This window comes from Pectinophora gossypiella, chromosome 22 (assembly GCF_024362695.1).
Source record: "Pectinophora gossypiella chromosome 22, ilPecGoss1.1, whole genome shotgun sequence".
Lineage (NCBI taxonomy): Eukaryota > Metazoa > Arthropoda > Insecta > Lepidoptera > Gelechiidae > Pectinophora > Pectinophora gossypiella.
Window position 1 is genome coordinate 2,966,001 of NC_065425.1, and position 62,232 is coordinate 3,028,232.

Consider the following 62,232-nt stretch of genomic DNA (forward strand, 5'->3'; position numbering starts at 1 on the left):
TATTGTAATGTACACTTGGGCATTTATTGATAGATACTCTAATGACGCCCAGGACTTATCAAAAGAAAACAAGATTGGGTTCCATTCGCTTTGTTATGTCGTGGCCAGATCGCCACAAATATAAATAGCCTATATACGTCCCACTGCTGGGCACAGGCCTCCCCTCAATCAACCGGAGGGGGTATGGAGCATACTCCACCACGCTGCTCTAATGCGGGTTGGTGGAGGTGTTTTTACGGCTAATAGCCGGGACCAACGGCTTAACGTGCCCTCCGAAGCACGGAATCATCTTACTTTTTCGGACAATCAGGTGATTCAAGCCTGAAAAGTCCTTACCAAACAAAGGGCTGTCTCACAAAGTGATTTCGACAATGTCCCCATCGGGAATCGAACCCGGACCTCCAGATCGTGAGCCTAACGCTCTAACCACTAGACCACGGAGATCGCCACTACCGGTGGATACATCTTACTAATTTTACGATATGATTGCCAACGTTTGAATGATGTGTTTTGTGTTCATTGATCTGGCCAAACCACATCATGATGTGGCCAACGAGTGATGTTCTATTACATGAAATATGACCATTTCATGAAATGGTCGAGCACATCATGAAATGATCAATTCTAAGATCTGGCCACGACTTATTATTGTTTTTGTTTTTTATTTGCCTGACTATTTATTAGCTCATGTAACGACTTATTGTAACGACCTATTTATATCAGTAAGTAGTAACCGGGAACCGAAGCACGGGTCATCTTTCGGACAATCGGCCGCCTACAATGTCTTAACTAAACCAGGATTCAAACCCAGGACCTCCGGCTCGTGAGCCGAACGCTCAAGCACTGGACCACGGAGACCGTAATAAATTATAGGTAGGTAAGTCTTCTTCTTCTTCTTCTATCATGTGGGTTGTGAGGTGGATTACCAGCCCCATCAACCCTGGTGTCGGGGTTACTATTGAGCCGCCATAAGCCCCTGACATGGCTCATGTAACGACTAAGTACTTACATCAGTAAGTAATAACCGGGACCAACGGCTTTTAAAGTGCCTTCCGAAGCACGGACCATCTTACTTTTGGACAATCAGGGGATCAGCCTGTAATGTCCTAACCAAACTAAGGATCACAAAGTGATTTTTGTGATTTGTCCCCACCGGGATTCGAACCCGGGACCTGCGGATCGTGAGCACAACGCTCAACCACTGGACCACGGAGGCCGTTGGTAGGTAAGTAATAAAATATTTTAATACCGTAAGTATTTGCAACTGCACCACATTAGGTAGGTATGGTGGTACAGACGACGTTACAGAAACAGTTGTTCAAACAACACCAGTTATGGGTACGTTACTTTGAATGTATCGTGCCATAATTCAACCACATTAAACAATATAACAAAGAATAACACAATATAACAATATAAAAAAGGTGACCACAAAAAAAAAAGTTTTCATCTCGAGCTCCTCCGTGCTTCGGAAGGCACGTTAAGCCGCTGGTCCCAGTTGCTAATTACTGACGTGAGTAATCGTTACATGAGCCATGTCAGGGGCCTCTGGCAGCTCAATAGTAACCCTGACACCAGGGTTCAAGAGCCTAGTATTCCACCTCACAACTCACACGAAAGAACACACACTTTCCGATTTATAATATTAGTACATACATAAACTGCCTATATACGTCCCACTGCTGGGCACAGGCCTCCCCTCAATCAATCGCAGGATAATAATATTAGTACTTATGGATTATTCTGGTATTTGGGCGATACACGATATGCTGATAACCTGTCACCATGCTGTCCAGCATAATGAATAACCATCACATCACGCTTATATCCCGAAGCGGTAGGCAGATGTCTATAGCTAGCATACACACACACTCCTCACCTATGTTTGAGTCCCATGTAATAGGAGGCCTATTGCCTATAACAGAGGCACATTTCAAATTCATGAAGTGGAATTCAGTGGGATTCAAACCCGTGACGATGTAAGTAACACGTTCTCCGAACAGGGCTATCATTGATCACGGCTCCATCACCCAGGACTCCATAGGCCCGAGATATGGTTGAGAATGGTCAGGTTGGTAATCCACCTCACAACCCACACTAAAGCATTTTTTTGACGTGACTTAATGTACATTTGCCGCAGATGGCATTAACTACTTGGCCGGACAAATGGGGAGCGCTGAAGGCTCTCACCCGGTACAACGTTTAAGATAACAGGCCTGAGGGTGCCCAGTTGGGCGCGAACCTCGGCTCAGGGCGTCGTCTGAGAGGAAAAATATTTGAAAGAATTAATCGACCCTAGGGGGTCGACAGCGATAAGCGCTGACTGAGGGAAATCATCGACCACGCCGGCGGGGTCGGTGATCCTGATGTGTTTGGTGTCGCGAGCTGATTGGCCGCCTCTATGGCACACGATAGCAAAAGAATACAAAAATATTATTACCTCTGTTTTACAGGATGCTTCGTCACAAGGTAATGAATTTGGATGAATTATTAATTAATGACTTGAAGTGAACAGATGTGTTTTAAAACACGCCTCGTGTTGTACTGAGCCTGCTTAACTGCGGTATGGAAATGTAGGTCTTGTGAACGATACAGCCTTCGGGAGACAGGGATGGAGTTAAAAGAAAATATTAGGTTACTTGTGGCTCTGCCCACCCCATTAGGGACTACGGGCGTGAGTTTATGTATGTATGTATTTATAGGTTTAGGTTTTCTATCTACTTTATTCTCGAGGCCTTGGAAATGTGATATTGGAGGAGGATGGAAAGAATAAGATTGAAAGAGTTACTAAAGAGGAAGTAACGGCCTCCGTGGTCCAGTAGTTGGGCGTTGGGCTCACGATCCGTAGGTCCTGGGTTCGAATCCCGGTGGGAACATATCACAAAAATCACTTTGTTGTCCCTAGTTTGGTTAGGACATTACAGGCTGATTACCTAATTGTCCGAAAGTAAGACGATCCGTGCTTCGGAAGGCACGTTAAGCCGTTGGTCCCGGTTACTACTTACTGATGTAAGTACGTAGTCGTTACATGAGTCATGTCAGGGGCCTTTCTAACACCAGACACACGATAGAAGAAGAATGTTATAAGGTACCCGTAATCCGCCCCTGGTGTCATGTGGTTTAGTGTGTATTCAAGTGTTGGCTATATTTGTTCTAATTCCTGCGTAAGTGTAACTTGTATCAGATCGTTTAATTTTTTTCTATTGTCATCTTCGTAGGTACCGCCACATAACTCATCAATTTACCATACATGCATAATTACAACATACATTAACCCTCAGTTCAGAACTTCAGACACGGCGGCGGTTCCTTTGCGTTCTTATACCACAGAGTTATTTCATGTACCTAATACTAAATGGTCAGTGTGTAATTATTCATTTAGGTACCTATAGCAATAAAATTACTCTGTGTCCGTGATGTAGCATAGTTGGCTCGGCCATTATGGACGTCGATACGCTCACCACCATTATCACGTTGGTCTAACAGAAAGCTCGGTGAGGCGTGGGTACTTAATACCCAATTAAGTACCTATTGGGTACTTAATTCATCTTGCGATGGATGTACCTCTGACTACCCCAATTGGGAGCTTATGCTGTGTTTATCAGGTGAAGCTCCAAGTTCCGTGCCTATAACTTGTGGCTCTGCCCAACCTCATAGACCAATATAGTGTTGTACCCAACACTTCCTTTCTTAACTTCATTAATTTGAGCAAGTATTTAGCCGAATTTGGGTTACCAAAATAAGGAATACAAAGTAATCGATTAAATTTCTACATACAGACGAGAAACGAGTGCTACCATTTGTGCAAATATATGCTTAGCTTCTTTGCATACAAGTACGACCTTATTTTTGTAACAAGGTCCCGCTTTATTCAAACGCAAGAATTTTGGACAATAGCAAGTATTATCAGTTTCAAATTAATAAATAGCCTACCGTCTACCACAGACCTCTCATCAATCAACCGGAGGAGGTATAGAGCAGCTCCATCACACTGATGCTCCAGTATGAGTTGGTGGAGGTGTACGGGGTAGGCCCTCGATCAGCGACGTGTCTCATTCCCGAGAATGTTGCCAAAGTTCCTATTATAAAAACTCTTTAACAATAAGAACAGGCTGCTTCTTTTTTTCAAAATGTTCTTTCTTGTACTCTGATCCCATCTGCATAATGGCTAGGTAATAAAGTTCTTTTTACATACATCTTGCGGAAACCCACCAGGTTTCCATTTACGGAACATTCCCGACAATAGCACATCACTGCTCGGGACCAACGAACATCGAATTTGGGGATTTACAATACTTACAATATAACATAGTAAGTAAGTAAGCAAGTAAAATATTTATTTCCTCTACAAATAACATTGTTCTTATACTAATTTACAATCATTTTATAACATGAACATTAATAATATTTGTAGAGGCTGGAGCCTAAACTAGGATACCTACCCTGTGTTAAGGTCTCCAGGCCTCCACATCCAGTAGTAATGTTATCAATAGAGCAATACACAGAAAGTAAATAAACATCATCATCTCCCTAGCATTATCCAAGTTTTCACAGGGTCCGCTTACCTAACCTGAATATTTGACAGGTCCGGTTTTTTACAGAAGCGACTGCCTGTCTGACTGTGACCTTCCAACCCGAAGGGAAAACCAGCCAGCCAGTTAGGTCATGTGACCTAACCTATATTGAGCTAGTTTGTACCTCCGAAAATGCGTTTCTCGGGAATGTGGGTTTCTAAGAACTCTGTGGACCTAATAAGTACAGGTACTATTATTTGTATTATGTACTTAACGGTACAACGTCAGGAAGGACTGAACTTGACTGAAGGTTTTCTCTTGGTTACATAGAGCTCCTTACCCCACCCATTAGGTACTTATGGGGGCAGCGTGAATAACATTTTTAGTACACTGCCATGTATGTATAAAATAAAATCAAGTGAAGTCTGTTGCACTACTTAATACTGTAGCAAAGCGCATTTACTCCGCGCAACTCGGCGCTGCGGTTGATACAAACCGCGTAATGCTAGAAGCATGAACTAGTTCACTATAGTAACAGTTTTATTCTATTAATAACTGGCCGGATAAAGAGAGGCCCTTGTTTGTATAGAAGAATGGCTGTTGATAAACTTTATTGATAGAGAACCAATTTACTTCCGGAAATAGGCACAGAAGAATCTTACGAATACTAATCTGTCTGTAATGCGTACCGCGATTAGTAATAAAATCAAATACAATTTTTACTCAGTACGGGGCGTATCGATAATCTTTATCTGTTTTCTTATTCATAATTAAAAAACAAAATTGTTTCCAAGTGGCTGTGTAGTTGCTTAATTCTTGTTTGATGAAGATTCTTTAAATAAAAAAAATAAACGTCACAGTCACTGTGACATTTTGTTTCATTTTTGGTTTGACAACTGGCTGTATGAGCTAAGTTCCCTTTGCCTGCTCGAATGGTGGCAAAATGGTAGGGCAAATCGAAAAAAAAAACACCCAATTGTCAAATTGAAATTGACAGTTTTCAACAGGTGTTCGAGGTGGGAAGTCGCGTGATGAATAAATTATAGAAACGTAAATAAAAAATTGCCAAAATGTACATTTACGAGCTCCCGTTCGAAGTGAACAGAGAGTTGTGCCGACTGCTTGACAATGATGAGAACTGGAAGGAATTGGCTGGGGTGTACATGAAATATTCTGCTTTCGATATAAACGTAAGTATGGCAAACACATCTAACTCAATTTGGGATTTCCCGTTCGCAAAACGGATCCGTGCATCTTGTTTTGGATTTTCCAAAGACGTCTTTGCTTAAAGACACCATATTTTCGTTTGTCTTAACACAATACTGTATGTGAAATACATCTTAAGATTTTTCGTTCGGTTTTCCTTATTACATAGTTGAAATCGCTCGAATGTTTAGCAATAATAACAAATGCATTACCTGTTTTCTAAAAAACCGGTTTGGTGCATCGGAACTAGGTTCAAAATGTAAACATGTCCAACTTTCACATTGTTTTCTAATGTTCAGCTAAGTATTAATGATAATTATCTTTATAAGTATAACATTCATAAGATGATTGCTATGAAAACATGATTATCATGAGTCACTCGCAATTTTGTAAGCCTGTTTGTCTTAAAAAAACTTATAGGTACATACAGATTATACTTGTGATACTTGAATAATAATTATTTTATTAACCCACTGGGGTTAATAGTTATAATTTTAGAAAAACATAAAGAACTAAGTATTTGTACTTACTTAAACATACAAAGAGGTTTTGGGTGATCTGCCTCACTGTGAGGTTTTGGGCGATCTGCCTCACTGTGGCTCGCTGGAGGAGATATTCTATTTATAATAAGCTGTTTTGTTATTATTGTTATTATTAGATCTTTGTTTAGAAAATACATGTATATAAAACCAGCTTAAAACACAAATTAAAAAGAAATGAAGGAGAAAAAAAAGGTGGGTTATGTCTTAAAGAGATCTCTTTCAGCTGACCATGAATGGTGTCAAAGATTTCGTGGATAAATACAGGTACTCATAACTCTGATTCATTTTGTGCCCAAACATGCAATCAATCAATGTCCATAAGCAGTTAATTTAACTTGGTTTTTACTGGTGTGTAGAACACGCACTGTTATTAGTGGGTCGTATTTCTAAACTCCAATTCTTATGGTGTTCCTTGTTAACTAATCAATCTAGTGGTTTTGCACCTACCTCAACCCACGTAATGATTTTCCGTAAACTTGTCTTTTTGCCATCGTAAAATGATATGACGGTATTGATCTATGTGTCATACAGGTAGGTAGGTCTATGGTAATAAATTTATCATCTCTTGTCCGTGTAGTATTTTTCATGCTACTTTTTTAGGGAATAATAGGGCAGTGGTTTCCCTCTTGCTCTCTGCCCTGAGTCTCGTATACATTAGACATAGAGTGAATTTGAATTTGATAAGATATTTGTTTTGAACTTTCCAGGAAATGGAACAAATAGCCCGTCGGCAAGCAGTCTCACCAACTTCCGAGTTGTTCACACGCTGGGGCCAACTCAACCATAGAGTTGAGGAGCTCTTTATACTTCTGTATAAGATGCGACACGTCCCTGCAATGTACTGTCTCCGTCTGTTAGTCGGTGACCGGTATCTTAGACTACTGACACGAGTCAGTTCCAACGGCAGGAATGGAATCAGAGAGAACGGATCTGTTGATGGTATGCACATATCTATTCCCATCTTTTTTAAAATTCGTCATCACTAATTTAAGAGCCTCCGTGGTCCAGTGGTTGAGCATTGGGCTCGAGTGTCCCGGGTTCGAATCCCGGTGGAGACATATCATAAAAATCCACTTTGTGATCCCTAGTTTGGTAAGGACATTTCAGGCTGATCACCTGATTGTCCGAAGGCACGCTCATACGCGTGCTGAAATATTATCGCCTCATCGATTCTACCGCGTTCGGTCGCTTTCTCTCGCTCTAGCAAGCGACAGTTCTGAGTAACAGAAAAGGATAGAAGCATAGGAAACTGCTGTGAGGTGACAAATGCGGCTCAACCCTAAGGTTATGAAATTACAAATTCAAAAATAAAAATAAAAATCAAAAATATTTATTTTTCAAAATTGGCTTACAAAGTTAGCGCATTTTGAACGTCAAAAAATTAAATTACATATAATGTAACTAGGTGTAAAACTACTACCACATCGGACCGATGGACATACACAGCCGTAACCTGCGGAACGTGACTCAGCTGTTGCCTGAGCAACATAGACTAACAAAGTCGTCAAAGCTCACTAGGGTGATGGGTCCGACTGTGTACAATAAGCTCCCAGTGGATGTCACGTCGGCCCCCTCCCTCAGTTGCTTTAAATGCAGACTCAAGCGATGGCTTATCGAGCACACATTTTACTCGTACGATGAGTTTGTTAATTTTAAAAAGTAATATATATAATAATTGTATTTAAGTAAGTAGTTCATTTATTTTTTTAATGTTTCTTTAAAATGGTTTGAACTATGTAACTATAGGTATAAGTTACCTAATTACTAAGAATTTTTTATTTTTTATATTGACGTGTAATATTTTTACCAATAAATGATGATTATGATTATGATGATTATGAATCTGTGACGCTGAGGGAAAGACGTGGCCAGAAAACCTCCCAGCACAGGGCCCTAGTCCTACTGTTTCATGTTTTTACGGCATCGGATTCCTATGAAGGACTTTCCAATCGGCGTTCCCCAAAAACACGATAGATGGCGTTGTTCACTCCTCCTCCGACAGCCTGCCTGCGCTTTCCAATCCGCGGAAATTCAATATGAATTGCTGCCTTATTATCAAAAGATTGTGACTTGTAATTGTGATGTTTGCGGTTGATGACTTTGTGGGGAACCCGTTTTGAATAAAAAACTATTCCTTTTTCAGAAAACTGCAACAGGCCAAATGGCCCAACTAAACCAGAAGCCAGCCAAGCATTTATTCCAAGACCAGTTGTGGAGTTAGAACAGGTACCTATATCATTTAAAAAGTTGGTACCTACTTACCAATGTACCTACTTACGATATTGATATTTCGATATTACCGTCACACAGCAATAGTATCGATAGTTTGCCGAAATGGTCATTACTTTGCTGAAATAGTGTGGTTTATACTAATTGTGGTGATACTGACTGGATGTGAGACTACGTATATTATTATGTGGTTCAGAAGGGCGGCAAATAATAAGTGCGTGTTCACTGTAAGGCGTTTACTAGGTGACTGACTTACAAAAGTTCTTAAAGCTAACTTATCTCTATGTTTACCATAAAAAGTAATATGAGCTACGCTACAATAGTATCGATTGCTTTACTTTTTCAAGTGTGTATCGATAATATAATCGTCGCTTTTTTTTTTGTTTGGTTAGGATGTTACAGGCTGATCACCTGATTGTCCAAAAGTAAGATCATCCGTGCTTCGGTAGGCTTGTTAAGCCGTTGGTTCTGGTCACTACTGATGTAAGTTAGTAGTCGTTACATGAGCCATGTCAGGGGCCTTTGGCGGCTCTATAGTAACCCTGACACCAGGGTTGATGGGGTTGGGGGTTGGTAATCCACCTCACAACCTACACGATGGAAGGGAAGGGAAATGAGAATTTGTTTTTTTCATGTGATTTTTTTAAATTGCGCACTATAAGGCGACTCTATGGCCCCATCAACTGACAGTAAACAGTAAATAAGTATGTTGATCGTTTTCTAAAATACTTTATGATCTATAAACTATAGTTGAATAAGTAGATGATTATTTAACTATTACAACCATTAAGATATGATGGAAGATTGCTGCTAATGGATTATTTACACTTATTTCTTCAATGATACCAGTTGTCGGGGAAGAACAGGAGAATTAAAATGGCCACATAGAAGCAATTCATCTAAGAAAGCAATATTTTATATGGGCAAATGTCAAATTGCAATATTGCTTTTTAGATGAATGAATCGATGTGGCCATTTCAACCCCCCAGTAAATCATCATGATAATGTGATGTGTAATAATGACCGTTTCAGGGTATACAGCGAGCTACCTCGAGCGGGGTGGTGCATTCACCAGACAACTCTACAAGAGACTCCAGCTCAGTGGTGAGTATTTCCACACTTGTTGCAAAGAAACCTTAAAGGTCAGAGCGTAAGCAGAGACTATGGAATTCCATTTGCATACTTCTCTTGCTTCCTCCACATTCATCAATTGTTTCATACGTGCACGCCGGTTCAGAGTAGATCTTACTGAACATTTTCTAAGGACATCTCCAATTTGGTCAATGTACGTCCTTCTAGGTCTTCCTCTGCCAGCCCTACCACTAACCATCACTTTATATATACTGTCCAGTGGTTAGAGCGTTTGACTCACGATCCGGAGGTCCCGGGTCGGTTAAAAATCACTTTGTGATCCCTAGTTTGGTTAGGACATTACAGGCTGATCACCTGATTGTCCGAAAGTAAGATGATCCGTGCTTCGGAAGGCACGTTAAGCCGTTGGTGTCCGGTTACTACTTACTGATGCAAGTTCGTAGTCGTATGCAAGAAGTAGTCGTTACATGTGCCATGTCAGGGGCCTTTGGCGGTTCAATAGTTACCCTGACACCAGGGTTGATGGGGTTGGTAGTCCACCTCACAAGCCACACGATAGAAGAAGACTCAATTTAACACTGCAGATGCAACGACCTCATTTCTACTTTCATGCTTCTTCTGCCATACCCAATATTTACTACCGTTGTTTTAAGTTTACGCGGTTATTGGCCCCGATTCCTGCAGACATCTCTTAATTTTACTTTAAGTTATACCTGTCATTTTCTTATCCGCCGAAAAGGAAAGGGACGGATGATTGACAGCTCTTAATTTTAGGAAGAATGAGTAAATAAATGAATAACCCGGGCGAATTTTTAGACGGTTGTTTTAGATTTGTGCTTAAAATTGACGTGTGTTCCATACATTTTATGCTTGTCGATTACCCGTCCCTTTCCTTTTCGGCGGATAAGAAAATGACAGATATAACCTAAAATAAAATTAGATGGTATTTACAGGAATTAGCACCATTATCATAATTAAAACACATAATAACGGGTCCTTACGAAATATCGGGAGTCTCATATCACTGATTTAAACGCGGTAAGAACCCGTTATTATGTGTTTTATTCACTACCGTGTTATATCCCCAGACATCGTCAACGGACTCCCGTTCAACCGGCCCCGTGAACGATGAGTTCATGAGGCAAGTATCAGCGGTGCCTCTGCTAAAATATGAAGACCTGAGGGAGGCTACTGAAAACTGGAGCGATGCTAACCTGCTGGGCCGTGGCGGGTTTGGACAGGTGTATAAAGGTTGGTTCGTTGATACTGTGAAAACATAGACCTAACTAAGTAACTTATTAGGCAAATTGTATATTCCACATAGCATTCTTCATGCTACTTTTTAGGGAAAAATAGGGCAGTGGTTTCCCTCTTGCCTTCCGTCCCGCAGTACTCTGTTTGACGCGAGTGGGATGGCGCCCAGAGTAAATAAATAAATAGTCTATTTCGAAGCCGTACTAGGACTCCTGTCCTCCGCTTCTGAATAGTACTGACAGTCACTGCTGCCCTCTGTCAGGTTCTGCTAACCTGCTGGGCCGAGGCGGGTTTGGACAGGTGTATAAAGGTTGGTTAGTTGATACTGTGAAAACATAGACCTACGTGTCGCAAATTGTATATTACAGCCTCATTATGATCATTCATTTAAGAGCCACACTCTTGTCGACGTAGCATTCTCAATGCTACTTTTTAGGGAAAAATAGGGCAGTGGTTTCCCTCTTGTCGTCCGCCCCGCAGTACTCTGTCTGACGCGAGTGGGATGACGCCCAGAGTAGTATATTTCAAAGCCGTACTAGGACTCCTGTCCTCCGCTTCTGAATAGTACTGACAGTTACTGCTACCCTCTGTCAGGTTTACAGTTACAGTCCTGTGACTCGCCTGTTACGTCCTGCATTGCCGTGCATTGGCTTCCATCTTCGCCTCTGCAACCGTTGAGGTCTTCACCCGTATCCCTGGGCAAGGGTTCTACGTTATAGGTCTGGGTTCGAACTCGGCCACCATCTCACTCCGGCCTACTGAAGTAAGCCCATCGTCGCGCCAAGGACGCGCCGAACAGGAATTGCCCCAGTGGAGGACAGAGAAGATGACTCTGTTCCTCCTGGGGTTGGGTTAATGGTCTTGTATGAAACCAAAACCAAAGGCAACAAAAATGTTTACCTTTTTTCCACTTGATATCAACTTAGTATTATGGTTTGACTCATCCTCAAAGTTTTCGTTACGATGTCACTAACACCTTGTATATTATACTTCATCATCAGCCCATAAACGTCCCCACTGCTGGGGCACGGGCCTTCCCTATGGATGGATAGGGAGATCGGGCCTTAAACCACCACGCGGGCCCAGTGCGGATTGGCGGTTATTAACGACTGCTAATGCAGCCGGGACCAACGGCTTAACGTGCCTTCCGAAGCACGCAGGAGCTCGAGATGAAAACTTTTTTTTTTTGTGGTCACCCATCCTATGACCACAAAAAGGCCTCTGCGAAAGTTGCTTTACTTCAACAATCGCGGACCGAGCGCGTTTACCGCTGCGCCATCGAGCTCCTCCGCCACCGAGATATTATACTTATAAACTATTTATTTATATTGTATTGTAACTTTCAGGTGAATGGAAGCTCCTTACAGTGGCAGTGAAGCGTTTGGCGAACAACGACGGGAAGAATCGAGAACTGATTAGAGAGATGTGCCTTAACCAGTACAGGCATGACAATATACTCCCGTTATATGGGTACAGTCTTGGAGGTGAGATTACAACATTTATTTATTTATAAAGGTACATACAACATTACAGTGTAACCCAATGCGCTGTATGACGAGAAAAACAATATAAAAAAACTAATACAACAAAAAAATAAACAATTAATGCAAAAATAAACAAAAATAATAACATGAAAAACACAAAAAAAATTACAATTTCAAAATTAAAAGGTAAACTATCACACAAAAAATAAAAATGGGAAAACAAAACAGTAAATCATTAATAAATCTTCTCGCAAAAAACCAAACACTCTCTCCATACACTCCACCACCTATCAGCGAACACATCACAATGTGGTGTCGATTCCAACATCGCGGAGAGGAGACGCAAAGCACGCATAAGAGGTGAATTCGCGTGAGACACAGTGCGCGCACGCGGCACAGCCAGATGCTCCATGTTGCCAACAGCTGGTGGCTGCGTGCTCTCTTGTAATTGTCCGGAACGAACAGCCTACACGAGTGCTCCACCAGTCCAGGGCAATCAATACCGCCGCGAAGAATGCGACACACTGTGCTAATAAGTTCGCAGTTCCGCCTCGACTCTAAGGAGTTGTGTCCGAGTATTCAACGCTTTTGTCATTGAACAAAGAATAATACTACGTGTAGAAAGGTCACTCTTCGCCCCGCCCCAATTCGTAACGGGCTGATGACCCTTTTTATTACAACCAGGCACAATTGGATATTTGTCTGGGTCGAAGATAAATTATAAAATGCTAATCAGAAAATAGCAGCCAGTCTAAGATGATCAAAAATCAATCTCATTTTACTTTTCGACGTATTTCCGAATTTTATTTATGAATTAAGTAACAATGAGTACGACGTTTGACCGCTTTTATTGATGACGTCACAGGACAGTATTCCCATACAAACTCCAAGGAAGACTTTCGTTTTGACGTTTCGTAAAAAGTATCTCATTTGACTAGGTTGTGAAGTAGCCTATTACAAGTTCCACCCTCTATTATTCTGATTAAAATAAAGAGAAGCAATATTGGTAGCAACATGTTCTATACATAATGTGATCCAGATATTATGATGGATGGGTTTGCCGCTGTCATGCGTAAGCGCTGCGCCTCCATGTTGCGCCGCACGCGCGACAGCCCCAACACCATCCTGCGCGCGCTGGCGGACCGGTGGGACTCACGGTTGCTGGCCCGATGGATACGACTGCACGCAGTCAAACAAATATAGTCTGCCGCCATCGGGGGTCCAACCGGCCTCGATTACTTATTTGTTACTAATACTAGATTTAAGTTTGTAATGTTACTAACAAATATGGATGTTTTTTTTATAAGTCCGAAATAAACATTTATTATTATTATTGTACCTATGTCTTTTTCATATCTCGGGCCTATGGAGGCCCGGACTTTTGGAAGGCGTGCGTGGGGCCGAAGCCAACACGTAGAGGCCCCTTAAGACAGTTTATTATTATTATTATTAAGCAACAATTATTTTTAATATATGCTTCTGCCATTAGAGTAATGAGAAAATAGGTATTTATCGCGTTTAAACTGAACAACGCGATCTATATTGTTTTTGGTTAACGTAGCTTGGAAAGTCCCTCGCTGTCGCTCTCGTATTGGACTATGCAGCTATACAAGACGTTGCCACAGAAACGATGTATACGTCATCTGATCAAGGTGTGAAGGCCTATGATGACAGCTCTATCTAAAAAAAACTTTTTATTATTGGTTTCAGGGCCAGAAGCATGCTTAGTATACCAACTGATGGCGGGTGGGTCACTGGAGCAGCGTATTAGGTGTAAGACCCACTTCCCGCCGCTGTCATGGACACAGCGACACCGGATAGCACATGGTGTGGCCAGGTATTGACACATTTAAGCTTCAAAGCATTTCAAGCAGTCTTCTAACGTTGGTGATACTAGGTACAAATACTAGCGATACTAGCTAATGATACTAGGTAGTGATACTCGGTTGCATTACTAGGTAGTGATACTAAGTAGAGTGATACTAGGTAGTGATACCAGCAAGCGATACTAGGTAGTGCTACCAGGTTGCGATACTAGGTAGGGATACTAGGTAAAGTGACACTACTAGGTAGAGTGATACTATTAGATGTTATGAGGTCGATGACCATCCTCAACAACCCTGATGTTAGGGTTAGAAATACGTTTAGAAGGTATGTGACCGAATCACGATAATAAAAACCGGACCTATGTCAAATCTTCAGAGATGAGGGGAGGGTAAAAAGGTCACATCAAAAGTTCATCTAAAAAAAGCAATACCGCTTTCTGACAAATGTTGACATTGCGCACACATCATCATCAGCCGTGTGACGCCCACTGCTGGGCATAGGCCTCCCCCAAGGATCTCCACGACGATCGGTCCTGCGCTGCTCGCATCCAGCGGCTTCCCACGACCTTCACCAGATCGTCGGTCCACCTTGTAGCGGGCCTACCCACTGAGCGTCGTCCGACGCGTGGTCGCCACTCCAGAACCTTTCCGCCCCATCGGCCATCGGTTCTCCTCGCTATGTGTCCTGCCCACTGCCACTTCAGCTTTGCAATTTTCCGAGCTATGTCGGTGACTTTAGTTCTCCTGCGGATCTCCTCATTTCTGATTCGATCCAGCAGGGAAATACCGAGCATTGCGCACACACTTTTATTAAATTGCAATATTGCTTTTTAGATTAATTGCTTCGATATGGCCTTTTTGACTCAGGTTAGGTTAGATTTAAACGCCATTGCTCTAAGGAGATGATAAATAATATTGGTCTCCAATGAAAAGTAGAATAGAATAGAAATAATTTGGTTTAGATACAAGTAGGTATTGGTACACAGTAGGAGTGAACATAGTAATTAAACCTTATTTCTAAAAACGGATGTCAGCTCAGCAATGTATTGTGACACTCCGACATTGAGGGAGAGCCACAACGCTGATTTTCATCTGTGCCCCAAAAACACAAGAAAAAATATATAAATGATTAAATCCAAACAATAATCACGAAACGAAATAAAAGTTTATAATATCATTTTTCAGAGGTCTGCAGTTCCTCCATACAATGACCGGGACCCCTCTTATCCACGGGGACATCAAACCTGCGAACATTCTACTGGACCAGTGCGGTATACCCAAGATTGGAGACTTTGGTCTTGCCAGGAAAGGCCCATATGGCGAGGATCGGACGCATTTGAAGGTTTCTAAGTAAGTAAAAAAAAAAATAAGTGCAGTTTTCACTAACACAGTTGGTTCGACCATTATAGACGGCGATATGGCTCACCATCTATCACGTTGGTCTAACAGAAAGCTCGATCAGTGCCGTGTTTATTAAAACTTACAAGTACACGTCCACAAGGTACAAGTTACTTACAAGTACAGTTATAAACCAAATCCGCCGTCTTAAAAGACGGCCTATCATGTAGACGGAAATGAATTAAAGCACATAATAACGGGTTCTTACCGCGTTTAAATGGGGATATGAGACTCCCGATATTTCGACACTGTTGCAAGTGCCATGATCACGGGATGACTGCTATTATGTGCTTTAATTATGATAATAACCGCGTAAACTTAAAACAAGGAAATGAATTAAAGTTTCTGAATCGCCTCATTATTAAAGTTGGTCCCCTTCAGCTCATCGGCTCATAGTAACGCAAACGGCCGTTTACTGACTGCAGATATAACTCAAAGAAAAATAAATTACAAGTACGTGTGAATTATGATTATCAAAAAAAGTAGAAGGATTGTGTAATATACTTTAGTTTTGATAAACAGATCGATAGATAGATAGATAAGATACTTTATTGAGCACACTGGACACAAAATACAGAGATAAGGACAACATATACAGAAAAAGCACAACAGGCGGCCTTGTTGCTCACAGATTCTTGTTATAATGAAAATTACAGTTTATTAAAAACACTTCACAAACAGGATAGGAATATACATAGTTCACAATATACACACTTCACAAAAGAATCAAGAATTAGAGGGCACGGCCCTAAACAGTATAATACACTTGAGTTGTTTTAATGAAGGTCGGGGATGCAGTGAGTCAAAAGAGTGTAAAATATAAGGAAATGCAGAATGGAATGAGAATTTCGTAATTTTAAATGATGACAATAAACAGCCTCCGTGGTCTAGTGGTTAGAGCGTTAGGCTCAAGCTCTGGAGGTCCGGGTTCGATTCCCGATGGGGACATTGTCGAAATCACTTTGTGAGACTGTCCTTTGTTTGGTAAGGACTTTTCAGGCTTGAATCACCTGATTGTCCGAAAAAGTAAGATGATTCCGTGCTTCGGAGGGCACGTTAAGCCGTTGGTCCCGGCTATTAGCCGTAAAAACACCTCCACCAACCCGCATTGGAGCAGCGTGGTGGAGTATGCTCCATACCCCCTCCGGTTGATGGGAGGCCTGTGCCCAGCAGTGGGACATATATAGGCAGTTTATGTTATGTAAATGATGACGGTCAGAACGAAAGGCCAGTATGTGCAGAGTTTGTACTTTGCTACAATAGTAATGTCCCCCCCCCCCCCCAGGGTGCACGGCACGCGCGCGTACCTGCCGGAGGAGTACCTGGTGTCGCACTGCCTGTCGCCGGCGGTGGACGTGTTCAGCTTCGGCGTGGTGCTGCTGGAGCTGGCGTGCGCGCTGCCCGCCGCCGACCGCGGCCGCCCGCGCCCGCTGCTCAGCGACCACGTGCACCACGCCGTGCGCGGCGCCCACGACACCGGTATGACTATTTACTTATTGGTGCTAATTCCACTATACGCCATCTCATCATCATCACCAGCCCATTAACGTCCCCACTGCTGGGGCACGGGCCTTCCCTATGGATGGATAGGGAGATAGATCGGGCCTTAAACCACCACGCGGGCCCAGTGCGGATTGGTGGTTATTAACGACTGCTGATGCAGCCGGGCCCAACGGCTTAACGTGCCTTCCGAAGCACGGAGGAGCTCGAGATGAAAACTTTTTTTGTGGTCACCCATCCTATGACCGGCCTTTGCGAAAGTTGCTTAACTTCAACAATCGTAGACCGAGCGCGTTTACCGCTGCGCCACCGAGCTCCTCAATAATTGCCAATACTTCATAAAAATAAACTAAATCTATTGTTTAATCAACTGTATCGGCGAACGGTTGATGATTTGCGACAGCTTGTATTTCGACAAGGGCCTCCCCTAAAGATTTCCATCTGGTTCTATCCCTTGCTATTTGGGTCCATAGTGGTCCCGCCACTTTTTTGATATAGTCAAGAGTAAACCCAGTTTAATTAAAAAAAATTATGTGTATTTGATTCAATCTAAGTTTTTTTTCTTTACAGCATACTTAGAAGACCGCATGATAATAGGCACCGAGCTATCCAACCCGCATTTGTGCCGAGAATTCATCGCGATAGGCATCCACTGCACGTCGTACGCGCGACATCAGCGTCCTACTATGCTGCAGGTCTTCAAACGACTGGACAACATGCAGTTCAATGGGAAAGATACCGCGTAACGGAACGGTGTGGAGTTAGTATTCATAATAATAGAATCAACACATACAATCGTCCCATTTTGTCATGATTCATGAGTTGTTTTAAGTTTACGCGGTTATTATCATAATTAAAACACATAAGCATGTGGAATCCAGTAGTAGGTGTTGTAAAAAGCTTAAAACGGCCTAATGTGGTGATAAAACGTGAGGACACAGTGAGTGCGGTTTGAAAGTGGGTAGACAGATATGTCTGCCCGTTGAAAATTATGGATCTACCTACTCCACTCCAATCTCATCAGTCATCCCGTGATCATGGCACTTGCAACAGTGTCGAAATATCGGGAGACTCATATCCCTATTTTAAACGCGGTAAGAACCCGTTATGTGTTTTAATTATGAGTCTTGAGTACCTCTTGACTACCCTAATGAGGGGCTCTCCAGGCTACGTTCGTCAAAAACTGTACTGGGTGTTAGTGACGTCGTAACGAATACTGAGGGGGATGATTCAGAGCATAATTCCGAGTTAATATCAAGTCGAATTTTCTGTTTTGTGTCTGTTTTCTGTGAATTCATGTATTTTTTTCTTTTGTTTTCTTTATTATCAATTCTATACTTTTGCGATGGAAAATTCCACTTGATATTAACTCAGAATAATGAGCTGAATCATCCCCCTCAGTAGGTATTTGTTACGATGTCACTTACACCCTGTACAAGTACATGTACAAGTAAATAGGGTGTTAGTGACATCGTAACAAGTACTGAGGGGGAATGATTCAGACCATGACTCTGTGTTGATATCAAATGGATTTTCCTGTCGGAAAATTCATGAAATATTTTGTGTTTTTTTAATTATTATTCCATACTATACTTTATCCATACTTTTGCGACGGAAAAGTCCACTTGATATCAACTCAGAATCATGGCCTCAAAGTTTTCGTTACGATGTCACAACACCCTGTATAGATAGCGCTGTACAGATATCTCTTTGTTTAACTTTCTAATTACATGGATAACAGACATATGCATCTTTTATCTTTGTTTTTGGGTATAAATGATAATCCTTTTATTACATCTTCCACCCATTATTATTCTGATCAAAATAAAGAGAAGTAATATAGGTAGCAACATAATTCTATACATAATGTGATCCAAATATCAAGCAAAATTATTTTTATATGCTGATTTTGACATTGGATTTTGAAATAATTATGTACCCGAGTAATGTTAAAATAGATAGTTATCACGTTAATGCTTTACAGCGCCATCTATGTTATTTTTGGTGAATGTAGCTTGGAAAGTTTCTCATTGGACTATAGTCGTGAATGATGTTATTCTGAGGAGCTCGGTGGCGCAGCGGTAAACGCGCTCGGTCTGCGATTGTCGAAGTTAAGCAACTTTCGCAAAGGCCGGTCATAGGATGGGTGACCACAAAAAAAGTTTTAATCTCGAGCTCCTCCGTGCTTCGAAAGGCACGTTAAGCCGTTGGTCCCGGCTGCATTAGCTTAATAACCACTAATCCGCACTGGGCCCGCGTGGTGGTCTAAGGCCCGATCTCCCTATCCATCCATAGGGAAGGCCCGTGCCCCAGCAGTGGGGACGTTAATGGGCTAATGATGATGATATGTTATATTCTAAGTATGCAGCATTTAAATGTATATTTTTATACTCGAAGGAGTTTCTGTTATAAACATCGTATGTTAGGTTTATATGTACCTGTCATACAATTCATTTGTAAATACGAGCAAAAATGTATTTGATAAACGTGTGAAATGTAATGGTGCTTTGAATGTTATTAATTATTATTGTGTTATATAAAAGAGATCAAATTTCGAAATAGTTTAAGTGTTGAACGTAGTTGGCGAGAAGTGTACAACTCTGCCTACCCCTCCTGGGATAGAGGCGTGATGCTTTGTATGTAAGGTATTTATACAGGGATGATACTTGAACAAAAAAAGAGACAAAAGAACAGAGAAGATATACTCCAAACTAGTGTTGTTTATTTATAGTCTGTCGATAGATTATCGATAGACGATAATATTATCAATGAGAGACTTTTCAGGGTATGTTCCTCAAAGACAATATAGATGGCGTTGTCCAGATTTTCTTTTCTTCTTCTTCAGGTGCCTCTCCAACTAGTGGAGGTTGGCCATCAGCTTCGAAAATGTATCTTTATCTCCCGTGAGGCCGAACAGTTCGACCGCACTCGTGATCCCCGTCCACTCCCTGATGTTACGCAACCAGTGGGTCGGAAGAAGTCCAGGGGGGTTAAAATGGCCACATCGAAGGAATTCATCTAAGAAAACAATATGCAAATGTCAAATTGCAATATTGCTTTCTTAGATGAATTGCTTCGATGTGGCCATTTTAACCCCCCTGGACTTCTGCCTCCGACCCACTTTTCTTTCCTTTAACCTTCTAATTTGATGGATAACAGCCGTATGCATCTTTTATCTTGTTTTTGGGTATAAATAATGACCATTTTTATCACACCCAGACAGAACTACATCTTCCACCCCAAAAAAAGAAGAAAAAGATAAAAGAAAAAGATAAAAAATTTTTAATTGTTTGAAAAAAATAAATTATCTAAGATAAAAAAAGACAAGATAAAGAAAAGCAAGGTAGCAACATAATTCTATACATAATGTGACTCATATATCAAGAATGATGTGCAGTCATGAGCAATATAATGTACCCACTTTAGGACTCTGTCGCACTAACATATTTGACATTTAGTGAGACTTACAGTTCAATTTGTCAAAAAAGTTAATGTGACATGGTACCAAAGTGTATACATATTAATGCTCGTGACCGTACCCGAGTAATGAAAAAATAGGTAATTATCATGTTAAAGCTGGACAACGCCATCTATATTGTTTTTGGTGAAAGTAGCCTGGATATTCCCTCCTTGCTAGGGAAGGACGTATATTCAGATATGGGTCGTTCTTCTTTTTTATCGACAATGATCTGTCTTACGTACTGCTTTTAATTAAAAAATAAGTTATGTTTTAGAATTTTATTACATGTTTCCATTGTCATAGTTATCTTATTATACTCAAAATACAAGCAAAATACTAATCGGTTCCTCAATTAGTTATTAACGTAGCTTCATTGTTTTTCACAAAATTTTGTGACAGAGTGGTATATTTAAATGCTGTCTCCGATGAAAAGGGCCACTCTGTCACAATATTTTTTGGAATGCGCCTGCAAAGAAAAGTATGTTACCAAGATAAAGAGAACCACTAAATAGTCCTTTACGGACAGATCTTTATATGATGTTTTAAAATATTTATTGCCGTTATAATTTTAAAGATGTTAAGTCCGATTAATTGGGAAAATGTCTTTTTATTGTCGATAAAAAAGAAGAACGACCCATATATGTGCTCTGTCCATGATGTGCTGTGCCCTCGACAGCCACATACGAAAATGACGGAGGTGGTGTGCGTCAAGCTAGCGGCCTCAAAAAAAAAAAATGGGCACGTAAAAATAATTTGACCATACCAAAAATTAGTACTCTTATTGAAAAAAATAGTACCTGTTGTACTAATTTTTGGTATGGTCAAATTATTTTTTCGTGCCCATTTTTTTTTGAGGCCGCTAGCTTGACGCACACCGGAGGTGTGCGTTGAGTCGGTCACAAAATCAGAGGAAAAATTGGCCCGTCTATCGGCCCTACAAAGTCTAACGTGGGCGGGCAGCCTTACTGGTGGGATTGACAATGTGAAGTCACCTTCCCGGTAAGAAGTGGGAAGGAACTTCCCAGTTGTCAACGCTAAGAACTACTGGAACTAACCCCTCTTCTAGTTGAGCTTCGGGTAATAAACAAATTATATCACAGATATTAAAAAGGATTATATCATTGACATTTATATCTACTTATGACTGAAATAATCAATAAAATTGTAGTTTTAAGAATTAAGATAAGTATTTTTTATTATCTAAGATGTTATTTTAAGATGTCTTTAGATATTTTTATTATTAATAATAAACTATTAAATTACTATTTACTGTTTGTTTTATAAAAACTACATTCAATACTCTTAATGATATTAATATTATTAGTCTACTTGAGTTTGGGTTATTAATTAAAAAAGACCAATCTGTGAGGTACTTGAAATTTGTTACAAATTCACGCACACGCATCCGATACAAACAGACGGAATCTCGGGTCAAACCAAGACGCCAGCACGCTATAGAGCGCGTACGTGCGTTGACGCACGCTATTATCTCGTCGATTCAGCCGCGTACGGTCGCTCTCTCGTTCTGGCGAATGACGTTTAGAAAAGGATGGAAAGAGCGACGAGATGCTGTCAAATGTGGTTTGAACCTAATGGCGGCGCACACATGCACAGACAAAAACTAAGGTTCCATGACAAAACAAACCATAAACTGAACCGAATGTTTTTTTTTAGACGACAAAATAAAACGAATTGACTCATTCAAAATATTATTTATTCATTGATAACACACTGAAAACCGAATAAACTATTGTCAATCAATGAAAACATACAATATCGTCCACGGGCGAATTAGTTACTTCTTTATTACTATTTAAAAATACATTTTTACATAATACATCAACATCTTTTAGATATTTATTTATACTACGTTAACACGATCAGTCCATCAAACATACCCTATAAAAAAATATAATACTAAAAATGCGTTTAAACATAAACATGACAATAATAAACAGGACTTTACGCAACATTGGTGCTGATTCTTGGACACACCTAATTTTATTTTAAGTTATACCTGTCATTTTCTTATCCACTGAAAAAGAAAGGGACGGGTAATCAACAGGTATAAAAATTATTTTAGGTAGTCAATTTTAGGTAGAAATTTACAATACCCTTTGAAAATGTTTATAATTTGCCAATAACCCTACAGTCAAACGGGTTGTATACTTGCATATGAGCGAGGTGTCCATTTTATTCGCCCGGGTTATTCATTCATTTTAAAATTAACAGTTGCCAATCATACGTCTCTTCCCGTTTCGGCAGATAAGATGACAGGTATAACAAATTAAAATTAGGATGTGTGTGCAGTAATCGGGGCCAATAACTCATAATTTATCATATTTTTGTTTCATACTGGTACGTATCCAATATTTATTATTAATTCATTATTTGATGTAATTAATATACTAGATACAAGTATTATTCCCAAAATCAATAGTCAATAGAGATTTTTTTTACTAAAATGAAGTAGTAATTGAGTATATTTTCCAGAAAGGCTTGTTTCTTAGTGTTCTTATTTACTAAGGCCTGTTACCCGAACTCCGGACTAGTTTATAGCACAGATATTAAAAACAATATAATATTCAGTTCAGGATATGATCTGTAAGAGTAGGACAGACAATACAATGAAGCTAAGTGTGCAAGAGATAGATATATAGGGTAGGAAAAATATTATTTTTATAGCTGTCACAGTACTCACAGTGAAGTCATATCCCAACCCGATTTTGTAGTTATACCACAGATACTACAAAAATAATATACTCAGTTCAGGGTATGGGCTGTAAGAGCAGGACAGAACAATACAATGGCACTATGTGCGCAAGAGATAGATATAGTATAAGATCTATATGGGAGGAAAATATTTTTACAATTCTCACAGCGAAATCATATCCTGAACCAGATTTAGTAAAAAAAAAATATCTCATGATAGTTTTTAACATTTCAGATTGATTGCAATAATCTAATTTTATTTTAAGAAATATTATAAAAAATATTATTTGAGATCTAAGATGTGTTCGGTAGTGGGTAAAAATGGAAATTGATTGTAACCTAACACATTGAAGAAGACTTTATAGGTTTACTTTGAATCCACATTTTCATATATATATATTGGCAGGATATATGGCAATTTTTTGGGAATGAAGTTTCTTAGAGCGGGCTCGATAACTCGGTGCATTTATGTATCGCTATATTATGTTACTATAGTAACCTTTGGGGTCAATGTGGCGTTGTCCAAAACGAATACACTAGAGAAAAACAAAGCTGAAAGTCATAAACTCTATATACGAACCCAGGTTCTAATCCGGGTTTTTGGATATAGGCAAACCTGCTAAATGCCCAGTGGGTGATTCTTATGGTTTATCGCGATTTTGAGTCGAGGATTTTGAACGTCTAAACCCAAGATTTCCGAACCCAATATTGGCGGTAAACGAAACGAATCTGGGGTGTAAATCTCATTCTTACTGCATGCAGTTCTTCGTACGCTTCTTTCTTTCAGTTTTACAGGGTAAGTGCGAGCGAGATAGAGTCAGTTCGCGCTTTTAGACTAAAGTAAGATCCAGAGGGGGTGAGGTGGGCGCCCGAGAGAGGGGAGAGAGAGAGAGAGAGTTACCGTTCTATAAGCAGTAATTATTCTTTATTCTATGGTGAAGGTACACAATTTTAAACTATTCTACCAAATCCATTTACCCATTACGTCCCTTTCCACTCTTATACATTTATTATTTGACAACAATAACAGGATTCAATATGAAGTTTAATATATACTTAGTAGATACTACACAGTCATTGGCGATAGTTTTACATAGTTCAGAGAATTTTGACACGGAAAGCGTTTTAGATATAGTCCCTTTGGCTTCCTTACATTCAAGACAGTTGATTTCATACCCTCTGATAGTCATATCTTTAGTTCCAATGTTGAATGAACCTTGGTCGTTGGTCAGGACTCCTTTGAAGCGGATCTTGTCGTCTGTACGTAGTAGACGCGTGTAGTTCGCGAAGTGATGGTCGAATATGACTGATATTTCCGCGTGGCGTTTCAGCAAGCCGCCACTCGCTTCCATCATCAGGAGTATTTCGTACGTGTATCTGGAAGGAGAGAATTATATTGAAAATAATGTAATACCGCTGTTACGTGTTTCAAACATGCACAGACAAAATTTATACCGACGCGACGAAGTTCAGGAAAAACGATCTTATTATTACCGATTTGGGTAGTTTTCCAGGTCAAAGATAAATTATGGAATTCTGATTACAAAATAAAGACAGGTCTAAAGTTGTTAATTAAAAAACGTTTTCTTTATTCTTACGTATTTATGAATATTATTAAAGAAAAATCTAATAATAAGTGCGCATTGCACAGAAAATCGTGACAAAAAGTCGCACTTATTATTACATTTTTCTTTAATAAAATTCATAAATACGTTAAATAGAGTTAAGAAAACATTTTTTGTCAAATTTTGATCTGTCTTTATTTTGTAATCAGAATTTCATAATTTATTTTTGGCCTAGGAAACTACCCAATTATATTGAAAATAATGTAATATAGTTCGGTCAACAAATGCCTCAAAAGGGGTTGTAGAGTGTGTGAAAGGGATCCTAAGGTATTTCTTCAGAAATGTGTTCAGGATGTTTAGGGAGTTAACATACTAAAAGTCCTCGCATCTAGGGGGAGCCGGATAGGGGAAAGGTACCGTTTTTGGGTTTTACGCTTATATCTCAAAAACGGTGCGTCCTAGAGAAAAAAGTTCTTCCATTGATTAAAAGGTGGTTCGAATCCAGAATGGGCCTACCAATAAATTTCGAAATTGTTTTCGAATTCATGTTTCGATCATAAATGATTTCCACGTGTTCAGCGGTGAAGGAAAACATTATAAGAAATCCCACCTTCCAGAGAAATGCGTTTCGCTGGTATGTGACCTAACCTGTATTGGGCTGGTTTTCCCTTCGCAGGTTGAAAGGTCACAGGTAGTCGCTTTTGTAAAAAGCGTTACTAATCTTCAGGTTAGGTTGAGGAGCTCGGTGGCGCAGCGGTAAAAGCGCTCGGTCTGCGATTGTTGAAGTTAAGCAACTTTCGCAAAGGCCGGTCATAGGATGGGTGACCACAAAAAAAGTTTTCATCTCGAGCTCTTTCGTGCTTCGGAAGGCACGTGAAGCCGTTGGTCTCGGCTGCATTAGCAGTCGTTAATAATTATCAATCCGCACTGGGCCCTCGTGATGGTTTAAGGCCCGATCTCCCTATCCATCCATAGGGAAGGCCCGTGCCCCAGCAGTGGGGACGTTAATGGGCTAATCATGAATCTTCAGGTTAGGCCGGACCTTGTGAAAACGGGATAACGGGACTTGGGGGGTTATAAAGGCCACATCGAAGCAAAACATCTAAAAAGCAATATTGCATTTTGACATTTGCGCGTATTGAAGTAAGTGCGTCAAATAGTAGTGTGGCCTTTTTATTTTTAACACCCTGATGACGTAATAAGTAATACTCACTCGTTTAGATTATTCAAATGACAGCTCTTCCCGCTCTGCCTTGCTACTCTCCTCACAAAATCGCATTCACTTTCCGACTTAGGGTCACCATGGCTACAAATAGACTCATACTCCTCCCCATAGTAACACTTAAAATACTCCCGCACCATATAAGGCAACCATCCAACGATGTCATTCCATCTATTTCTCACATACTTGAGTCTTATATCACGGATATAACCCTCCCAATTCACATTGGCCCCTTCGAGGACAGAACACTTGATTTGCGTAGACGCCATGTTGTAATCCGACCAAGATGGAGAGTTGCATTGCGTGTAGTAATCGTCCCAAGTTATGTAGTAACTGTTGTCTTCGTATTCTGATATGAATTCGTTTTTGAGGAGATTCTTTAGGCTCGATTTATCGTCGCCAATTAAGTCTATTAGAGTTGAGGGTAGTCCGTCATCTTGAACGTTTATTACGAATTGATTCCCGAAGTAGATTAAGGTGACTATGCCGACGGTTAGCTGCAACAATAAATGTGGGATATATATAAGGTTTTGGGACTTTTCTCTCTTTATTTAAGGAGCAAATGTGCTTAGACTTAGGAACCCAGCTTTTGTTTAATTGTTTTTGATGATAAATCGGCTGCAGCTGAAAATCAGCACCATAATCTAGCTACAGCTAGGCTATGGCATTTGCCGAGCTGCAACCGTTTCGGCATTATTTATAATTCAACTAGTAATGACTACCGCTTAATATGTAATTATGTATTTTTTTCCGAATTAATATTTTGCTTTCTTTCTATATTACAAGAAAAATATATTAATCTAATTTATGAGCGAACACTACATTCATAAATATAAAAAAATGGCCATATCAGAGAATGGATCAATCGGTCAGTGGTGAATTTTCGGTCTTCTCTCGTGTGGGTCAAGAGATCAATGACCAACCTTATCAACTCTGGTGTCCGAGTTACTATTAGCCAAAAATGTAATAACTACAAGCTTAAAAGTAAATAGTAATTGGGACTGACTGCCCTCTGATGCATGGATCATTATTGTTTCAGGACAATCGGTTGGTCAGCCTGCAATGTCCCCACTGGGATTCGAACCCGAGACCTCCGGATAGTGTACACAACGCTCAACCACTTTATCACGCTGCAGCAGTTGCAACATTGTTCATAGCTGGCGAGTGGGTCTATATACTATACACCTCTGCCTACCCCTTCGGGGATAAAACCGTGATGCTATGTCATGAATATAAAAACTTTATAAAAAATGACACAGTTGGCTTATAGACCTCAAAACGGAAAGCTCGGTGAGGCGTACGTATTTAGTTCATCAAACGATTAATGTACCTCCAATTGGGAATATAATACTCTATGTTACGTTATAAAAAATAAAAAGTTTAACACACCTGGAATGGAGTGACGAACTTCTTCGTAAGCTCAGACTTAGCCATGAGACAGGTCACCCCCAAACTCATACTTAGACCCATCACGATGGACACCGTATAGAGAAGTCGGGACAACGTCACATACTGAAGGCAGGCGAATATTGGAAGCGTTGCCGTGGCAACCCCTATTAGGGGAACAAATAGGAACGTGCACACAAGCCCTAACGTCCCCCTTATAAGACCATACGTGGTACACCCATGAGAACAGATAATGAACATCTGCAACCAGCTCAGAGTAACGCAATGTGGTAACGCGTATTTGAAGAATCCTTGCCACTGGTTCCTTTTGGCCATCGATAGGAGTATCAGAGGTATGAGTAGGGAGAAAAATACCCGAGCGTTTAGGCAAAATTCGATACTATTCCCTAAAATGTAAGACGGATAATTCGATATATGCAAGTCTAGGAACCTCCAACCTTGATGCACTACCGTGTCTTTTTCATAAGGATATTTCGCTAAGACGTTAATCGCGAAGGAAATCAAAGCTAACACGTCAGGGTAAGGATTCCCGTTCGTGCCGAAAGAAAACAACGTAAGGAACATTAGGAAGAATGATAGTACGCAGAATTCCGAAAAGGTGACCCATTGCGTCGCTATAAAGGGAAATAGGAACAAGTTAACAAAGAGCGCTAGGAAGAACTGGAGAAACGGCCCCAAATTATTCCTAACGAAGAGGTTCTCAGATTCATCAGGCTGCAAATTCCCGTCGCTATACCTTAGAAACAATCCAGACCATTTCCTGAAGTCGATAAACTCTCTTTTCGCGTGCAGCATTTTGAAGGTACATATGACCATTGTCACAAAACTAACGTAATACAGGACTAATGGTACCAAATGGTACAAACTATCAGCGTCTACGGAGAGGTAAGCGACTAGTAATAACGCTAATTCCACGTTTGAAAGTCTGAAGGTGAAAGTACCGAAGTAGTATAAGAGTTTGAGGTACAGGATTCTGACGAAGAGTACTGGATGCAGGAATGCTTGGTGTAGTAAGGGTATGTGGTCGAGACAGGTGAGAGGCGGTTCTGTTAAGGTGAGTTGTCGGCTGACTGGCGGCAATTCGCCTTGACAGTACTCCACGGCGGCAGACACCAGCTGCTCGACAGTTAGGTTGCTCACTTCCTCGTTGCCGACGCTCTTATCTGCCCATTCTGTAAGGAAATTAAAAACATACATACACGGGCCTCCCCTGAGTCTATCAATACCCGATACACAAAAAGACAATAGGCCTGAGGGTGCCTAGTTGGTCGCGAATCTCAGCTGAGGGCGTCGTCTGACAGGATAATATTTGAAAGGCATTAATCGACCCTATTCGGCCGATAGCGATAAGCGCTGAATGAGAGAGATTGTCAACGATCTGATTGGCCAGGGAATATACAGTCTACATATCAACCCCCCATCCTGATTTCACTTGGTAAGAACCCCATATAATTTTATTAGTTTTATTACTCACCTTCGTCAAGAGCTGGTGAAGGTCGGACGGTGCCGTTCCCGTGCACGCGGTCGCCACCTTCCGGCGACGCCTCCAACGCCTGGCCATCATCCAGAGCACGCCCCTCGTCTAAACAGCAAAAGAAGACCAAATTATATTAACATCAAAATATTGTTACATAATAGAAACATTAAATTCAATTATTTATTACAATATTTCTATATAATTAACAATTGCTATGCTCGGTATTTCCCTGCTCGATCGAATCAGAAATGAGGAGATCCGCAGGAGAACTAAAGTCACCGACATAGCTCGGAGAATTGCAAAGCTGAAGTGGCAGTGGGCAGGACACATAGCGAGGAGAACCGATGGCCGATGGGGCGGAAAGGTTCTGGAGTGGCGACCACGTGTCGGACGACGCTTAGTGGGTAGGCCCGCTACAAGGTGGACCGACGATCTGGTGAAGGTCGCGGGAAGTCGCTGGATGCGGGCAGCGCAGGACCGATCGTCGTGGAGATCCTTGGGGGAGGCCTATGCCCAGCAGTGGGCGTCATACGGCTGATGATGATGAATTAACAATTCAAGACCTTTCGCGTCTAATCGTCAAAGATTCCCCCCAGCACGCTTGCCCTCAATCTGGCCCAGAATGTGTTTCTCTAGACAGGTATGTATGGGTTAAGGGACTTTCTGAAACCAGGGTACTTTTTGTGAAAGGGACATTATGGACCTAAACGTTATGTATGTATATACAGGGTGTTAGTGATATCGTAACGAATACTGAGGAGGATGGATCAGAGCATGATTCCGAGTTGATATCAAGCGGAATTTTCCGTCGCAATCATCTACTGAATCATCTCTCGAAGTTTACAGCCTGTATGTAAAAATATGACATGGTATAACTGAATGCTACCTGAGTCATCTTCCGGCGAGTCACTATCGTCCGTGTCTTTGAGTGTTGTGTTGCATATCTCTCGGATCCGACGTTCCAGCTGGGCCGTAGTTATGTACTGCTCGCCGTTTGATAAACTGTAACACATAATGGTGCTAATTCCTGTAGACACCATCTAATTTTGTTTTAAACTAGCCTTTGCCCGCGGCTTCGCTCGTGTTAATTTCGTGGTAACACGGATCCCCTTTTGCTGATATACCATTTTTTAACTTTAGTGGGGGACTAGAAAGATTCAACTATCTCCACTTAAAAAAAAACTATATGTGTGTCTGCTTGTTTATCCGTCTTTCACGGCAAAACTGAGCGATAAATTGACGTGTTTTTTTTTTTTAAATTGAGATAGTTGAAGAGATGGAGAGTGACATAGGCTGCGTTTTGTCTCTTTCGAACCCTCCACTTCCCTAAAATGGGGTGTGGAAGTTCGTATCATGGAGCATTCCTCAATTTTCAAGGTAGAAAGCTAAAAATTAATATGCGGACTATTTGTGAGTAACAAAAAACATGCATTTTTTTTGGAAATCTGCCCCCAACCTTCTTCAGAGGGGGTGACATTTTATATTTTACGCTTTTCGACTTTTCCAGTTTGAGTTTTCGAGTTTTTTAGACTTTTCGCAGTTTTCAAGGTAGGAAACTAAAAATGGGTACATTAGGCTTTCCTGATCCGGCGTGTTACCTCGAATCTAACGCGAGGGAAGCCGTGGGCAAAAGCTGGTGTTATATAAGTTTACCTGGCGAACAGATCCCGGGCCGCTTTCCTGGCGACAGTCTCCTGTCGACTGGCGGCGAGGCACGACTTGGCGCGGACTATGGCTGCGCTCTGCTCGTCGATCACGCCGCTCCGAATACACCTGAACATAACATTATAACAATTATGTGATATGTCCTCACCGGGATTTGAACCCAGGACCGGACACGATCGTGGGCGAACAGCTCACCCACTAAACCACGGAGGATGTTAGATAAGGATTCTATCAGATTATAACTTCGGAACACAAAGGGACTCAAACAATTCTATCATACGAATGTGTTGGTTTTATAATAATATCATAAATAAAAACTTGAATATTTTTAATATTTTTTTCTAAAATCAGTCGAAAACTGAAGTCGCTTTGTTTTCTGAATTGTATTTTTTTTTGTTTACCTCTTTTCAGTTGCTATATTATTTTGCATGCTGTCAACGCACCCTGTTTGAGATGTTGACTGACCATTTTTGTTTGTAATTGTATATTTTATCATATATTGTTAATGTCCTGTTGTGTGTTGCAATAAATAAATAACTATTTCTGGTACACTAGTGACCAACCGCCATCTGAGTTCCTCTCGCACCCGGTCCCATTTCATGCGCCACGTCGCGAAGTCATCTACAGATCCGCTCATTGGAAACAATTTGATATACATCAAACAAAACCACAATACATATGCTCGTACACTGCGCACATTTCACTTAATTGGAGCTTTATTATAATAAGTATTTTTGATATTAATTTATCAAAACACCAAAGCCTGCAAAGGTCACTTATTTCTAAACATCACCACAGAAAAAACCCTTGATTTTGTCCAAATCACAATGGATTGAAGGAGATCAAAGCAAAGACCCGTATTTATTTCATTGGAACTATTCTGAAGAGTCAGATGTTGATAAAAGCGATGATTCAAACTTTACTTGGTTCAGTAAATCCTGAAAAATGATGTGTGAATCAAGGCAAGTCACGAAACCCTTAGCTTATCACAGATTTATAAATCTTTATTAATATAATGTAAGCTTAAGCTTTTGAGAAGTACGGTAAGAAAACGCGTGCCAATGAAGCGATTGATGCGAACTATAGCTCATATTGATGTTTGCGCGTATACCAACTTGTTTACTTGAAAAGAATGACAGGAATTCCAAAACATCTGGTTACCTCATCGTTGCATCACGCCTCAGTATCACTACATTCACTTGGAAAACTAAAGATAATACCTATATTTGTGTCTTTTTTATATCCAAAAATCGAAGATAATACAATAGTACCAAACTGTTTTGACGTTTTAAAAATCTGATTGTGGTTTTGGCAGTTATCAAAAAAACATTTGATATATTGGTGGCCAGTGAGATTTTGTCCTATAATTTGAATTAAGAACTCTTTGGCAGTGGTAAAGAAAAGGGTATCTGTGAATGACCTTATACCCATAGAGCAACATGGACGTCCGCGGGCCGGTGGAGAGTAGCCATGGCGACATTAGGTGCCAATACTACATTTTCTGCCACTTTTCGCGGAGCGGGAAGTCTAGCGCGCAGGCCGACTACAACTAGTTTCTATAAAACTACCTGGCCTATAGGTTCGCAGAGGGGAACGCCTGCGTATGGCTACTCCCTCCCGTGTTGCTCTTTGCCTTATACCCCTAAAACATTCCTTATGGAGTATATTTTTAAAGGGTTGCTGCTAATACAGCCTGAAAGACCCCTGCTCAAAATGTCTCCAGAATCAAATTCAATTTAATAGATTCAAAGTCGTAATGAGTCTTATATTTAGTTGCCCGTGTTAGTCGTGGTACACCTCGTCAGTTCACTTAGGTAGACTAGACTACCAACAAAAAAATGTTTGTGGTACACCTTTGTCCACCTAGGTGTACCACGACCAACACGGGAAATTTTGCATGGAGGACCCGATCATCGCCGCAGCAAGAGTTTTCCACTTTGCGATTGAATGTCTGTTTGGGACACTGGCTCTTTAGTGCCCAGCTTCTACTGTGTATGAGAGCCACATGGCTGGCAATGAGAAAAGATCAATTATCAGGAGATATAACTTACCTCCGCAACATTCTTCTGGCTTCTGGATGTGCTTGTTCCGTGGCGCAAATAAGCCATTCCAAGGCTTGTTTGAAATTGTTAATCTTATCTGATTCTAGTTCTGGAAAATAATGAGAACATTCCTTCATTACCTGTCAACATTATGGTTCAAAAGGTGGTCGAAAGATGTCTTCTAAGTACATGAGGCTTTCGCCAGCGTGAGTATGTATGATCATCATTTCCCTAGCATTATGCCGTGACGGGACCACTTACCTGAACATTCACAGGTCCAGATTTTTATAGAAGTGGCTGTCTGTCTGACCGTCCAACCCGTGAAAGGAAAACCACCCAATTCACGTTAGGTCACATACCTCCTATTTTTTTTTTGGGAATGTGTGTTTCCTCGCGAGGTTTTCCTATACCACATTATTTTTTTATGATCTATGAATTATAATAAAAGAGCTGGATTCGAACCTGCGACCTGACAGCACAGAATTAAAAATATTATTACGTATAGAACGGCAATTCTCCGCCCTGCACCAAGTCGTATCCGCCGACCTCACCCCCTTTGGGTCTTATTTTAGTCTTAAAAGGTTGTAAGCTGCAAAAGAATAAGGGGGAGCGCGCGCGAACTGCGTGTCTTACCCGCGCTTACAGATAGACAAAACTAAAAACTCTATTTTCTATTTTCTCATCAGTCAGCTACATAATTATTCAAAAATACAATGTAATGACAAAAGCATATATAAAAATAATTGTTGCTCGATATTTGTATCATATTATGTATAGAATTATGTTGCTACCTATATTGCCTCTATTTATTTTGATCAGAATAATAGTAGGTAAGTGTAATAGTGCCTGGGTGTAATAAAAAGGGTCATCATTTATACCCAAAAACAAAGGTAAAAGATACATTATGTCTATTATCCATGAAATTAAAAGGTTAAATGAAGGAAAATCTTTACAATGCTATCTATATTGTTTTTGAGGAACGTAGCCCTGAAAGCCCCTCAATGAGACAAAAAGGACAACTTATTATTTATTTCTTACCACATTTTTCCTCCAACAACTGTTTAGCCAGCACAACCTGTGACTCCGCACAGCCGTCTTCAGCAAGCTGGCTCCGTAGACGCCTCAGCGACCCTTGAGGCCCATCTGAGGCAAGGAGAATGACCAAAAAAGTATATACTTATTTAATTATTAGCATAAATAAGTAATGTGTCAGTGACAGTAAAGCTAAAGCCAAATTAGAATAAAAAAGAACTTAAATAGGCAAGCAAAATATAAATAGGACTCCCTAATCCTTATACTTACCTAGTTGTAAATATATACTGATAAAGTGATAATTTTTGTATTTACTAGGTAAGAATATTATATTGATTCCATATTGGAAATGGCCTTGCGCAACATAAGGTGGCTTTTTAAATAACTACTGAATAGTTCATAATTTTGGTTTGGTGCAGATGTGCACTAAAATTGTTACAAGGTCATTCAAGTACGGTCTTATTTATTTTAACAAAATAACCAAAATAGGCAATTAATTAAAAGACCTTGTTTGACTCATAATTATGATTTTTTAACCTGAATTGTGACTTAAATGTGAAAAGTTTATACGGAATCACGAATAAAGAAATCTTTAGAACTTACCATGTAAATTCCACCGCTTTCTTCCAACAGGCATTACTTATCAAAAAATAATCTTTAAACAATCTCTTATTATTAATAATCAAGATTAGTTATTCATTTAGTTCTCTACAAAAATAAAGACAAAACTATTTGTTTTTATTCCACCTCCGTCCGTAGCACAGTTTGCGATTGCGAATATTATAATTTGATTGATTTGTCAAATTTTTTGACAGTTCGCAAAGAAAGGGTCGTTTAAAAAAGAACGATATATTTATTGTCCGACGTTTTCTTAAAAAAAATTCAAAATTATCCAAAATATGAACGTACAAGTTGTATATCAATTTTTAAAGTAAAAGTCAGAAATCTCCACCCACTCCATTAAAGCCCACACACTAAATTATACGAAAGTTGTCTTTTGCTTGAATTTGAATTTATTTTTAAAAATCGGAGTTTCCGGAGTTTATTTTTGGGTATCATTATCCTTTCATGTCCTCGTTCTACTTCTAGAGTTAAAATGTCTGTGGTTCTTACGCGCGATCTCGCACGGCGGTACTGAACTATAATTATTGACTGGCTATTCAAGTAATAGTATGGTATGGTACAGAATGAAAACGAGTTCAGCTCACCAACCAACCAACAGCCTCCTAACAAAGAATTATGGAATAATACTACCTACGTATAGAACGGCAACTCTCCGCTCCCCACCAGTCTCAGAGCTAGGTTTACCTTACCCCCATCGAACATAGTTTAGACTTGAATCGTATGCTGTCACACACACAAATGCACGTGTACGATAATGTCAATGTGTAGTGCCTGTGTAAAACGAGATTGTTTGTATGAAGAGTCCGGAGTGTGTTCCTGGAACTCATTGCTGATAGGTGGGACAGTTCTATTCTGGGTTTTTGGATGGAGATGCATCATCACGAGGATGCTGTTGTAAATATCTAAACAATAGCAACTTGGCAGTTCTAATGTATGTGTAGGATAGGTACTAACATAAGTAGTTTAAATTCACATTAGCCCCGATTCCTGCAGACATATCCTAATTTAATATATCTGTCATGTTCTTATCCGCTGAAACTGACAGGAAAGGGACGGATGATTGACAACTGTTAATTTTAAAATAAATGAAATAAGCATCAGGCCATTTGACATGTGTGCTGTCAACTTTATTCTGTGGGGTTATTGGCCAATATAAAATTTTTACGTGTGTTCCATAAAATTTATGCCTGTCGATTACCCGTCTCTTTCCTTTTCGGCGGATAATGACAGGTATAACTAAAATTACAATACCCACAAAGCTTGAAAAAAGGGCTATGAACCTTTCTGGCATATCTCAGTGGCGCCACCTAGCGGATTTTTTAAAACTGCGGCGCACGATGAAACCTGTGCAAATCGATAGGGGACACTTGTCTGAACAAAAAAGCTTTAATGGACCTATGCTCTAAAGTGTCACGTTTTCAAGATATCTAGCTTGAAAGTTACGAAAAGTGTCGTATGGATAAATCGATTTTACTCTTTATCTATATACAATCGTAATATAGTGACAAAGTGATTGATTATACATGAAACATTATTTAATATACAACATATTTATCTTATTGAAAAAATGAAATTAATAAATACTTGCAACAACATTAATGGTTTTTGTCTTTGCTACATTATATAGGAAGTACATAGGTACTTAACTGTGCACACCTTATCTAAGGTTACTAATTGCAAACTGAGTTTATCAGTTTGTGTTATGTATGATATAGGCGTCATTTACTCCTTAACTTGATTTTACTTGACACAACGACAGGATCTAATGAAATATAAAATAAAGTTTACATTTTTATATACGCAATGCGTTTAGTTCGGCATCATTAGTACTCGTTAAAAAGCAGAATTCTCGAAGTTTAAGAAATCTGTGTAAGAGAAACAAAATGGTGTACTTATTAACTGCCATTTTGCTTTCTCGTTTAATTCCAGGAACTACGAAAATGGAGGTCCTTTGTTTAAAGTTGCACGAATTTCCATTATTTCGGCGGAATCAACAAGGATAGCGAATAACCATACAATAAGTGTGAGTGAGACAACATCATACAATAAATACAATAGGACGATTGGCAGCCGGGTGAACTTTCAGTCAGTTTGCCACTTTCATCTTCAACGTGCGCACGCGCTTTTCTCTGTTCTGAGACTCTATCCTGTTCATTCTGTTGTATTTGTTACCACTGTTGAGTTTGTTAATATTCCTCTTGAGTTTGTTAGTATTTTTGTTGACTTTGTTAGTGTTATTGTTGAATTTGTTGTTGTTGTCTTGGCAAGATGTCCAGTCATGTTGGTGCCAGGCAATGTTTTTTGCTGTGGTGTAAGCACTGTTCGTGGCCCGCGCCGAAGATCTCGGCGTCCTATACAGTCTTACTTGACAACTGAAGATTATATTGCTAGGCACCCCAACATCCTGAATTATGCTCGCCACTTATTTGACGATCGAGAGCTAAGTAATCTTATTTGAACATTGCAAAAATTAAAAATCTCAGTATGCAGTGTATCTGGTATCTATATTATAGTCCCTGGTCAGTATAATACATAAAATGACAATGTATAATTCGGCTCGTTTCTCAATCGTGCTTTTCATAATCGAAATGACATATGAAAAAAATTCGTGTATGGAAATAATATATCCTACTTTATCGAAGCTCTCATTATGTAGCGTCTTAGATGAAGTGTAATCAACGCAAAACATTTTTAACAGAAAGTCGTCAACTTATCTCTATTATAATTAGCCAGAGATAGCTCTTACGCCAAGCGTATCACTTGCGTACCAGACTTACGCTTTCAATAGATTTTATAGCCAACTATTACCACTTAATTATGTATAATAAATGATATTTGCATTTTTTTGTAACAGTAGAGAGTAATCAGTTCATATTAACGCAAGCACAACGGTAAGGTTGTTTTTTCATCTGACATGTGCTACGTTGCTAGGTTTAATATCCACCAATCAGATAATTGGGTCTGATTCTGATCGGCACAATGAACCCGATTGTAGGGTATGCAACGTAGCATCTAGCATGTTACTGGTGGAAACGCAGTCTAAATGTGACGTACTTACTTCATTATTGATGGAACAGTATTCTTATCGTTTCCAGCTAACTACGCAATACCGAATATGCCACATTTAAAAGAGGAAGTGAGGATTGTTTGCGCCCTAATAAATGCCTTCGGAAAACGGGTGACAGATCACCCACTTGTAAATGAAATAATCAACGATATATACCTTAAGCACGACGCCCCAAACTATCTGTGCGAGTTTGTAATACAAAACAATTTAAATCAACGCAGAGCCGCTTTCCAAGCTATAAACTCAAGTAAAGGCTTTCAACAGTTTCCCATCTTATCATATGAGGATCTGTTGATAATGTCTCTGGGGCCGTATCAAGTGACGCAGGCAAGAAGCTACTATGGCGAACACCTAAAAGAAAACGGAACGTTTTTCATTGAAGTGTATGAAGATTTTGAAGTTGACTATAATTTAAATCAATACAACATAGTACTTTCTGATCCTTGGCTGACAAGAGCTAAAATACTCTCGAGGCACCAGAGCAACAGAATTTATTTTGTATATATCTTGCTAAATAATAGTTTGAAAAACAGAAATAAACTTGTCGGTCACTATTGCAGCTGTATAGTTGGAAAACGGACACTCGGGTGCTGTGCTCATGTCATGTGCATAGTTTGGTATACGAACTTATGAAATTCAACCCCCTGCTGCCTTTTTAGATCAAGTTATTATTTCTGATGAAGAAGAAGATTGATTATTCAAGAAGACTGATATTCATTATCCTAATAGGTACGAATTTGTATAAAAAAAGCCTATTTGTTATAAGTATATACACTGTATGTATTCAATAACAATTAGTATTGATTTCATTTTTAAGCAAAATATAAATAACTATATGACTACTTTTACGATGTTTTATTTCATACTTATAAAAACACAACTAAGAAAATCGATGAATAATTGAACAATGTGTTCATGTAATATGATTGTTATGAACTAAACAGCTTAAGGTCCCGTTGCATTGAAGGCACACACCCCATTGGTGTGTCTATACGAACTAGGTATGTTCCATTCACTGCTGTAAAGTAAAGTAGTCCTAAAAGCGAATTTTCACACCCCACCTGCTTTCACTGTGATAAGACATTTAAGCTGCCTTTCATTGAATAAACATAAAAACTCAAAAACTGTGAAATTGTTAGACAATCATAGCAAATAACTTTGAGCGTGATTACCACGAGAATAAGTCATGAGCTGTACATCTCACGACTCGTTTCTGGATTTCTTTTAAGTTATACATAAAAGTAAGTTATAGATATTTATTTTATCTATTTTCTATTTATTTATTTTTCAATAAAGTAAAATGTGGTATATTAAACACTAATATTCCATGCATAATCACTTAGTCACTATATTCCAATTGCATATAAAAGTAAAATCGATTTGTTCATACAACACTTTTCGGAACTTTCAAGCTAAATATCTTGAAAACGTGACGCTTTAGAGCATAGGTTCATTAAAGCTTTTTTGTGCAGAAAAGTGCCCCCTATCGATATGCACAGGTTTCATCGTGCGCCGCAGTTTTAAAAAATCCGCTAGGTGGCGCCACCAGGCTATGCCAGCCTCCATAGTGAAATGTTCAATGCCCTTTGCGATGTCTAGCATTACTCTTTTTCAAATCTAGCAACTTTCTTTTTTTAATCTCATTTCTGTTTACTTCAGTAGGTACTTACTTCTCTACTTGAGTATACGAGACTCCAGAAAATTTAAATCCCCCGTGTGAGACGCGCTTATTTGACGCAAGACCAAACCAATACGCGCCGAGCCAATACGTTACGCGCTTATTTTACTCGCTATAATAAGTCCAATAATGACATAGAGCAACACGGACGTTTCTTCTCCGTAGTCCGTAACCTTTATTGAACCTTTACGTCACTTCCTATCGAATACAATCATACAAAGACCAAGTACTTGGTCCTTGCAGTCATATTGACTGGTCCTTGCAGCCATATTACTGGCGTCAAAGACCAAGTATAAGAATTCTAATACCTACTTGGTCCTTGACTGGCGTACTCCCCTGCAATGCCTCATTATCTTTCGAGTTCGTAAGGGGTGGTACTGTCAAATCTACTAATTAGTAGCCCTTATCCCTTTTAGGGAGTTACTATATTCTCTTTGGGAACGAATTTTGTCGTGATACCACGCCCTGCTATCTAAGTTAGTGAAGCATGAGATGGTGAGACTCTTTAATCTCCGAGCCCCACGTTGGGCACCAATTTTCTAGACGTCTTTTGAAGTAAAACACTTTGCAATGTTTAATTGTTTATGCTATTAAAAAAATTGAGGTTCATACTATAAAGATCAGTTGGCGAACCAATAGCGAATAGCGAGCGAGCGAGTGCACAATGTAGGTACCTACTTACTTATTTTGCGCAAGATTAGAGCCATTAGGTAGCACGCTTATTTTATTCGCTATATCGTGATGATGCTATACGTGTATACCTCACCTCAGTCAAAAAGTGGCAGAAAAAGGTAGAGCTAGCTCAAAGGCAACTGAGAAATTGGGTAATTTCCTAGGTCAAAGATAAATTATGAAATTGTTTACTAAATAAAGACAGATCTAAAGGTGACAAAAAACATTGTCTTTTTTCTATTTAACTTATTTATGAATTTTAATAATGTTTTGACGTTTAGTAAAAAATAACTGATTTGATTAGTTGGAAACTACCCAATTATAGACGGTAATTTCTCGGAGCTCGCTTTAATAGATTACAATTATGTGCGTTCATCCGATCGTCTTGAAACAGGCTTTAAACCCGAAAGACTTAATTTTAGCTATTTTCGCTGGTAGATTGAATATTTCTATATCGGATTTTAAACATTTCATAGGTTAAGACTTCTTTTTGCACTGTTTGTTGCTTGACTATTGTTTATAATATCAAAGTTAACTCGTTTCAATCCCATTTGATCATGATGAATGAATACGTGTGTTGGAAGATCATTTACAGTAAAAGTGTATCCACAAAAAGTACAACTCGACTTTGCCACATCATGTTTTGAATTTCTAGTGTGCCATTCCAATATATCGGCTGTTAGGAAATGTGTGGAACAAAAATCGCACTTATAAAGTGTATGAGTGAAGAAATCGTTGTCTAATATCGACTCCTCTGTCTTCTCAGTGGGCTTGTCGTCAGATATATTTTGTGCCGCATTTTGACATAAGATATCGCCGAGAATACCTTTCATTAAGACTCTACTGTCGACTTCTTTGTCTTCCGCTGTATTAAAAATATCAAATTTCGTTTTGATTACGTTTAAATGTTTCGCTTTCGGTGTTAACTTCATTTGACCACGATGCATTTCTTTATGCCTCTGCAATGTTTTTTTAGTACACAGCAGTCCACAGTCGGAACATTTATATTTGGTAACGTGGCCGCTGCCGTGCTGCTGGTATTTCAAATCTTCAAACTGCATAAAATTCAATGAACAGTTTTTGCAATTACATGGATTATTGTCTGTTGCGTTCTGACCGTCTGATCCGCAAATGAGTACGTGCTTCGAAAGTTCAGCTTTATCGACGAAAAAGGATTCACAACTATCACATTTGTTAGGGTTTATATTCTTCCGTGGTATAACTAAAAATGAAATTCTTTCGTGGCTATGATGTTTGCACAGATGAATAGCTAATTGAGTAGTATCAAAAAGTCGTTCACATTCGCTACATTTTTCCGAAGCAAACTCGAATTCGGCACACAATGCAAAATGTTTTTCTATTGCTTCTATCGAAGTGTAATGTAAGCCACAGTCACATTGGTAGAGTTTAACAATCGAAGGCTTTGTGCGGGATGCGAAAGTTTTAGGTTCGAAAGATTTAATCCTGATAAATATCTTGTCAATATGAACAGCGTCATGCCATTTTTTTTAACTTCACCATTTTTTCTTGGCTAAATCATCGTCCTGTAACTAACATTTTATTTTTACTTACTTATATGTATCATTGTATGTATATATCTATAGTATGTGTATAATATATATATTTAGTATATAAGATTGTGTATGTATATATAAAATGTGTCTATTGTTTTATTTTACGTATTTGCGCGCTACACTGCAGCTGTACAAATGTACCATATCCTTTGCCGAAGGTTGTCTGGAAGAGATCGCTCTTAGCGATAAGGCCGCCTTTGCCCACCTTAGAATAAGTTTATCCTGTAAATGTTTTGTGTATTTGTGTGCAATAAAGTGTTTTTATTATTATTATTATTTTTTGTGTCTCATATATATTTTGAGACAAGAGAAAAATAGGTCGCACGTTTCGCAGAGTATTCTGTTAACCGTATAACAACATTTATGCGTATCCATATCAGTTGCGATCTCCGTGCAACAATTACATTTTGTACATCGGTAAAAGTAACATATTTTTCTAACGAGTGCTTCTGTGTTATGCCGTTTTAAAGTTTCATTGAATTTCTTGTCGCTTACTTCATTGAAGAGGACAATTTTAAATGTGTCTGACCATTGGTGTTGGGACGTATGCCAGAGTGCTTCAGATTCGCAGAATCTCAGCCCGCAATTGTTCAGTTGACAGACATATACTCTTTCACTTTCACATGAGTCCATAATAATATGGTCTGTAAGGGTTGATGGATCAACATGTCGTTCACATTTGGCGCATCTGAACAAAACTGCGTCTATTGGCCCATCTTTCACAACTCTAAATTTTACATCCCTATTTGGAAAATAAATACTTCGAGTAGTAAGCGAAAAGATCCGATACTTTGAAATATTGGCATCCCGAAACATATCCATCCACTTGTACGTGAATAATGCTGTGTAATCAAATGTCACTGTTCGAAAGTTTAAAGAATCCTTCTTAAATTTTCTACTTTTAGCATGTATCGCCCGGTGCTTATTAATACAAGTGATGTCGAATTTCTTGTCACACCAGCAACATTTTTTTGTGATAATGCTGTTTGCCATATCATTTAAATGGTTCTGGCAGTGTTCAACAGCTTTATCATAGGTATCATAGAAAATGTCACATGTTTTACACTGAAAGATTATATGACCGATTCCTTTAAGTTTTGATTTCGGGGGTTCAATATTATGTGCAGGAACAAGGAATGTGTGCTCTGCCACGTTATGGGCCTGCAGTGTGTTGCTTGTAGGGAATAGGATTTGACAAACTTTGCAATAGCAAGAGCTACTTTCTAACCTAGGTCCCCAGTTCTCAAGAAGAACCACAGGGACTAATAAAACCTTTTTAGATTGTTGCTCATAATCTTTGTCTGAATTTTCAACACTTTTTTCTTTACTGCGGTTTGTGTAGTCATGTATAAAAGTGCTTGGTACAATATGACTGGCATACAATCTTGATGTTTGAGATTTGTTACGGACCACATGGACCATTGGTTCGGAGAATATCCCTTCATCGGTGACATCTTCAGACATCACTTCGTCTACAATTTTTACCATTTCTTGTTGGTTAGTATTAGCTTGAGTGGTTTGAAAGTCATTGAAGATTCCAAATTGATTTAGTTCAGATTCTTGTTTATATTCTATGTATGTATCAGAACTGTTTGTGGCTTTTAAATCTTGGCTGGGGACAAATATTGTTTGTTCTGAAAGCATGAAAATAAATTAATGGCTGGCTGCAAGAGATTTTCTTATTTTCTTTATACATAGAGTTCAAAATAAATAAAATGATCACAATCTAAAATAAAATTTCAAAGTCACTTAATCTGTGTAAATATAATAAACTTGTCTACAGTCAATTATTATAATAAATAAGATACTTTAAAAGATACATTTTTGAAAATAATTTATAAATATGGAATAATTCTTTTTGAAGCATGATCACCTTCATAACATTTTTTGATGTCCAGAATTATGTGTTGATTCTGAGTGTTGACCAGAACTTGGTACATTTTTGTGTCTGTATTATCGTCCATTCTGAATTGTTCTGAAGAAATGAAAAAAATACACATCAATAGGTATAAAAGTTAAAAGTTTAAAATATTATATAAAATCGTTGAAATCTATAAAGTTACAGCTCAAATTGCAATTGTAATTTTTGTAATTGCACTTGTTTTTTTTTATTATTACTTTTATTTCAGATTGTACTTCATATTATTGTTAGTAAGAAAAAAGGCGCATATAAACTATGTTAGTAAAGTAACACTAGGTAATATCTATTTTTCGTAGGCACCAGAATTAGGCATAATAAGTACCTTCATCCAGTGTACTATGATAGGGCAGTCAACCCTCTCGGTTTTAATGTCTTACTATATATTGTCATTGTGTTGTTGTAAGTTTGTGCAATAAAGATTATTATTATTATTTCTTTTTAAAACTATAGTTTATCTCCTCTTTCGGAGGGTATTATTATTATTATTATAAACGTTTAGGATGAAATAAAAACCAACATTAAATTTATAGTGGTGAATTTTACACCAAAAATAAGTTTAAGTAACTAGCTACTAAGGTAATTTGCACAGTTTAATGCAATATACAAAACTTGTATTACATAAATACTTGCCTGAGGTTCAAATAACACTATCTGTCAACTTTAATCATAATAATTTAATATCTCAAAACATTGAACGTAGTAAAACACTAGACAATCGATTACAGAAGAAACAATAATAAATGTATTAAGTAAAACTTATTTCGCAGTTTTATTTAATAGGTACCCCATTTTTGACGTATTTTTTTTTCTTTGGCCCATATAAATAAGATACAGGGTAAGATCATGAGACGATACTGCCTTGTCATCCTTTGCTTTGTGTTGTGTTTATCGATTAGTAATAATTATATTTCATAATCGTTCATAATATACCAAGGACCAAGTATTGTATTAGTCATATTATAGTAAATAATTTATCGTTCATTTTCTCATTATTTCCGAAAAATAAGTCAATTGCCTCTGCCCTCTGCCCATACCGCCACGTTGTCGGTTTTTTTTTACATCCATGATTTAGTTTGTAAAACTGCATTAGTCGTGTGTGCGCAACAAATATGTGTGCAAATGGTGTGCAACACGTGTGAAACGATAAAATAGGCTCAAAAGGCCCCCATTTAGTTTCCCTTATCCATATTTAAAATTTCACTAAACCAAAACTAGACTAGGCACAACACTAATGACGAATGACAGCTGTCACTTTACAGTGACAAGTGCATGTTTAGCTGATTATAATCTCTTTGGGCTGAATATTATCCAGTTTTGTGAACATTATTTAATTTTTTCTCAAACAAAATGTCTGGATCGACGAAAATTAAGGACAATAAGCCTGAGCCTGTGGCCTACAGCGAAGCGGCTTTAAGAAACAACGCCGCAGTTGTTGAATATTGCCGTACTTCCATGGCAGCTCTTTCAGGGTCCACTGCAGGTAATTTTCAAGTCCTGATTGTATTTCTACTATTAAAATCTAATTTAGCCTGCTTTATATCATATAAAACGCTTAGATTTACGTATAAATACGTTTCTGAAGTTTTAAGTTGTTCCTTGTGATTCTAACCAATTGAATTATTTATGGGGAAGCTTGTCCTCAGCAGGATGTAGCTGTGTCTAACTATTTTTCATATGAATAATACTGCTAGTATTATAATCTTAAAGTAACTTCTTTTTTGAATTATAGTGGTTTGATTGCACGACCTTTAAGCCAAATCTTTGTTTAAAAAAGTAACTTTAACTGCCTTACAATTAAAAAATAAACCTGGGATGAATGTGGGTTTACGTATCTGACAGCCAAACAAAGTTCAGTCTTTTATGATAGCTGGATTCAATTTTGCTTGGCTGTTAAATACTTAAACCCACATTCATCCCAGGTTTATTTCTTTATTGCTAGGGTTGGTTTTTATTGTAACATTCATGTGTTTTTTTCGGACCTGTTTATTACATATTAAATAAAATTACTTTTTTATTGTTTTCAGGTGTTCTTGGATTAACAGGCCTCTATGGGTTCGCTTTCTATGTGTTCTCTGTTGTAATACTGTGGGTCATGTTTATGATAAGAGCTGGACCCAACTGGAGCAAGTACTATGTTTCCCGACAAAGTCTTCTGACCAATGGTTTCTTTGGAGCACTATTCACATATGTACTATTCTGGACTTTTATATATGGAATGGTTCATGTGTATTAGGTAGTAAATTATTTATATATATTATAGTAGATAAGACTTAAAGTCTGTGTTGACTGGGTACAATTTAGACAAAGACAAATGTCTAATTAGACAGGAGACAAGGACGAGAGACTAATTAGTCACTGGTGAATTTAAAATAGCTGGGTCTGCATGACATCCGCACCGCGCGCTGTTCGAATTATATCGAGCGCTTGAACCACTAAACAATATGAATCCTATCTATGTAGATGGACGTCAAATGGCTATTGATCGAAGTGCTCAAGCGCGGTTGTCATACAGACCCGGCAGCTACTGACAAATAGGTGGTTGCTATTTGTGGGCTATTTATTTACTATTTTCCTTTTTTCAACACTTTCAAGGATAGAATGCTTACAAGCAGTGTTCCAATTCCAAATGTTGTACTAATTATGAATGAAAGGTCAATGACCTGTGGTCTGTTTTCATGAAAATGTTAAGTTTACTAAGTGTATGTGGGTTAGGTATACTATTATTGTATATTTTTTTGGGTTTTTGACCCAGTAGACCAAATTGGCAGGTATTATTTAAAAGAGTTTTTACACATGCCATTCCCAACTTAAAAAAATCTTTTATTCAATGAGCATTTTCAACATATTCTTTCTTTCTTTAAATTCTTTAAAAAATATTAAAAATATTTTGTTTAAAAAGAAAATAATATATTATGGGTTTGTTTATAATCAATTTAATTAAAAACACCTTAATGTTATTTTAATATCCTAGATTATCCGTTAATTACCTCTGTAAGTATGCATTGTTATAATTTAACTGAATTAAAGGAAGTAAATTATGAAAAATGACCTTTTTTTAATCTATGAGCAGTTTTTTCACACTTAGTTGTGGATTATAAAGCATTGTCTTCATTAGGGGACAAATGTTTCGCGATAATTACCTACCACCAGAGATGGGCGATATCATTAGACTTCGCTCGACAAGCCTACACAAATTCACGCCTATTTCCCACCGGGGTAAACAGAGACTAAGGGATTCCATTTGCTTCGGTCTTGACAACAAGCCTATCTTCTAGTTAGATAGATAGGTAGTTAAAACACATAATAACGGGTTCTTACCGCGTTTAAATGGGGATATGAGACTCCCGATATTTCGACACTGTTGCAAGTGCCATGATGACGGGATGACTGATGAGATTGGAGTGGAGTAGGTAGATCCATAATTTTCTACAATGTATAGATAGGTAGTTACCTATTATGGCAAGGCTGCTAGACAATATTATTATTTATTATTATGTCTAATGAATAATCGCAATATCTCTATGCATATAATGGTGCTAATTCCTGTAAATACCATCTAATTTTATTTTAAGTTATATCTGTCATTTTCTTATCCGCCGAAAAGGAAAGGGACGGGTAATCGACAAGCATAAAATTTATGGAACACACGTCAATTTTAAGCACAAATCTAAACCAACCGTCTAAAAATTTTACATCAGTCAATAACCCGACACATTCATTTACTCATTCTTCCTAAAATTAAGAGCTGTGAATCATCCGTCCCTTTCCTTTTCGACGGATATGAAAATGACGGATATAAGTAACTTAAAATAAAATTAGGCGGTGTCTCCAGGAATCGGGGCCAATAAGCAACATAAGTTCGCATCTACATCCTAATTAGGTAGTCAAAGGTATGTCCATCGTAACATGATTCAAGTACCCACACATCAACGAGCTTTCTGTTAGACCAACGTGATAGGTGGTGAGCCGTTTTACCAACAGCAATAAGATAACCAATAAAATAATATTTTTTATTAATAGTCCTCAATGTCCAACTGCAAGGCAAAGGCCTCTCTTCCCTTCTTCCACTCCAAATAAAATAATAATATATAATATATTATTCGTAATTTTAAGTGACAAATTGTATAAATTTCTTAAATTAATGGCCAAACTAATGGGTTGCGTCACAGAACCTCCTTTGAGCTAGCCGGTGATAACAATGAGCCATTTATAGAACCACTTCTCATTAATGATTCCGTGCTTCGGGGGGCACGTTAAGCCGTTGGTCCCGGCTATTAGCCGTAAAAACACCACCAACCCGCATTGGAGCAGCGTGGTGGAGTATGCTCCATACCCCCTCCGGTTGATTGAGGGGAGGCCTGTGCCCAGCAGTGGGACGTATATAGGCTGCTTATGTTTATGTTATGTAAATATAATATGTATATAAGATACCTATCTACTAGGTAAGTCTGGAGATGCAACGGACATAATGTCGTGGGATATTTATCACGTGTGTGGTCTCGTCCAGTTATGTGCCGTTCCCGGTAATGATTCCAAAGTGGGAATGGTTTGGTTTCGGCGCCCGATACGAATTGGTGCGGGGCGCAGAGTTACCGTTCTATGGGTTACGTAGTATTATTCTTTGGTTGCATTGACCTGTGCGCGTAGGTATACAGTTTAATCTTTACTACTAACATTATTAGGTATACTTATACTACTATTGTAGCGTATGCTATCAGCTACAGACATCGATCAATAAAGGCATCGATCCTCTTCAATATTCTAGATAATAACTTTACGTTACCCACCAATATAAAGTTAAACCTGTACAGTCCTGTGGATAGTTCATAATCATAAGGCTAGGCGATGAAATAGTTTATAGTGTACGATAACGTAATAAATTGCTTATCATGCGATGGCATCCATGTACTTTTTACATCGTACGACTTTAAGTAAGTAGTTTTTTAAAGATCAATTCATACATACATACATAAACTCACGCCTATTTCCCACCGGGGTAAGCAGAGACTATAGAATTCCATTTGTTTCGATCCTGACACACTTCTCTTGCTTCCTCCACATTCATCAATCGCTTCATACACGCACGCCGGTTCAGAGTAGATCGTATTGAACCTTTTCTAAGGACATCTCCAATTTGGTCATCGTAAGTCCTTCTCGGTCAATTCAAGATTAATTTAATCAAGATTAAGTTCCCCATTGAGGAACTTTCCAGGCTGCGATCACTAAAAACAACATAGATGGCGTTGTATAGCTTTAACGTGATAAGCAACTACTTATTTTCTTATTACTTGGGTAAAATAATTATTTCATAATACAATGTAACGGCAAAAGCATAAAAATAATTGTTGCTCGATATTTGGAACACAATGGTGCTAATTCCTGTAAATACAATCTAATTTTATTTTAAGTTATATCTGTCATTTTCTTATCCGCCGAAAAGGAAAGGGACGGGTAATCGACAAGCATAAAATTTATGGAACACACGTCAATTTTAAGCACAAATCTAAACCAACCGTCTAAAAATTTTACGTCAGGCAATAACCCGACACATTAATTTACTCATTCTTCCTAAAATTAAGAGCTGTGAATCATCCGTCCCTTTCCTTTTCGACGGATACGAAAATGACGGATATAACCTAAAATAAAATTAGGCGGTGTCTGCAGGAATCGGGGCCATTGTGTATAGAATTATGTTGCTACCTCTATTGCTTCTCTTTATTTTGATCAGAATAATAATGGGAAAATGGCACTTGGGGAGTTAAAATGGCCACATCGAAACAATTCATCTAAGAAAGCAATATTGCTATTTGACATAATTTGTTTGCATTGCGCACTTTTATATGCGCAAATGTCAAATTGCAATATTGCTTTCTTAGATGAATCTCTTCGATGTGGCCATTTTAACCCCTCTGATATCAACTCAAAATCATGGTCTGAATCATCCCCTTCAGTATCCGTTACGTTGTCACCAACACCCCGTATGTGATCGTACTTACCTATCGTGCGATGCATCTGCATGACTAGGGGAAGGCCGGGCATAGTGGATACCTTAAGGTATTTAAGGTTATAGCAGAAAAGGTTTACAATACAAAAACAAAATAATTATCACAAATCAGTCTTTATTTATTGCTCTTACAAATACGAACATCAGTAACCAAGAATATTTAAACAATAATCAACTGCAGTTAAAATAAAAAAAAGTACGATTGTATTCGCTTTGCCCGGTACCCCGGGTAAAGCGGATACAGTACTTGGGCAAAGTGAATACCCATAATCAGACTCTGAAAATATAGAAATTAACTTTGATAAACTGAAACAAATAACTTTTATTGACCATAAAATTATAAAATTAAGATTGGCAATTGTCACAGGTATACCCTTAAGTGCCATCAAAAGCAGAACAATTTTCGTGACACCATTGTTGAGAAATGTCACATCGAATCCAATTTTTCAATTGGTTTACCGTCTTCTTTTATATATATTTTCCTAATCTTCGGTGAATATAGTTTTTTTATATTTATTCATCATCTGAAACAAGTAAAAGACCTTTTTAGATAATAAGTCATCAGTGGATATGGTATCCACTTTGCCCTACTCACTTTGCCCCACTAGGTAAATTTTGAGGTTAGCACATTTCATGCAAAAACTAATAATTCTGACTTTCTATTAAATATACCATAGAAGCCTACTTTGGTATGCTACTGAATTAAGACATTTCTAAGAATCAAGAACTAGTAATATAGGAGAATTAATCAATGTACTTACCGCGTAAAATCAATCTTTTATTCACGAAAACACAAATCTCCACTCCGCGGACGGGACCCGACGCGGCCTCTCGCTTCGATGTTTGCCGCGTATTAATCCAAGATGGCCCGACGTAACAGTAGTGGTGTGTTGAATTAACATCTAATATTTTAGGAGTAGTGGGGAGTATTCCCTTTGCCCGGGGTATTCACTTTGCCCAGCCTTCCCCTACGTACTTGTACAGTCATGAGCAATATAATGTACCCACTTTAGGACTCTGTCGCACTAACATATTTGACATTTAGTGAGACTTACAGTTCAATTTGTCAAAAAAGTTAATGTGACATGGTACCAAAGTGTATATATTAATGCTCGTGACCGTACGGGGTATAGGTAAGTGACATCGTAATGAATACTAAGGGGGATGATTCAGCTCAGTATTCTGAGTATCAAGTGGAATTTTCCATCACAGAAGTATAGAATTGAAAATAATTTAAAAATATAAATAAAAATCGTTAAAACCATGGTCGGAATCATCCCCCTCAGTATTCGTTACGATGTCACTAACACTCTCTATTAGATTAGAGATATCGTAACGACATCGTACCTGTCGTGCGATGTAACTGCTCACAGCGATCATTTAATATCGTAGCTACATGTAAACTAGTTAAAGTGCTATTAGTCTAGTTGTCCCTGGATAGCTCCCGGTTTAAACAGCCTGTTTTGTCCAGGTCAGTGAGTCACTTGTTCAGGTGCGATGTTTTAAGATATTACTAAGTAGGTATAATTACTAAGTACGATTCCCCTTTCAGAACCCCGATACCGACCCCGCCGGCGTGGTCGACGATTTCACTCATTCAGCGCTTATCGCTATAGACCCGCTAGGGTCGATTAATTATTTGAAATACTCATTATTCTCTCAGACGACGCCCTGAGCCGAGGTTCGCGCCCTAATGCCTGTTGTCTTAAATGTTGTACCGGATGAGAGGCCTCAGCACTCCCCATTTGTCCTGCCAAGTAATTAGTGATATTTGCGGCAAATCTACAATAAGTCACGTCAAATAAAAACCCTTTGACATGCAGAATTTACCTTTGAAAAGTTTTAAGACAGAAACTTCGTAAAAAAGGTTATTATAAGGTTAGTGATTATTTAGAAGATATGAACGCAGGGGATTAACTGTCTGGGTACTGAGGCAGCCAAAATAGGACCATCACTTAACATACGGCACACTACCCAACCATCACAGTACCTATAAGTAGGTACATACTTATAACTAGCTACGTACTACGCAAAGAAATAGGTGAGTAAATTCTTAATAGCAACTACCACTTCATTTCAGTTGAAGAGTTAGTTAAAGATTTTCTTTATTTAATTAACAATGGACCTTGAAATTCAACGCAGGAGTAAACGTAATTTAGAATAGCTATACATTAAGACGAGGTTTCTGAACTCACGGAGCAACGCAAAATGAGGTAACTTGAGGATAAACGGTTTTTGAGTGCGGCATTAAGGAGCGATCGAGGGTGGCTTGAAGTTGGAATTTTGTTAAATTTATTGATATATTAAATTAACATAAATACATTCATAATCTCAAGTCAGTGATCACTAAGGAACGGTGTAGGCAGAGATCCAAGTTACAAGCAGAATTAAATAAAATATCACAGTTACTAACTTCTTCTTCTTATCGTGTCGATAGCAAACTAAATAGTATCGGCCCAAAACTTGGCAACAAGTATGGCGCAGTGCTCATCAGATCCTGCGTGCAGCTGGTCATGTTAAAAATTGATTCGGACAGTTACTGACTGAGCAATTCACATGAAAAACATTTTCTCCCCAGCATTCGTAATACCTTAGCATTTCCTCTGTCAATTGAGATACTTTTTACAACTTGGTTCTCAGATCACAACCGGACTTGCACCAACGAGTTATTTTATCAACTGCACAGTTGGCTGGACTATTATAGGCGGCGATACGGGCACATACGGCTCACCTCCTATCACGTTGGTCTAACAGAAAGCTCGGTGAGGTGTGGGTACCTACTTAGTTCGTCTTGCGATTAATGTACCTAGTCATGGGCATATATTATGTTAAGTCAATTTTTTTTACGTGACTTATTGTAGATTTGCCGCAGATGGCATTAACTACTTGGCCGGACAAATGGGGAGCGCTGAAGGCTCTCACCCAGTTATGTCAAAATGACAATGGAATTTGTGTGAAAAACCTCGTGCAATCATTAACAAAAGCGGTCAAACGTCGTACTCATTGTTTACTTTAATTCCTTGTAAACTTCGAATATCTACTGTTTTTTGTTCCTTCGGGTCATTCTGCCTCTCGGCATGGGCCTTCCTCAAACTACTCCATTCTTCTGTTTTCTGAGCTTTATGACGCTATGTTGCACTAGCAAGGAAGGAATTTCGTCATCCCATCTCTTGTAGCCACTGTGGTCCTGCGGTTCACCGGCTTGCTTCTCAAATGGGGAAAGCCGGTTTGAACCCCGGTTCCGGAGTTACCATTATACCTCTAGATGGCGATACGGTTCACCACTTTGCTCTGACACAAAGGTTGGTGAGGCGTGGGACTTAGTTCTCCTTGCGATAGATGTACCTCTGACTACCCTAATTGGGATATAGTCGTGAGTTTACGTTATATTCGTCTCACTGCTGGGCACAGGCCTCCCCTCAATCAACCGGAGGGGGTATGGAGCATACTCCTCCACTGCGGGTTGGTGGAGGTGTTTTTATGGCTAATAGCCGGGGCCAACGGTTTAACGTGCCCTCCGAAGCACGGAATCAACTTATTTTTTCGGACAATCAGGTGATTCAAGGCTGAAAAGTCCTTAACAAACAAAGGACAGTCTCACAAAGTGATTTCGACAATGTCCCCATCGGGAATCGAACCCGGACCTCCAGATCGTGAGCCTAATGCTCTAACCACTAGACCACGGAGGCTGTTACTACGTTATATAGTATCTTTTATTAGTTGCGGTCTCTTGTATGGTCTATAGTTCAGATAGCAACCATACAGGTAATTAATGATTTTACTCATTTTTTTTCTCTGAAACGCTGGCAACATTAAAACCAATCAGGCAAGCAGCTGGTCGTATTTGTTCTGTCTCCACAAACATTAGCTCAGCTCTCGTTATGCCCACTCCGAACACTCCAGTCCCTGCTTATATAACCACTTGTTACCGATCCAAATATAATAGTCATTTTGGTCATGTTAAAAATAGATTCGGACAATTTGTAACACTTAGATAAGAACTGTCCAGAAATACGGGTGAAGACCTCAACGAATGCTGGGGCGGAGATGGGAGCCATCGGTACGGCAATACAGGACGGAAGGGGCAAGTCACAGGGACTGTAACCTGGTACCTGACAGAGGGCAGCAGTAACTGTCAGTACTATTCAGAGGTGGAGGACAGGAGTCTTAGTACGGCTTTGAAATAGAGTACTCTGGGCGCTATCCCAATCGCGTCAGAGTACTGCGGGGCGAAAGGCAAGAGGGAAACCACTGCCCTATTTTTCCCTAAAAAAGTAGCGTGGACAAGAGCGTGGCTCTTAAATTAGTGAAGATGAGGTAAGTACTGGGACGTGTGATAGGGAGACAGATATTGTCGTGAGTCGCAAGACATTTTGAGCTATTAGTCTTACTACTTATAGATGTAACTACGTAGTCGTTACATGAGCCGTGTCAGGGGTATTTGGCGGCTCAATAATAACCAAGACACCAGGGTTGATAAGGTCAGTAATCCACATCACCACCAATACGACAGAAGATGAAGATCAATATGTTGAAATCGAAGAACGAACATGATGAATCGCCTCTACCTGTGTTATTCTCATCATCATCATTATCAGCCGTACGACGCCCACTGCTGGGCATAGGCCTCTCCTAAGGATCTCCACGACGACGATGATCGGTCATGCGCTGCCCGCATCCAGCGGCGGTGTTATTTAGTTCGCGTTATTACAGTACTTACTTAACTATCTATGTACTTGCCTATATAAACATGTTCTCAATATTCTATGCTCTACTTAGGTATCTGATCATGGGAGATGGTTTTCATGTAGCTGTTCGTTTTCTCACGATGCTTTCAACGTTTTCGCAAATCCTGAAAGCTTCGAAACTTGATATACGTAGGAGCTTCAATCTATGAAATATTAAATGGAAGAAGTGGATTGAATCTTATCTAGTAGGAATGCAGAGTTTAGATTCGGTCCGAATAAATAAATTTGATTTTGATTTTTGACATTTGATTTGATTTTGATAAATAAACCAAAACAAATAATGTATTCTTTACTATTACTTACTTATTAATAATTAATTTTTAATCTCGTATCAAAATGCTAATATTAATTTTTAATTTCAAATTACAATTATTTTCTACTGCTAAACTCTGCATTTTTACAAGATGAGTTTCAATCCACTTAATAAATGAATTAGTAATTAAGTAATGGAATTTTCATCGCAAATCTCGTGAAATGGTTGGTGTATTTTTAAATTATTTTCGGTTACATGGTACTTTAGCGAAGGTAAATTCCACTTGATATTCATTCAAAATGACAGCTCATTTCAATGGGGGACATTCCAATCGACGTTCGCCAAACACGATAGATGGCGTTGTTCACTTTTAACGTGATAAGGACCTTATTTCGTCATTACTAATTATTCAAAAATGTAATGTTATGGTCGAAATCCACATCAGTATTCGGTACGATGTCACATCAATGATCGAAGCTATGGCCAGGCGCGCACTACGAGTTTTTCGCCGCGCGGCAGTAAAAAGCAGCGGCATAATGTCGCACTGTAATACTGTACCTTTTTTTTTTTTTTTTTTTTTTTGACGTGACTTATTGTAGATTTGCCGCAGATGGCATTAACTACTTGGCCGGACAAATGGGGAGCGCTGAAGGCTCTCACCCGGTACAACATTTAAGACAACAGGCCTGAGGGTGCCCAGTTGGGCGCGAACCTCGGCTCAGGGCGTCGTCTGAGAGGAAAAATATTTGAAAGAATTAATCGACCCTACACATGTGGTCGCGGGAAGCCGCTGGATGCGGGCAGCGCAGGACCGATCGTCGTGGAGATCCTTGGGGGAGGCCTATGCCCAGCAGTGGGCGTCATACGGCTGATGATGATGATGAATCGACCCTAGTGGGTCGATAGCGATAAGCGCTGAATGAGAGAAATCGTCGACCACGCCGGCGGGGTCGGTATCGGGGTCCTGAAGTGTTTGGTGTCGCGAGCTGATTGGCTGCCTCTATGGCTAGGGTAATCGGGTCGTCGGGATCGTATATTACGTCCTTCGGACGCCGATACTTTTCAGTACCGTCCCTAAGCGGGATGTAATCGGAAGCCGCAACTACCAGGGGATTCGGGTGGTGCGGAGCAGAATCGAAAAAACGTTTGGAAGCTAATTTGAGCCATTGGGCAATGGTTGGCAGACCTAGGTCAATGTGCAGATTTTCATTGCGAAGGAACCACGGAGCTCCCGTGGCTTTCCGCATGAAACGATTTTGTATTACCTGTAGACGGTGGATTTGAGAGGGACTCGCATGAGCGAAAACTACCCCTGCATAGGTCATGATCGGACGGATGCAAGTCGTGTAGATTTTCACCTTATTCCTAAGGGACAATTTACTTCGCTTGTTAAGGAGACAATGAAGACGGCCCATTACAAACGCGGCGCGATCGCGCACACGTTTGATATGGGCCTTGAAAGTAAGACGTCTATCTAAGACTACGCCGAGATATTTGACTTGCTCCTCCCAAGGGATCGGCTTGCCAAACATCTTAATGATTTTAAGTTGACGGCGTGACCGTGGTAATACTGTACCAAACAGTTTTAAATTGTATTGCGCGCACTTGACGGCAGAGCCACCGCAGCGGCGCAGTATTACAGTGCGACATTATGCCGCTGCTTTTTTCTGCCGCGCGGCGAAAAACTCGTAGTGCGCGCTTGGCCTAAATAATTTGTATAATTTTCATTCGAAATAGGTACCTAGTTCTCTAGTTTTTAGGATTGTTTCCAACTGACAGAGCATCCAGGCTAGCTCATCTCATCATCCCTTTCAATTGAAGTTATCGGCTCACCTACAGGGTGTCAATAGAATGAAAGCTCTCGACTGTGAATGATGGAGGTTGACGCTTATCCCCGATCATTTCATACTTCTATTTGAAGGTCGAAGTGATTGATAGGTTGCAGATGAAGGAAGTTGTTACGGATCTTCATAACAATTGAGAGTTCATTTTTTGGGCACTGGACAAAGGTCATATACTTATTGCCGAAACTAGCTATTAAGTTTTCTTTTATGCTAACCCCTATGAATGTGTTAATGTCTGAAATAAACATATTTGAATTTGAATAGGCTAGTTAACTAGTCAAATCAGGTACTTTTTACTAAACGTCAAAACACGAAATTTCTATGGAATTTGTATAAAAAAGCACACTGTGACGTCATAGAAAACGTGATAAAATGTCGGACTTGTTATTACGTTTTTCTTGATTATAATTCATATATAAGTTAAAAAGAATAAAGAAAATGTTTTTTGTTAGTTTTATATCTGTCTTTATTTAGTGATCAGAATCTCATAATTTGTCTCGAACCTAGTACGGTCACGAGCATTAATATGTATACACTTTGGTACCATGTCACATTAAGTTTTTTTACAAATTTAACTGTAAGTCTCACTAAATGTCAAATGATATATGTTAGTGCGACAGAGTCCTAAAGTGGGTACATTATATTGCTCATGACTGTACACGACCCAATTCCTTTTCCTTGTGCATTTTATTTGAACAACTAATGAAAATATAAATTTTGTTTAAAAACTTATTTCTGCAGGTAGTTCAGTTACTTATGTTATTTTTCTAATAGGAAACATTTAAATAAATTATCGCACATTTTAACAAATTAATGGTCATTATAAATCTACAATAGGACTCCGAGAATTGGTAAAATAAATCTGCCTACTACTTTAGAAGTGACAGAAATATCTTTATTACATGTTTTTATAGTTGTAAACGAGAGAATTACGGTTTTGAGGACATTCATAAATTATTACACTCACTAGCCTCGTCGTTTCACTCGGATTTGGCTGAAAATGTAAGACAGACAGACGGACACATCTCAATTTTTTTCTTTTTTTTAGACGTGACAGGAAGCGCTGAGGGCTCTCACCCGGTAAAAAATTAAGACAACTGGCCTGAAGGTGCTCCGTTTGGGCGAAAGTGAAAATTCCTAGGGTTTCCTAGGGTTTCTGATTACTAAATAAAAAAAGATCTAAAGGTGACAAAAATCCGTTTTTTCTATTTAACTTATTTATAAATTTTATATTTAAATCATTAAAACAAAAACACTAAAATTTTCATGGATTTTCCGACAGGAAATTTCACTTGTTATCGATTCAAAATCATGGTTTGAATCATCCCCCTCAGTATTCGTTACGATGTCACTAACACTCTGTATACTATACACCCCCCCAGACACTGGGGGTTGATGAGGTTGGTTATTGTTTTCACAAACCACACGAGTCCTCTGCTTACCCGTTCGGCGAAAAAGGCGTGATGCTTTGTTGTGTTGTTGTTCGCATCTATGATTTTTGAAAACATTTTTCTTTTTATAAGTCCAAAATTGTCTCCGAACAGAATATAATATGAAAAATATTTTCCGTCGAGTCATTTTCATTTAGTGCCTTCTTTTCACTAAGTAAATCAATTCTGGACCCAGTGAAGCCTCCGTCGTAAAATATCCCGGGACCCTCCACAATGGTAGTTTATGAAATATTTTCACTGAATCCTATTTGGGTGTACAGTCATGAGCAATATCATGTTCCCACTTTAGAACCCTGTCCCACTATCATATTTGACATTTAATGAGACTTACGGTTTAATTTGTCAAAAATCTTAATGTGACATGGTATCAAAGTGTATACATATTAGTACTCGTAACCGTACCATGTGTGTCACTTTATGAGCCGTGGCAGCCCAGTTGGAAGAATGCTTGAATTTCAATGTGAGGTTGAAGGTTCGAATTCATGTTTGGATCATAAATTATATGCGCAGCGTGAGAAAAGCCATATTTCCGAGAAACGCGTTTTTGAGGTATATGACCTAACCCCTAATCTGTATTGGGCTGGTATTCCCTACGCGGGTTGGCGGGTCAGACAGGCTCAGGCGCAGGTTTTTTGGGTCAGGCGTTTCTGTAAGTATTCGGACCTGTCAAATCTTCAGGTTGGGTAAGCGACCTTGTGAAAAACGGGATAACGCTATGGAAAACTAGATGTACCTACCTACATCATCATTTCCCTAGTATTATCCCATTTTTTTACAGGGTCCACTAACCTAACCTGAAGATTTGCCAGGTCCGGTTTTTCACAGAAGCGACTGAGAGGCAAGCGTTCTACCAACTGGGCTACCATGTTTCCTACCTACCTACACTTAAAGATAATAAATATAATAAAATATTTCTAGTACCCAATAATAATTCTTAGAGGATATTTCAATTAGCCGGGTAAAATAAAAGGAACCCGCAATATAAAGTCGTCCGGAGAGGCAATTTAGTGAAATTGGTAGCGACGCATACAAATTAGCCTGGTTTTTGTCTACTCCAGTAATTACAACTCGCCGGTTTTTGTCAAAAGACTATTTTGATCCTAAAAATTACTCGAAATATTTATTTATTATGTAACATTCTTAAAGTACCTAAGCTGTCTATACAGATTGGCTCTCAAGCTTATTGCCACTGAGGAGCTTGTCAATAAGCTTGAGAGGCTTCAGAATCTGTGTATTCGCTTTATTTTTGGCCTTCGCAAGTATGATCATGTTTCGGAACACAGAAAACAGTTGAGATGGCTCCCGATTAGGTATCGACGGCGATATCATATACTTGTTCTTCTTTTCAATGTTTTAAATAATCCCTCATCGCCACCACGATACCTGCGGGAGCGTTTCACGTATTTCGCCTCATCTGGTCGCACTCACCGTCCCCTTTACAACTTGCACCTGAAAACTCCCCCCCCATTCTACGCAAATGTACGGTAACTCTTTTACCGTGCAGGCCGTCAAACTGTGGAACGCGCTACCCAGGGTCACTCGGGAATGTGACACGGTGGGTAGTTTTAAAAGGAACTTGAAGGATTATTATTTGAGTCTTGCTTGAGTTGCATTAGTCGTATTTGTATGCATTTACTTATTTATTTAGGTATATATATATTGTATGTAGTGTGTATTTTTTATATATTTATGAAATATATATTATATTATAATTTATTTAAATGTGGTTTGTAGGTTTAGGTTAATATTGAGTCTTATATTAGTATATAAGTAATTTCTAAATAATTTGTACGCGTATGTATGTCTATCTATATAATATTATACGTTGAAAGTCTCTCTTGTCACGTAGGTCAGCTGGAAGAAATCTCTTTGTTTAGAGATAAGCTTGCCTGTACTATCTGTTTTCTTTGTATGTTTCTTGTGTCTGTTTCATTGTGTACAAATAAATAAATAAATAAATAAATAAGATTGTTAGTGACATCTTTTTTAAGTAAAAAATATTTATTAAGTAAATAAAAATACATAAACAAGTATATTCCATTCAACTACAATTGTAACAACACATATTATTAAAAACAAAAAAAATATAAAAAAGCTATAAATAAAAAATGTCCTCCAGCTCACCACATCGAGGCAAAGTCCTCAGAATACTGGCCACGTTGCCTCTCTGCACCGCCAAACTGATCTTTTTGTTTTGACGCTACTTATTGTAGATTTGCCGCAGATGGCATTAACTATTTGGCCGGACAAATGGGAGCTGAAGGCTCTCACCCGGTAAAGTTAGTGACATCGTAACGTAAACTTACCGTCGCAAAAGTACGGATCTGAAAATTAGAAAAAAAACCTTAGTAATTATATTTAACCTTATGTAACTATTATGTAACATTATTTTACCAGGAAATAGATGACAGTCGTTCTTTCGCGACATCTGCAAAGTAACGTCCCGAAATTAAAATAACTTCCTGAATAAAAGATGTTGACAAGACGTCACACATATTATATTAAATTTCGATCTTTACTTTTTATTATCAGTAGAACATATTTTGTTACAAACCTCAATATATTTTGTAATAGCAATAAAACACTCTTGCTTCTGAACCCCGGTTCCGGACTTACCAAAAAGTTACCTACTTCTTCTTCTATCGTGTGGGTTGTGAGGTGAATTACCAACCTCATCAACCCTGGTGTCAGAGTTATTATTGAGCCGCCAAAGGCATCAGTAAGTAGTAACCGGGACCAACGACTTAACGTACCTTCCGAAGCACGGATCATCTTATTTTTGGACAATCAGGTGATCAGCCTGTTATGTCCTAACCAAACTAGGGATCAACAAAGTGATTTTTGTGATATGTCCCCACCTGGATTCGAACCCGGGACCTTCGGATCGTGAGCCCAACGCTCAACCACTGGATCACGGAGGCCGCTGCTATACCACATCATACCATACATACATAGTTAGCATACCTACTAGTAAGCTAGTTACTAGGAGGCCGTTAATAACAGTGAGGCCAACCAAAAAGTTACTAATTTATCTTAAATCTATTATCTATTATTAATATCTATTATTATTATTTTTATTCTATTATTTTTTTTTATTTATTATTATTATTTTTTTTTCTTTTATTATTATTTTTTTATTTATTTTTTTTATCTTTTATTTATTTATCTTTTTTCTTCTTAATTTTTCTTTTTGTGCAGTTTTACTAACACGTCGCGTCGGATCGACCATTATAGATGGCGATACGGCTCACTTATCACGTTGGTCTAACAAAAAGCTCGGTCGTAGACATGCCTCTGACTAGCCTAATTAAACAAGAAACATTTATTGAGAAGCTGTGTAGGTACATACATGCAGGTGTCAAACATTATGAAATTGTGGCTTTTCGGCGGGAAACGGGAACGGGACAGTTGCTTTCTTCATTGAGTAATCTAAATAATTAATACGAAGTGGTGTTTTGTGGTTAATGATCGCATTAAGTTAGTCGGAAGACATTCGCGAGTGTTATTATATTGGAGTATTCAATAAACAAAGTGTATCTGCCTATTTTCGCTTCGTGCCGGGAAGCCGCTTCATAACTCAAAAGTTTATGCGGACTTTTGAGTTAATTCGTTTGGGGTTCGGAGTAGGAGTCTACTCCGAGGGTGGGGGCTTAGGTTTCATCATCATCACCTTTCATCATTTCATTAATCATCAAGAAAAAAAAAATACGTCAGACATGGCTGTATGGGCATAGTTCCCTTTGCCTTACCCTTCGGGGAAAACCAACAAATTATGAAATTGTCTCAACAGCATGTCCATGTCGGACGTACAATATTACAAATAATGTCAGTACTAAGCATCAAGGAATTAAGTAAGTACCTAATAATTAATCACATTATAAACATAATTTGTCAATTTTAATATCATTGTTGTTGAAAATATTCATTCAATTGGGAATATAATACTGATTTTATGTTATTATTATTATAGATAATTTCGTTCCCGTCAGAAAGCCCTAAATAACAAACATCTCTATAAATCGTATGGACCGTTAAAAACCGTTGTGTAGAAACGATAAATTTATTTTACGATCACTCCAACACTCCGGTGAATCTTTGTTAGTAGTGCTGTGGATTTGGCAGCTATTCTAAATTGTGAATTACAGGAGAATTGACTCTTTCTATGGGGGTGGAGACTTATGAACTTATGAGTCACCATAATAAGACCTTTTGCACACTCGCTATTGAAGTCCGATATCAAACTCAAATTCAAAAATAATCTTCATTCATTATCAGAACTCAGAAACATTTATTCAACGTTATTATTATGAATAAATTTGTTGAGGTACACTTTTAATATTTACTGTCATTTTTTGTCGAACGTCTCATCCACCGAAAACTACTGCAGCTTCTCACAATCGCAAGTTGCAAGATATCATTAATATAAAATAGTCATCATCATCATCATCAGCCCATTAACGTCCCCACTGCTGGGGCACGGGCCTTCCCTATGGATGGATAGGGAGATCGGGCCTTAAAACATCACGCGGGCCCAGTGCGGATTGATGGTTATTAACGACTGCTAATGCAGCCGGGACCAACGGCTTAACGTGCCTTCCGAAGCACGGAGGAGCTCGAGATGAAAACTTTTTCTTTTTACCGACTTCAAAAAAGGAGGAGGTTCTCAATTCGACCGTATATATATATATTTTTTTTTTATGTTTGTTCGGGCATATCTTCGTCGTATATGAACCGATTTTGATAATTCTTTTTTTGTTTGAAAGGAGATA

The 62,232-nt window shown here is 38.8% G+C and overlaps 4 protein-coding genes across 5 annotated transcripts; 2 read left to right on the forward strand and 2 right to left on the reverse strand.

Annotated features, from left to right (window-relative positions):
- Positions 1-5,526: 5,526 nt before the first annotated feature.
- On the forward strand, positions 5,527-21,770 carry LOC126377092 (serine/threonine-protein kinase pelle). Of its 2 annotated transcripts, XM_050024750.1 has the most exons (11): positions 5,527-5,704; positions 6,970-7,201; positions 8,406-8,488; positions 9,524-9,595; positions 10,672-10,797; positions 11,111-11,147; positions 12,184-12,321; positions 14,032-14,158; positions 15,333-15,497; positions 16,831-17,024; positions 17,616-21,770. In XM_050024750.1, the coding sequence occupies exons 1-11, from the start codon at positions 5,585-5,587 to the stop codon at positions 17,789-17,791; spliced, it is 1,470 nt and encodes a 489-aa protein (XP_049880707.1). In that variant the 5' UTR covers positions 5,527-5,584; the 3' UTR covers positions 17,792-21,770. The 2 variants fall into 2 exon arrangements, with proteins under 2 accessions (XP_049880707.1, XP_049880706.1); XM_050024749.1 differs by lacking the exon at positions 11,111-11,147 and having other exon boundaries at positions 10,672-10,834.
- A 431-nt stretch (positions 21,771-22,201) lies between these two features.
- LOC126377012 (wolframin) lies at positions 22,202-34,618 on the reverse strand. The gene is made up of 9 exons (XM_050024600.1): positions 34,231-34,618; positions 33,634-33,738; positions 32,605-32,704; positions 30,542-30,661; positions 29,775-29,890; positions 28,886-28,993; positions 27,394-28,583; positions 25,996-26,501; positions 22,202-24,594 (listed from the first exon to the last, which is right to left on the reverse strand). Exons 1-9 carry the CDS (start codon positions 34,262-34,264, stop codon positions 24,228-24,230), a joined length of 2,646 nt encoding a protein of 881 aa, XP_049880557.1. The 5' UTR covers positions 34,265-34,618; the 3' UTR covers positions 22,202-24,227.
- A 6,663-nt stretch (positions 34,619-41,281) lies between these two features.
- LOC126377096 (uncharacterized) lies at positions 41,282-43,991 on the reverse strand. Its single transcript, XM_050024753.1, has 3 exons — positions 43,794-43,991; positions 43,116-43,217; positions 41,282-42,876 (listed from the first exon to the last, which is right to left on the reverse strand). The coding sequence occupies exons 2-3, from the start codon at positions 43,204-43,206 to the stop codon at positions 41,516-41,518; spliced, it is 1,452 nt and encodes a 483-aa protein (XP_049880710.1). The 5' UTR covers positions 43,207-43,217; positions 43,794-43,991; the 3' UTR covers positions 41,282-41,515.
- A 449-nt stretch (positions 43,992-44,440) lies between these two features.
- On the forward strand, positions 44,441-46,208 carry LOC126377252 (ER membrane protein complex subunit 6). Its single transcript, XM_050024975.1, has 2 exons — positions 44,441-44,643; positions 45,188-46,208. Exons 1-2 carry the CDS (start codon positions 44,511-44,513, stop codon positions 45,394-45,396), a joined length of 342 nt encoding a protein of 113 aa, XP_049880932.1. The 5' UTR covers positions 44,441-44,510; the 3' UTR covers positions 45,397-46,208.
- Positions 46,209-62,232: the final 16,024 nt, after the last annotated feature.

Bases quoted from the DNA above. Each gene is read 5' to 3' on its own strand.
- LOC126377092 (XM_050024749.1), top strand. From the start codon at position 5,585: ATGTACATTTACGAGCTCCCGTTCGAAGTGAACAGAGAGTTGTGCCGA. The intron at 8,489-9,523 runs GTACCTATATCA...TGACCGTTTCAG, and splicing joins CAGTTGTGGAGTTAGAACAG to GGTATACAGCGAGCTACCTC. The intron at 17,025-17,615 runs GTATGACTATTT...TTTTCTTTACAG, and splicing joins GCGCGGCGCCCACGACACCG to CATACTTAGAAGACCGCATG.
- LOC126377012 (XM_050024600.1), bottom strand. From the start codon at position 34,264: ATGCCTGTTGGAAGAAAGCGGTGGAATTTACATG. The intron at 28,994-29,774 runs GTAGCATTCAGT...TTTGCTGTTTAG, and splicing joins CTCGCCGGAAGATGACTCAG to ACGAGGGGCGTGCTCTGGAT. The intron at 26,502-27,393 runs GTGTGTTAAACT...TTATTGTTGCAG, and splicing joins AGTTCGTCACTCCATTCCAG to CTAACCGTCGGCATAGTCAC.
- LOC126377096 (XM_050024753.1), bottom strand. From the start codon at position 43,206: ATGGACGATAATACAGACACAAAAATGTACCAAGTTCTGGTCAACACT. The intron at 42,877-43,115 runs GTGATCATGCTT...TCATGCTTTCAG, and splicing joins CATCAAAAAATGTTATGAAG to AACAAACAATATTTGTCCCC.
- LOC126377252 (XM_050024975.1), top strand. From the start codon at position 44,511: ATGTCTGGATCGACGAAAATTAAGGACAATAAGCCTGAGCCTGTGGCC. The intron at 44,644-45,187 runs GTAATTTTCAAG...TATTGTTTTCAG, and splicing joins TCTTTCAGGGTCCACTGCAG to GTGTTCTTGGATTAACAGGC.